Here is a 60,948-nt window from a genome sequence, read left to right as displayed (position 1 = left end):
GCTCTCCAGTGCTTCCCAGAAGTGACACTTTTGCGGCTTCTTTTATGCATTTGGGACTAAGAAGGGAACGTAAGGAACTTCGCGTGGAGGTGGGAGAGAGCCAGGCAGGGGTGGGGGGCCGGCGCAGGTCACAGAATGTTCTCCAGGGCGGTGCTCATGCGCCCTTTTTAAAAAATATGCTTATGGATTTCGGAGACAGAGGGAGGGTGAGAGACCAACGCCGGTCGGTTGTCTCCCACATGCCCCCCAACGGGGGATCGAACTGCAACCTAGGTATGTGTCCTGACCAGGAAGTGAGCCCCGACCTTTGGGTGCATGGAACGGAGCTCCAAACTACGGAAAAACCTGGCCAGGGCCTAAGAGCCTGGTCACGCTTTAGAAGACGGAGCCAAAGGGGCATTTCACAGGTGTGTTGACCTGGTTGCCCAAGACAATGGAAGGGTGGGCTGAAGGCAAAGAGAAGCCTTTCAGGCCTGGGGCTGACTGCCCACCGCACCGCCCACTTAGGGAGGTAGGATCAGGGCCCTGCTGGGTTGCTTTCTGCAGACAACTCCCCCCCACCCCGCCCCGTTTCTGTCCACACCCCTTTGTCTAGCTGACTCCCCCCCCCCCCCCGCAAGGTCTGGGCCCCCTGGGCGCCTCCCCAGAGAGCGCGCCCTCCGGGGTCCTCGGCTGCAGCAGCAGCGAAGCGGGGCTGGTCCCACCCCAGGCTGCTCCTAGAACCCCGGCAGGTCCTCAGGGGGACCCATCAGGGTGCCTCCCAGCACCTTGCCGGGGTGTGAAGTTGGGCGACCAAGCCCCCTGATCCCAGATCTGTGGGGAGCGCCTGGGATGGCCGCCGACACGCCCTATGCGTCCACACCAGTGCCACCCACCCCGGCTCCCTCCCGACTCCCTCCCGGCTCTGCCCTGGGGGAACCGGTGAGGGGTGCGGCTTCCCCTGGTGCGGGAGGGACCCAGCCCCGGCCCTGGGCCTGGCAGGCCCTGCCTTGCTCCCTTCCATGACCTAAGCTCCCCCAGCCCCCTCCCCCGCCTGCCTGGTCCTTGGGGCCTGGCCAAGCTCTGGTTCCCATGGGGGGCAGGGTGAGGGCTCCGCAGCTCCTCCAGGAGGTGCCCGCAGGCAGCCTTATATGGCCAGGAGGCCTGAAGCCCAGGAGAAGTCTGATCTCCCAGGAAGGGCAGGGATGAAGCTGTGGGTGAGGGGCGCGAGGAGGCCGCTGCCGGCCCACCCCAGCCCCCAGCCAGTGCGGCGGACCCTCAACAGCTTGCGACCTGCAGCCCCCGGGGCCTGACCCTGCTGGGGCTGCTGCAGCCACCAGCTGCCACTCAGGTCAGCCTGCCCCTCTCAGCACCGCGAAAACCACACAAACGCCCAGCCAGCACGCCTGGCCTGGGCCCCGCAGCCGCCGGGCCGCGCCTCGACCAGCCAGGCCACGGGCAGGGACGCAGCTATGGCCACACACCACGCCACCCGGGCCCTCGGCCCCCGGCCCCCTGCTTGGCCTCCTAAGCTTCTCCCCTCCTTCACGCTCTGCTCTGTCTCTGATCTGCCCTCTCTCGGTCTCCCTGTCTCCCTGTCTCTCTCTGCGTCTCTCTGTCTCTCCCCACTGCGGTCCTAGCTTAGCCAAGCTCAGCCTCTCGGGCGGGCCTGGGGCACCACTCCCCCTGCCCCGCACGCCTGGCCTCTGGGGACCTGTGTCTCCTGGGTGTTTGGAGAAGGGACTTGTTTCTGACAAGGGGCAGCCGCAGGGTCACGGGGCCACTTCTTGCCAGGTTTGCCCACCTGCAGGGGACGCTCTGGCCGCAGGGCCCCAGGGTGTCCACCCCTGGTCCCTGCCCAGGAGAGGTGTGACCGGGTGTCCCCACGAAGCCTGTGTGTGACCGATCGCGGCAGCACCTTTCTCACAGCAACGGAGGAAGCAGCCTGCATGTCCCTCCGCGGTGAGTGGGCAGGAGTGGGTGGTGGAATGAGTCAGCTACAAGGCGGCCCACTTTCCATACCTGCTCGAGCGCAGGCGCCGAGGCAGGAGGCAGGAGGAGGCCCCCCAGGGACCGGCGCCTGGACCGCGGGCTCTCCCGGGTGTCGGGGGGAGCCTCACCCGGTGGAGCCCCACCACAGGCAGGACTGCGGGGGCCCCGCGGGGGCTGCGGAGGCCGGTACCTCAGGGCGCCCACGGACCACCCACACGGCCGGCGGACGCTCGACAGCTGGCCCCTGCTGCCCGTCAGCGGCGGGGAGGCGTGGGCCTGTGTTTAGGGTCATGGCGAACAGCCAGCCCTAAACAGGGGGCTGACCCAGCCTGGAGGGTCCCCTGAGTCACAGCCCCTCCCGCCCTCCTTGGGAGTCGTCCTGGGTCACTGTGGGGGTCGGCCCGCCGGCTCCGACCCGGAGGCTTGACCGTGTCCCCCACGTGGTCACCAGGTGCTTCAAGGACAAGTAACGCCCCCACTACTCCCGTCTACGGCCACCCCGACTTCATCAAAGCGGGGCTGGACAAGGCCAGAAGGCGGGGGAAGGTGTGGAGGGCCCCGGGGGACCCCTTGGGACCCCCACTCTTCCCGCCCGTCCCCCGGACGGCTCCAGCTCAGTGGTACCCGGCCGGAGGTTTCCCTCCAGGTACCCCGCCCCGACCCCACCCACGGAGAGAGGTTGAGGGGTTCCGCTCTAGGCCTCTGTTTGCCCCAGGTTTCAACATTTACAAAACATTGGCCCCAGGCTCTTCTGGAGAGGCACTTCCTGGGGGGACGCAAACCCATGGAGACTCCTGTGTGGGGGGGTTGTCTGGGGTCTAACGCCCCCAGCTCCCCGGGCTGTGCTGTGTGACCCGGTTGGAGCTCGGCCTCCCTGCGCCCCTGAGCAAATGGGCTGTTTTCCTGCCTCGCCCGAGTCTTGCTTGGGCCCTCTGGCCACACGCCACCCTGTGCCAACCACCTGGTGCCCTGAGGCCTGGGCTGGGCCAGCGCCTCACGTGTGCTCACAAAGAGGGGCACAGACGGGGAGACTGGGGCGCAGGCCGCTCTGACCCCGTGTGACACCTGTCCCACTGGTCGGGAGGCTCCTCGATGACCATGCAGGGCGCTCGCCTGCTGGAGGCTGACCAGCCCCTGCATGTTTTCCAGCAAAGGCTGACCCTGTCCGGACCCGGCAAGCCCCCGCGGCCGCGGTTCCAGGAAGCAGGGCAGTCGGGGCCCTGGAGGCACCGATGACGGTGACAGCGATGACGATGACGCAGCCAGCCTCCCTCCCCCCCCCCATCTGCAGCAGGAATGCAGGGCCCCGCCCCCTGCCCACCGGGGAGGGATGTGCTGAGGCTGCAGGGAGCCAGGAGGTACGGGAGGCCCCACCTCCCGAATTCCCCAGGTCTGAGCCAGACCCCACCTGTCCCCCGTCCCCCGCCCGACGAGCAAGGCACTCTGTCCTCCCTGCTACGTGACAGGGTCCCTGTCCCCTTCTCAGAGACGCCTTGAGCTGGGTAATTGCCCTTCAAGGCCCCAGGCCAGGCACCGCTACCTCCCGGGCCGATGCCTCCCCTCGGGGCCGTCCGGGCCGTGGGGTGTTGAGCAGCACCCCTAGCCTCTGCCTGCTGGGGGCCAGTAGCACCGTCCACCCCCCGAGTTGTGACAGCCCAGCATCGCCACCGGTCCTGGGAGAACCGCATGTGAGAGAGAGCTGCTGCCTTAGACCCTCCTGGGTGAGACGGGTACTGTCCTCTTCCCCAGGCTGTGAGCACCCTGGGGACAGCGGCCGGGCGCCCCCACCCAGGGACCCAGGACAGCCGTGGCACCTGACAGCCGCCTTCCCGCAGCCCCCTGAAGGGGGTCACAGCCGGTAGAGGGGTGGTGGCACTGCCTGGTGGGCCGCGGACGCCCCGAGCCTCAGTGCCCGGCACCTGTGGAGCCGCAGGGAGGATACTGCCGGAGCCAGAGGGGCGGGGCGGGTGGGGCCGGCCAGGCCAGCCCGGCCAGGCCCCTGGGGCAGGAATCCGGTGCAAGCCTTTGCCTCTGGGCCTGTTTCGGCTGCTGCTGACACCCTGCTGGCTTGGTGCAGGGGTGGGGCCCAGAGAGTGGGCCCTGTCTCCGCCCACCTTCCCCTCTCCTCCCCCCTCTGGGGGTCAGCAGGGATGGGGGAGATGGGACCTCCACACAGTTGCATCTGAGTGAGCCTGAAGTCCCACCCACCCTCCTAGCAGCTTGGCGTCGGGGACCAGACCCTCTCCGGCCTCTCGCCCAAGCCCCTGGAAGCGGGGTTCAACCCCCGTGCGCCCCAGCACTGTGATGTTGGGGAGTGACCTCCTCTCCTGCAGCCTCAGTTCCTGCTCTGCAAACTGGGCTCTCTAACCCCCTCCCCACAGGGTTGCCTGGTCCTGCGCGGTGCCTGTGGCGGGGACCAGGTGCCAGGACCCTCCCGGGGCCTGTGTGCCCGGCGTCCTTGGGCCGAGCCACCTTGGGCTGCTGGCTGCCCAGCGGTGCTGCCCGTGCGGGAGGAGCCAGGGCCTGAGAGCGCCCAGGCACCCCCCTTCCCCGCCGAGACAGACGGGTGACAGGCTGCTGGTCAGGCCGGTTCCACTGGGCAGGCAGCAGTGCAGGGCTGGTTGGGAGTGTCTCCCTGTCCATGCCTGTCCCCGGGCGCAGTTACACCATGGCTTCTCGCAGCTCGCCCCGCCTCCCCAGACCCCTAGCCTCCGCTCTCCTGCTCAGCCCTCGCCTGTCCCCACGGGGGCTAGGAGGGCAGCCTCACGGTCCTGAAGGGGAAGCTGAGGCTCAGGCAGGAGGAGGGCCGGACGGCCACGGCCCCTTCTGCCCAGGGCCAGAGGTCAGACTGGCGCCAGCACGGGGGCTCAGTCCGTGCCTGGGCCCGAGGTCGGCGTGGGGCCCTGGAGGGTGACCCTGGGGTGGAGGTGGCCTCCCCGCCGCCCGTGCCCTGTGGCCTCTCCCCGCGGACCTGAAGCGCCACCGGGTGTGGCTGCCACATCTTGGCCCCGGCTCGCAAGGCGAGCCCTCGGTGTGTCCGCGGGATGCTCCCCGTGCTCCTGGGACGGAAGTGCCTCCTTTCCTGTCCCTGGCCTCGGCCCCCGCAGCCGGCCCCACGGGAGGGGTGCGGCCAGAGGCAGGCGTCTTGTGTGTTTCCCGCCTCGCGGCGTCTAGCTGGGGAAGGCCCTGGCAGGGACCTCTGTGGCCGGCCTCCCAGGGGCACCTTCACCCGTGACCTGGGAAGGGTCTGCGGGAGCCTCCGGGGAGCTGAGTGGCGCGGGGCTCCGCCCGTCCGGCCCCTGTCCCGAAGCCAGTGACATCAGCGGCGAGCCTGCCCGCCTGGGGGACACGGATGTGGAGCCCCAAGGGGCCTGTGCTCTCGCTTACATGTGGGTCACAGCTCAGTGAGAAAATTGAACGAAGTGCAATAAATAAGACAGTAAAATAAAATGCCAAAGTAAAATAAAACACAGGGACTAATGAAATGGAGCTGAACAGGACGCTGGCCTGCGGTGGGCACGCCCCACCCTGGGGAGGGCCAGTGACGGCCTGTGCCCCTCAGGCCAGAGAATGGCCCCCAATAACCAGGGGGAGGCAGGGGCCCCAGGACTCGCGTCCCTGCCCCATGATGCCCTGGTAGCAGGTCTCTGTTGGGAGCCAGCCCCCCGCCTGAGAGAAAGGAGGGCAGGCCGGAGGGGCCGCGCGCGTGGAAGCCTGTCCCCTGGCCCTGACCGGCGGCTCACCCCGAGCCCCCGCCCAGGCCTGGAAGGAAGTGACCCCCTTCGGAGCTGTTCCTTTCCACACACACAACGTACTCGGGGCTGGCCTGGCCCTGCCTGGCCGAGAAAGAGCCGATCCGGGGGGCGGGGGGGGGCCTCCCCTAGAAGTCGGCAAGGGCACCCGCCTGCCGCAAGGGGGGTGCACGGATGGTGCGGAGAAGCGGCTGGGGCCGCAGCCACCAAGTAGATGCTACTGGCCACTGTCACAGTCTAGGCGGCCCGAGCGGGGACCTGCTTGAGATTGGAGTGGTCACAGCGCAGCTCCTGTGATCAGCGGCTCAGGAGTCACGCCTACCACGTGACCGGGGGCCGCGCCGTAACAATGATGGCGGCGGCGTTGGCGATGGTGCATGCTGGGGGCCTGCCGAGTGCCACGCCAATCCTGAGCCCTGCGCGTGCTAACCCCCTGAAGGCAGACAACCCCAGCCCCGTGGGATGGCTCTGTCACCATTGTCCCCACGTCACAGCTGGCAGGAGGAAGCAGATCATTTGTCCAAAAGGCAGAGAGTGGGAACCGTGCCTGTCATCCTGCGGAGGTATCAGCCATCCAAGCCCCCGCATAGCACGTGGGGACAGAGGGTGGGCAGGGAGAGGGTACGCTCCGGGGTGGACAAGGGGCCTCAGGGACCCTGCTGGGACTGCCCTGCTGGACAGCTGCTCCCCTGAGCCTCTCGGGGCTGCCCGGGAGCTGCTGAAAAGGCTCAGCTCAACAGCATCTTCAGGGCCAGGTCCTCTTGCCTGCCATGCCCGCTGTCCTGCCAGACCTCTGACTCCTCCCAATCCACCGGTAAGAGCCTGGGGGTTTGGAGATGGAGGGCAGCGATGGCCCAGCCCCTTCTGGCCACCAGGCAGCAGCCAGGTGCGGCTCCCAGGTGCCAGGTGGTGGCCGCGGGGGACGGTGCGGGCAGTCTGCCACCCCGTTTTCCCCACAGCTGCCGGGCCGCCTCCCTTCCCATCGAGGGACTGCTCGCTCCTCCTTGTTTGCAGGATCTGGGCTTTGGGCAGTGGGGCCTCTCAGAGCCGGGCTCGCCCAGGTTTCTTGGCCCGGGGGCGGCGGGCAGTTTCCCTTTGGAGAGCTCGGCCTTGGGCCCCTGCCGCAGGGAGAGGAGACTGTGATGCCTGAGTGCGCATCCAGGCGTGTGTCCTGTAAAGTTTTTTTTTTTATTGTGGCGAAACGTATACGTACCACAAAGTTCACAGTTCATCGGTGTCACATACACCAGTGACGCGCTGGCGCCACCACCACCATCTCCAGGGCTTTTCCATCTTGTAAAACGGACACGGTCCCCGTAAAACACTCACAGCCACCCCATACGGGCACCCAACGTTCTGTACTCTGATTCTGATGACCCTAAGCACCTCGCTTCAGCGGAATCACACAGTATCTGTCTTTTTGAGACAGGCTTCTGCCGCTGAGCAGGATGTCTCCAAGGTCCATCCATGTGCACATGTTGGTTTTCTTCCCTTTTTGTGCTGAACCATATCCCATTTCATGTACCTACAGCATTTTGCTTGTACACTCACTGGCTGATGGGCACCTGGGTGTCTTCGTGTGTTCGCTGCTCTGCACACGGTCGTGCAACTACCTCCCCATGTCCGGGCTTTCAGCTCTTTTGGGCGGGTAAGAATCGTACGGTAATTCTATGCTTAATTCTTTGAGGAACCCCATTATATTTCCTACAGCGGCTGCACCATATTATGTTGTTACCAACAGTGCACCAGGCTTCTGGTTTCTCCACGTCCTCGCTGCCACCGGTTTCCTGTGTTTATAGTACCCGTCGTAACAGGTGTGAGGTGGCATCTTGTAGCTTTGATTTGCATCCCCGATGACCGGGCTGTGAGCAGCATCTTTATGTGTGCCCATCGGTCATTTATCATTTTTGGTAAAAGGTCTATTCAAATCCTTTGCCCCCTTTTTGAATCAGGGTGTCTTTTTGTTTTCTGTTAGGAGTTCTCTATATATTCTGCATATTAAGCCATTATCAGACGTGTAATTTTTCTAACATTTTTATCCCATCATGTAGCTCACCCTTTTACTGTTTTTTGATGTACAAATTTAAATTTTTTTTTATTAAGTCTAAATATCTTTTTGTTGTTGCTGCCTGTGCCTTTGGTGACATATCTAAGAAGTCACTGCCAAGTCCAGTGTCATGAAGGGTGTGCCTTAGTTTTCTCCCAAGGAAGGCCTCGCGTTTAGGTCCTTTTCCCCTTGGTCTCGACACCGTTGTCAGGAACCACTTCACCGGGAGTGAGGGCTCACCCTCACTGCCCATCCCCTGCCTTCCAGCCCCAGGAAGCGCCTCTCATTACCCGGCCGTGCCAACCTCGCCCACACACAGATGCTCAACTGCAAACAAGAATCCTGTGCCCATGCCGGGGGCGCACCCGGGCGCTGGAGGGCCGTCCCGGACGACCTGGGCTCCTGCGGCCCAGCTACGCGGCCCCAGCGGGAGTGACAGCAGGCGCTCTGCCCACACACACCAGCACTGGTTTCCACATGCCGTTCAATCCTCCCAGGGCTGCGATGAGGTTCTGGCCAGGCTGACCAGGGTCACGACACACTCGGTCCCACAGGCAGCCACGGGAGAGCCCCTAACCGTGCCGCCAGAGCCTGGGTCTGGGAAGCGATGTAGGGGACTGAGGGAGAACGAGGCAGGGGTTTGCGGGGTCGCTCAGCCTCGGGCAGCCCCTGTCGGGGCGGCGGGGCGGGCAGGGCGCGCACGGCCTCATGCCCAGCCTCCAGGGGCCTTGCGTATAACCGGGGAGAGGAAGTCCCAGGCTACGTTGCGGCGGCAGAGTGTGGGGCAGGGGCTCCAGGAGTTTTCTATTATCTATTGCCGGGTCCTGGCCCTGGGAGGGGCCCAGAAGGACCGGAGCGGGGCGGCGGTGGAAGAGGTGCTCGGGAAGCAGCCAGACGGAGTAGCGCAAGGGCGGCTGTGGGTTTGACCGGGCTCCGCCGCCGGGCTGGGCCCAGCTCCCGCCCGCTTGGGCCTCGGGTCTCCGAGGGGTTAGCCCCTAAGTCCCAAGGCGGCGACCCGGCCCAGCCCTGCTGCTACCGTCCAGCGTCCCGGCTCGGGGCCTGGCTCCGTCTGCCGTCTACTCTCATTGCTCACGACGGCCGCAGTGCCCCTCCCGCCGGCTACTTCCGCGGGGTCCGTGCCGGTTCTGGTCTGCACTCGGGAATTCCCACGGACCCCACGCCCCGCCGGCGGAGCGGTCTTGCCCCGGCCGCCCGTGAACACCACCCTCGCCGACGCGGGGTCACGGCGGGAGCCGGGCCCGCGAGCAGCTCATTGCTACGGTGGCTGGGGCTTCAGCCGGCAGGCAGAGCGGACACAGGCCCGGAGCCCCAGCCGTCCTCTGGGCCAACCCAACCCGGCTCGCAGCCCCCAACTCGCCCCCGACGCCCCGAGCTCCGCCCCCACCCGCCCGGAAGCGGAAGTGCGCCAGGGCGGCCGGTTGGGCTCGGCGCAGACTCGCCGCGGCGCGCCGGGACCCGGAAGCACTCGCTGAGGCCCCGCCCCTCCCGCCAATAGCGCTGCCGGGGGAAGCGGTTCTCTCTTTCTACGGAAGCACTCGTGGCGGTGGCAGCAGGTGGGCCGCGTGGTTCGGTGCCGGCCCGCGGGGCCTGCGGGCGGGGGCTGCGGGCGAGGGTTGGGGCGGGGGCCGGGCGCGCGGGGTCGGGAAGCCACCGCGCGGGGACTGGGGGCGGGGGCCGGGCGCGCGGACACGCCTCGTGCTCACACGCTACGCGGGGCCCCGCAGGCGCGCCCTCAACATGCAGAACGACGCCGGAGAGTTCGTGGACCTGTACGTGCCGCGGAAATGGTGAGCGCCGCCCGCTCCCCTTGCCCCTCTTCCCAGCCTCCTTCGTCCCCGCCCCCTTCAGCTCACCGCGCTCTCCCCCCGCAGCTCCGCCAGCAACCGCATCATCGGCGCCAAGGACCACGCGTCCATCCAGATGAACGTGGCCGAGGTGAGCCGGGCGGCGTGAGGGCTTGAGCGGAGGGGAGGAAGCGCTGGGGCCAGGAGCGAGGCCTGTGCCGGCGCCGGCGTTGATGGTTCCCAAACCCCAGGTTCAGATCCCAGGGCGCTCGAGTGCGCGTCTGTGACCCTCGTTCTCCGTCGATAGGTTGACAAGGTGACAGGCAGGTTCAACGGCCAGTTTAAAACCTACGCTATCTGCGGGGCTATTCGCAGGATGGTGAGTGTCGGGGACGGGGCTCACCGCGGCCTTTGAGGGTGCAGTGGTGTCTCCTGCCTTTTCTCATTCGTGGGGAAGGATGGTTGGCGCCGTCTGTCCGTTCCTGGGAGGGTGGAAACGGCGCTCAGAGGCCCAGGGCAGGGCCGCCTTGGGAACAGACCCCGGCCGGCCTGTACTTGGGAGCTTCCCAGTTGCCACGCCCTCCCTCCCCGAACCCTGCTCTCTCCCCGTCCAGTGAGGCATGAAACCCGGAGAGTGCCCCCTGCTCGTGCTGTGCGCCCCTGCAGGCCGCCTGCCGCCTGGGCGCGGCGGGTAACATGGCCCTTGTGCTTTTTTTCCTAGGGCGAGTCAGACGACTCGATCCTCCGACTGGCCAAGGGCGATGGCATCGTCTCAAAGTAAGGGGGTGCGCCCTTGGGCACAGAGGCTGGGGCTCCAGGCCCAGGGTGGAGGCTTTACTGTTGCTCTTTTGTTTAGGAACTTCTGACTGCAGAGCCCCACAGACCGGAGATTTTCCATAAATAAACAGTGAAACCCTCCGTGTTGGTTCGTTCTGTGCTGGCAGGCTGCAGGGCCAGGGCCGATGTTGGGCTGGGAGTGGCTCACAAGGACGGGGCAGCCGCTGAAAGGAGACGGGCTGTGAAACCTGCTGCAAAACCAAGTTTTACTTCAAAGCACAAATACAAACACCTGTGACATACGACGCGGTATTGAGGTCAGGTAGTTGCTTAACACATATTTAAAATCCACAGCCGCTGCTGTCTGCACCCAGCCCTGGACACGCGCCAGCGGCCTGGGCTTGCCCCAGAGGACGGGGCAGCAGGCGGAGGTCTGGCTGAAATCTGGGCTCTGCGGCAGGGGCACTTGAGCACCACACAGTGGCAGCTCAGCATTAGGAACAGGGACACGCAGACAGGGAGGTTCCAGATGAGACTAAACGACTAAATCTTACTACATAAATAGGCAAGTTTAAATTACTGTACTTATCAGCTGTTCTACACCTGTGCAGGGATCACCAGAGAGGGGTCCCTCGAGGCTAAGTTGTAAACCAGGACTTTGAGAATGACGGTCCCTTACAGTGCTTGTAACACAGGCTGTCCTTGAGATGCGATGGCGGCCAGATGGGTTGCTTCCCTGGGGCCTAGCAGCGGGCGCCTTCCGTTTCCTTTTGGCTCGGATACAGGACAGTGGAGCGGGAGTGAGTCTGGCTGGAGTGCGCAGGTGGTCGGTCCTCTGCCTGGTGGCCTCTCTGCCCCGGGAGTGGGAGGAGCAGGCCTATGGGTGGGCGGCGGGCGCCTCTGCTGGGGTCCAGGCCGAGTTGCTGGTGGCTGGGTGCTGTGACAGCACAGCTGGCCGGTCCGGGCGGTCCCAGAGCCCCTCCTGAGGCAGGTCTGCAGCTCAGTGGCCCCGGGCTGCCCGGCCGTGTCCAGACCTGCTGGCTGCCCAGTCCTCGGTGGCTAGTGTTTTGGCCGGGGCAGTGAGCGGGCGAGCTGGGCGCTGCGGCTCACGCAGGGATGACGCAGACCTGTGAAGCTGAGCGTGGGCCCTGGTGTGACACAGGCCTGCCCACGAGTGGCCGCCACCGCCAGCGGGGCGCACAGAAAGCCACGCCGGCAGAGCGGGCCTGGGGAGAAGGCGGAGAGGTGCCGCTGCGGCGCGGTGCTGGGAGGCGGTCCGGCTCCTCCCAGCCTGAGGATCAAGAGCAGGATCAAGCCAGCTTCAGTGCACCTCGTTCAACCCGGTCTTTGTCCCGTTAAGAAAAAGACCTACAGAACAGAATCCCAAATGACAATAAATAGGCTGTTTTCCTGTCTCAATATTGCTTAGTAAGATGAAGAGCTAAGGGCCGGCCATGCAGTCATCTGAAGGTCCGGTGCTGCAGGCCAGCGGCACTTTCCCGGCTCGAGGCGAAGGACGGCTGGCGTGTGCCGAGGCCCGTTGGCGGCAGGGGACTTCACAGTGACTCGATGCTTGGAAGAACAGGGTCCAAGAGTGCAGACCGGTCAGACGACCGGGAGTCTGCCCCTGACTCGGGGGCTCTACTTGGGGACGTGGGGAGCAGGGTGTGCCAGAGCGCGGCTTTCACAGCCGAATCCCCCAAATAGGATTAATGCGCAGCACGTAACCGCGGCGAGTTCAGTGCGTTCAGCTTCTGGACCCCCGGGGGGCGGCGCTGCGTGGAAGGTGAGGCAGCGCGGACACGGGGATGGAGGCCGTGAATCTAGGATCCTGGTGCCAGACCGGCCTCAGGCTCGGAAACCCTCGTGAGCCCCACTTTCTGCCCATGTGCGAGCGCAGGACTGCTCTCGGAACCGCCATGGAGGGCCCCCAGGGAAGTGCGTGCGGAGGCCGGCGGCGGCGGCGGGGGGGGGGGCGGGGGCGCGGTGCACTTCGCTGCCTGGGAACGGCCCCGGGGCGGCCTGGGCCGCGTCCTCCGCTAGAACTGCTGCGTGAGGCGCCTGTAATGAGGTAACACCTGGCTCTCGGGGAGATAGAGCGCGAGCTCCAAGGCCACGAGCACTGTGAACTCGAACCCAATCAGGTCCCGTCTGTTGAACCGAAACCTTTCTTCCAACTTCTGCGTTGAAGAAGAGAGGGGGGTCAGTGGGGTCTTCTGCAGGTTCCCATCTAGGTCAGCGGGTTGGGAATGGGTGGCAGGCCCCGCGCCGGGGTAACCAGCGGGCGACGACCGCTGTACCCAGGGGCAGTGCTCTGCCTCGCCGGCTGCGGCAGCCGCGAGTTCAGGGAGTTCGGACAGAGAGCGGGGGCGGGGCCGGCCGGGAGGGCGGGGCAGGCACACTCACGTCGATGAGCTGCTTCACTTCGTTCTTGCGGAGGTCGCTGCTGATCTTGGCGGCCAGGAGCACGCAAGCGCCCGCGCACAGCTTGCGGTTCTGCTTGTTGAGCTTGCCCTGCAGGACGAGCTTCTCAAAGTACACGTAGGCCATGGACACGGTCACGGGCTCCAGGTTGCACTCCTCAGAGAGGTTGCGCATCTCGCGTTTCAAACTGCGGGTTTACAGGGGAGTCAGGCGGCCCCCTAGGGCCGGGGCAAGCCCCTGGGCCGTTGGAGCCGCTCTGTTCCTCCCAGGCTGGTGCAGCCCCGTGCCAGGGCCCCACGGCAAGCGGCACGGTGGTCTTGGGCCCTGCTCGCCCCTTGGCTGGGTCCCACGGCAGCCCCAGCTGCACCAGGGACCCCCGGTGTCCTCCAAGGGCCGGCACAGAGGACAGAGGCCCCGCTCTCCCGGGGGGGAAGGGGACGGCATGGGCGGCTGTGTGGGCAGGCGCATGGGCACTGAGCCGAGGGGGCACTGAGGTGACATCTGGGCTCCCCTGGGGTCCTGGCGCTGCTGGGGCGTTACTGGGAGCCGGCGGGGCAGGACCCCAGCGAAGGGCAGTGACCGGGAGCCCGGCTGGGCCCGCAGCTCCAGCACTTGCCCACGGTGGGGCCGAGGGCTCCGGTGCGGCGGGCCCAGCGTGGGCCGCAGTGGGCGGGGGAGGGGCGGCCTGACAGGCAGCGGCCGTGCGCCCACGTGCTGTTGGCCCAGTCAGAGGGCGGGAGAGGCACCTGGGTCTGTCAGGCTCAGGAGGCCACGGGAAGTGGGACGAGAGGCCCGCAGGACCCCACAGGGTGAGCCATGTGAGAAGCGAGTCGGGGGACGTCCCGGGGCCCCCACCTCCTGATTTTGCTCAGCGTCAGTCTGACGTGCGGGAACTTCTCCCGGAACGTCTCGTTCATGTCCTTCTTGAGGTCGGAGGGCTTCACGTACTCGATCACCGTCGTCTGCAACACAGAGGGCAGGAGGCTAGGGCTGGGCCACCGCAAGGCGACGGCCTGCTGGCCCGGCCTGCAAACGTGAGGGCTCCGCGCCTGCGGAGGGCGCCAGGCCGGCGAGGGCGGCACGCTTCAGGATGGGGGCCGCGGGGCCGAGGCCGCAGGCGGGGACCCGGGCTGCGGCGCGCACACAGGCTGAAGGCAGGGGCTGACCCCGGGTGCTGCGGCCAGCCCTGCTCTCTGGCCCCGTGTGCCCCTCCCCAAGGGGCTGCCGGGGCCCCGGCGCTGGGAGCAGCTGGCCTGCAGCCCACCCCCCAGCGCCCGAGGTGCAGCAGAGCGGGCGTGCGGCTGGCGCCCCCCATACCATGTAGGACGCGAAGATGAGGACCCGCTTGTGCTTGCCGCAGGGCCACTGAGGGTCGTCCAGCAGGTTGGGGTTGTACTCCAGCGTGTCCCCCGTGTCCCCCCCTGCAGGCAGAAGGCAGCCCTGACCCACCATGGGCCCTGAGCCTTGGCGGGGCCCGTCGAGCACGCGGGCAGCAGCTGGGGCGTGGGCGCCACCCAGGGGTGGAAGCGATGCTCTGGGGTTGGGCTTGGGCTTGGGCTTGGGTAGCGGCTCCGGGCACGGGGGCGGACAGGGCGTCCTGACAAGGGGCTCCCGGCCCCCAGGCCCACCCAGGGACCCAGCTGCTCCCCACCACCTGCCGGCGCCTCTGCCCTCCCGAGAGCCCCTCTGCCCTGGAAGGCCGGGCCCCGCCCCCGGCCCCGCTCCCCCCTCCACTGAGGGCTGTGGGCTCAAGGGTGACTCGGGGCCCCAGCTCCCGTGCCCCGGCGAGGGTACCTAGCTCCGTGGTGGCGGGCGCTGGCTTGGCAGCGGCAGGTTTGTATCTCGACGCAGGCAGAGCGCGGGGCACGCTGGGCCGGGGCGGGGGCGCGGGGCCGTGGCCGTCGGTCTTTTGTGTGACCAGGGCGTTGGTGGGGTACAGGAACTTGGCGTAGGACACGACCTGTGGAGGGGCACGCGTCAGCGTCGGTCCTGCTCCTCCTCACCGCTGCCCCCACGCTCCTGCAACCCAGCTCAGGCCGTGGCGGGTGCCGCTCCTTGGGCTGCCTGTCTCCTCTGTGACGGGAACATCCCAGAAGGCCCCCCGCCAGCCCTCATCCCGACCTTGCGCCCGGCTGTTCCCCCGCCTCCGACGCCCCTGCCCTCCGGACCCCGGCGGCGGGGGCTGCTGCTGCGGGGCTGGGTGGCGTGCTCCTGGGGCCCCTTGCGTTGGAGGAGATGAAAGTGAAGCACAAGGTCACGTGCTCACTTTCCCTGTACACGTGAGCTCCGCGCCGGCCCGTCGGCCCTGACCGCGTGCACAGCATTGGCTCTTGCCTTTCCATCTGCTCCCAGCTCCACGCCTTCCAACTCAAAGACCATCTCGGAAGACACGGACACGCCGCCCGACGGGTGCCTCTGCTTCTGGCTGTCCGCCCTCAGGTCGCTGCAACACAAGGTGTCAGGAGCGCTGCAGACCCCGGGCCAGGCTGCCCGCCCAGAGGCGAGCGCAGGTGCCGCGGTGCTCCTGGGGACGTGGGCGAGGACGCCTGTCGTAAAAACTGCCAGGTCTCGCTCCTGCCCTGGATCCAGGCTTCCTTTTAAAACGTCGGCGGTGGCACCGTGGCGCCGCAGCCCGGCCCAAGCCTGTGCTCCAGGGGGTCCCTCCACCCCGCAGTCACACCGGGCAGGAGGGTTTTACGCCAGGTCCCAGGCAACATCCCCACCCTGACAAGTGTCCGCTTCCTCCCGGGTCACACGGGACAGCGGCCTGGCCTGGTCACAGAACGCACAGCAGTGTCCCCGTGAAGAGGAGCACCCCAACGTGGGCGTTCAGCTCAGACGGAAAGAAGGAGCGTCACGGCCCCTCCCGGAGCCCCAGGAGGTGTGGGCAGAGCTGCGGCGAAGGCCGGCGGAGCCAGCCCGGGTCCCCGCCACTCACCTGACCCGCAGGCCCTCTCCATAAGGCAGGACGGAGAAGGCCGCACACAGGGACCGCTTGGCGCAGATCAGCACAATCCTGGGGGAATGGGGCGCAGGTCAGAACGGGGCGGCAGGTGCTTCCGGGGGGCAGTTCCTTCCCAGACAGACTCAGGGGACGGCACCCTCCCCAGGGCCCAGGCGCCAGTGGGTCTGGCCGCCCCCCGCTCGCTGGCCCCTGACACCTAACATGCTGCATGGGAAGGGCTCGCCTGGCCCCCGCGGCAGGGCAGCGGCGCATGCCCGCAGGGCCGCTCGGTTCAGGGAACCCCTCTGCAGTCCTGTGGGGAGGCGGGGCCTAAGGGCATCTGAAAGCCCCCTGATCAGCATCCCAGGGCAAAGCGGCCGCGCGGGGCCCTTGTACAGGAGCAGGCGGCGGGAGGGACAGCTGTTGCCGCCTGGGGCCGGCGAGGCCCGAGTCTAGCTGGGAGGGTGGCGGCCAGACTCCCCCGCTTCTGGGGTGCCTGGGCTGTCAGTGCTCACCGAGGCCGGCCGGCCCGCCAGGCGTGCCCCGGCCTGCTCCGCCCACAGCCACTGCTGGGAAGGGCAGGTGCCTGGCAGCATGGCCTCCAGTGGCAGGGGTGCAGCGTGGGGACCCTCTGGGTCAAGGGGCCGTGCCCTGAGGCCTCAGGGCTGCCAGGGTGGGTGTGAGGGACAGGCAATAAGAGTGGCCCTCGCCCGGCGTCTGCAGACCTGGGACCCCAGGACCATGCCTGCGGGCGCTGCCCTGGGGGCAGCCGGTAGGATTTCAGTCCAGCCTCCCCTCTGTGCTGCCCAAGCGAACCCCACCCGTGGTCCCGTACCCGTCCCACCACGCCGCCGCCCCTTCGTTCAGCGCCTATGCTCCGCCTGCCACCCCTGGGGCTCCTGGGAGGCCCAGGGCAGGGGCTGGTATGGCTGGTGCTCAGGCAACGGGGGGCGGGCCGCAGGCAGCCCACGCGGCCGTACCTGCTGTTCCTGGTGTCATACTGCCGCATGTTCTTGATGAAGTGAGTCTTCTTCAGGCCCTTGTGTCTGGGGGACCCGGGCATGTGCTTGGTTCTGCAGGTGAAACCCAGGTCACTCGTCCCTCCTGGGCCCCCTCTGGCCCCAGGGCAAGTGTGCAGGGCCAGGGCCTCGGAGCCCCAGCCGGCAGCAGGCGGGACCTTTACCTTGGAACTGGGGGGCCTCCCACCGTGTCTTCCAGGAACTCCAGGGAGCAGCGCTGGGAGGCGACTCGCCTTCTGTGAGGAAGACACCGCAGGGCTCAGCACTGAGACCCGGAGGCGGCAGGACAAACCAGGTGGGGCCCGGCTGCAGCAGCCCCCAGCAGGGACGGGGCGCTGAGGACCCCTGGCCTCTGCGGGCAGCTGCGCTGCCCAGTCGGGGGACAGCGGGCTATGCCCACTGGGCAGACACCCGTGTCCTGGGGCCCAGGGTGGGGGCCGCAGAGGGTGACAGAGCAGGCCCTGCCCTGGACGGGTGCCCAGCTGGCGATGGCTGTCTGGACTCGTACCAGGAAAGGCCGCCGCCTGGCGGAGAGGGCACTGTCCCTGCAAGTGTCGGCAACTGTCCCGCCCCCGGGCAGGGGGTGCTCCCAGGCCCCACAAGCAGCCCCGAGGGGCTTTCTCAGCTCATTTCCTCAGGCGATTTCCCAGTGGAGCCGCTGGCAGGTGCACGCCTGGGACCTCGTCTGCGAGCCCGGGCCAGCAGTGGTCCCCACGGAGACGCCAGGCAGGTGCCCCAGGGCCCCGGAGCGCGGCCCTGCAGCCGAGCAGCACCCGCGTGCCCCGGCCCACCCGGCCGGTCCATCGCGTTGCTCGGGGGGACCCCGGTTACTGCAGGGACGGAGCCTCCGCGGCACCACAGGGACGATCTGCTCCCCGCTCGTTCTGCAGACTTTTGTCTGTGACTGTCTTCCACCTTCCCTTCCTTGTGGGTGGTCTGCAGGTACACTGAGCCCTCACGACAACGCGACCCGGCGGGCAGTGTTACCACCCCGTTTACAGGCTGGGAGCCCAGGGTGCAGAGCTGGGGCACGACCCCCGCTACGTAGCTCTGCACCCCAGGTTCTGCCCTGCCCCCCTGCGCTGCCGGAGCGGAGCGCCGGGCGAGCCGGCACCCCTCCCAGGGCTCCTTTGCGGAACGCAGCGCTCTCACAGCCTGGTGGGGGGTCGCCGCGCAGCAGAGGCCGCCTGTGGCGTCTGATAACCTTCCCTCGCCTGATAACTGAGGGTACACCCTGCGCAGCCGGGGCCCCTGCCACCCAGAGCGCGGGGCCAGCCCATCCGAGAACGGGTGCCCCCCACTGAAGCGGCCGCCCTTCTCCATCGGGCACCGGATGGGTGCCAGCGCCGAGGACGTGGAGATGGCGCGTGGCCGGCCCCCGGCTCCAGCAGGAGGAGAGCACAGCCGCTCCTGCAGGAGGGCTCCGGGCTCGGCCCTCCCAGCTGGAACCCCCCCAGGGAGCCCGAGGGTCGCCCTGACGACCCTCAGTGGGAGGCCGCCTCCGGACTCCGGGGGCGGTGGGCCGCCAGCAGGGCCCCCACCCACCTCAGGGCCTGCCCCCGCCCGACAGGGGCCTGGCAGGAGGGGCTCTGCTGAGCAAGCTGTGCAGGCGCCCAAGTCCAGGAAACCTGTCACTCCTCGGGGTGACGGCGGTGGGCCGGGCTTACCCAGGGTCACCCTAGGGTCTAGGGGGAGTGGCCGCGGAGGCAGGGTCACTGGACGCTGCCGCGCTGCTCCTGGCAGAAGGGAGTGGGTCTGGCCCCCGGGGGGGCGGTGGGCAGGGGCACAGCCTGCAGGGGCTGAGCTTGGGGCGGGCGCTGCTCCGGGACGGGCTGAGGAGCCACTGCCAGCTGGGCCGTGACAGGGCCGGGGTGCAGAGCTCAGAGGGGACCCTGGGGACGGGGCAGCACGGAGGAGACGGGCCACCATGCGGGCAGCCTCGGTGCAGGGGGGGGGCCGGTCTGCAGAAGACTCTGAGGCCAGCTGTCCCCGGGCAGGGAAGCCCTGGTCCACTGGGAGGGGTCGCCCAGAGCAGAGCACGGGGGACACCGAGGGTCATCTGGGAGTCTCTGGGTCCTGGAGCTGATAAAGGTGGGCTAGCAGGGGCGTCCCAGTGCGGCTGCTGGCTCTGAGGGTGACAGCGCTGAGCAAACCTGTGTTCCAGGCACCGGCAAGGTTGAGAGCACCATGACCCCGGCAGGCCGGGCTGAGGACCATGACCATCAGCCTGGGGATGGACAAGGTCCGAGAAAACCCCAGCGCCCGTGTCCAGAGAGGCTGGGGGAGCCCCAGGTGGTCCGGCCCTGACATGCCAAACCTGTGTCTGGGGCGCACAGAGCAGCAGGGTCACCTCCGGCCTCCGCGACCCCGCGTCACCGGCGGGAGGGCCCCGGGTGACCCTGCTCCCCAAGTCCTGTGCAGAGGGGGCCCCAGGCCTCACCCCGGACTGCTGGCCCCAGGTCAGCGGGTCTGGCGCCCCCGCCCTCCCCACTCACCTGTGGCGCTGCGCGTCCAGGCCGAGGCCGGCGGGCGCGGGAGGGGGCGCGGGGCTGAGCAGGCTCTGGGGCGCCGAGGCCCTGCCCACAGTTCCGGGAGGGCCGGGCGGGGCGGGGGGCGCGGGCTCAGGCCCCGGCGGTGGCGGCGGCGGCGCGGGCGGCTCGCGGGCCTCTGCGGGCGGCGGCGGCGGGGGCGGGGGATTCTCGCCGACCGGGCCCAGGCTCGGGGGCCGCCCGTCCAGGGAGATGTTGTTGAGGAAGAAAAGCGCGGCCTGGCGGCGCCGCGAATCCCCGCGCCTCCGCAGCGCCGGCGGCGCGGCCCTGGCGGCGGGCCCCGGGCCGGGGCCGGGGCCGGGGCCGGAGGACGGGCCCGGGGCTCCACCCGCCGCCGCCGCGGCCATCCTCTGACTGAGCCCGCGGGCCGCCCGCCGCTGACCGCGCGCAAGCGCCTGCGATCGCCGCCCATTGGTCATGGCGCGCCCTCATGCAAATATATCTCAGTCGCGCCTGGCGATTGGTCAGCGCAGCGCGGTGGGCGGGCCGCTGAGCTCCGGGGCGGCTCCCTTGGGTTCAAGGAGGTAGTGTCCCCCGCGCCTGGAGGGCCCACAAGCAGTGCGTGCGTGCGCTCGTCTGCGTTTCCGCTGCGCCTGGCCCGGAGCTGAGCGGCGACGGGAGCCCGGGTTCGAGTCTGCGCCTCGGAAGCCGCGCTCTTGCAGTGCTGCGGCGTTCGTGGTCGGTCTCCGTCGAGCCGGCGCTTTAGGCTCCAGCGCACTTCCCGTCGGGGTGCGTGCCGCGCGGGGCCTGAAGCTGTGTCACCTGCCGTGTGCGAGGCCCTTCGGTGTGCAAACTGCCGCCTTTGTCCCTCCTAGGACCCCAGGCTCCCGGAACGGCCGGCACCGCCGCGGTGCCACCTGGGCTCCCTCCTTAACTGGAGAAGAGACAGCCGGTCGGCGGGGAGGAGCAGTCCGGCCCTTTCCCCGGTTGCAAAGTGACCTGGGCTCAGTTTCCCCGTCAGCACCCGGGTCCCTCTGACGTCAGAGCCAGGGCTCCGGGCTCAGGTGCTGCCTTCGGGGTCAGGGGATGGCGATTTCAACCCCAGGTGATGTCGGGAAGGCGCTGGCTCCGCAGGGGGCGTTGCCAGCACGGTCTGCCCTGGACTGGAAGCCGGCTGTCCTTCCTGGGTTCCGCGGCTCAGCGACGCCTCTGCGCGCGCTACCGGTTGCCCTACGGCTGCGGCCTGCGGGGGAGGGGCAGGCACCAGGGAAACGGGCGGCGCCTGGTCGCAAGGGGTAGGATCGGTCATCACCATCGCTGTCGTCAATCACGGCCCTGCTGCAGGGCCCACCCCGCTCCGGGCCCCTTACCCCGCTATCGCCAGGGCGTGCCCCCTCCTAATGACCTGCGTTTGCCAGCACGGGCAGGCTTGCTCAGTGCCCAGTCTGTCCGTTCCTTTCCCGCCGCCCTGCCAAATTATCCACGAGGCTCCACCACCCAGGCCGGCAAGTCCGGTGTTCTCTTTTATTCGATTTTGGGAAAATCAATGCCACCTGCAGCAGCTGGGCGATCTCAGGCGCACGTGCGCACACACCCCTAGACTTCTTTCTCGGGAATTTAGTCCTTCTGGCCTCAGAGCAAGGTGGGGAGCAGTGCCCCCGTGAGTCAGGCCTGCGCTCCCAGTTTGCCCCAGCCCAGTCATTGCTCCGTGTTCTGTCTTTATCCTGGAAGGGGCAGTTCTCAAACTTCCTGCGCAGGGAAATTGCCCCTTGGAGCATCTTAAATCCTGATCCATGGGTCTGGATGGGCCCCAGAAGCTGTTTCAGCTCTTTTCCTGGAGGCTTTGGAGACACGCCCCCTCTAAGTGACAGTAAGCCGAGGGGGTAGAATGTTCTGGGTGCCGAGGGCAGAGCACTGGGTGGGCTGCCCTGTGGCCGTGCAGCGTCGGTGGCTGGTGTGCCAGGGACTCGGGGGTGTCTGTGAGGAGGGGCTGCTTGGGGGCCTGTGTCCATTCCCAGTGCCCTTCCCAGTCCCCAGAGGGCGCCCTGTTCCTCTAGCTCTTTGCTGGTTTCGATTGTGCCCTCCTGTAAGGGAGCGACCTCCCCGGCCCTGGACACACTCAAGAGTCACCTGTGCCAGCTGACCCCGAGCCCTCTGGACACACACGCCACCCTTCTTTGCACCTTTAACATCCCAGCGCCACGGGGACCCTCTGCGGACCCCTGCCCGCGGCCTCCCTCAACGCCCCGTGCGTTTACGGGACGCCACCACGAGAGGGCGCCCAAGACCGCCGCTTGCAGCTCCGTGCCCTGCGAGGAAGGAGCAGCCGGGCTCGCGGGCCTTGGGAGTCTGGGTTGCCAGCGGAGCCTGGGACGGTCGGAGGGCGGCTGAGGGCGGGGGCGCTGCCCTGTAAGGGCTTTCTGCACTGCAGGGGAGGGGCTGGGCTGGGGCCTGAGGATCCCTGCCTCTTGCACCTTGGCAAGGGAGCAGGTGCTGGGAAGAGGGTGGGGGGCAGGCCCAGCGGCCATTCTTGGGAGGAGTGATGATGGAGGATTTGAAAGACCACCTAAAGGCTCCCCCTTGGCCTTCCCAGCCCCTGTGCACACAGCCAGGACCCTGAGCCAGGCTGGGCGGGTGGTGCGGGCCGTCCCGGCCGCGGGTAGTCAGGCGTCCGTGCACGGTGCTATAGGCCTCCGCCGGCGGCTGCTGCGGGATGAGGGGCTGCCGTCCTCAGGGTCTCAGGCTCCTGGGCCACGCGGTTGCCCTGGGCTCCCAGGGCTCCCCTGGGGCTCCTTCTCAGGACAGCTTCTTGGAGGCTGAGGGAGGTGGACTGGGGTTAGGCGGGGACACACAGTGGTGGCCCAGCACGTCCTCCCTTGAAATGACACTGGACTCTCCCCGGGGCCTTGGGGGCAGTCTCTGGACGTGGGCACTGGACAGCCCTCACTGGCAGAGGTGACTTGTCACGACAGCAACAGACCTAGGAGCCCTGGGGCTCGACTGGACGGCGAGCCCTGGGAACCGGGGGCAGAGCGGACCCTCTGCCCAGGTGCACGACCCTGGAGCTGGCCAGGTCCCCGGTGCCTCCCTCGCTGCCTCCCAGAGGGCCGGGCACGTGTGGGACGCCCGGAGCTGACGGGCAGACGCTCTCGGGATCCCCGGGACGCTGGCCGGGCGCCTCCAGGGGCCTGCCGCAGGGCTGGGGACACCCGCGGGTGCCGGGCCCCAGGCGCGTCTCTGAAGCGGAACAAGACTTGGACCTGGGTCAGAAGCAGGCTGGGATCCTGACCCCAGGTACCCGCTTTGTGACCTTGGGCAAGTTCCACACCTCCCTGTGCCTCACTTTCCCCACCTCCAGGACAGGGGCAGGCCCAGAGGCAACAAGGCTGGATGCTGCCGGCGCCTCTCCGTGGGCAGAAGCTACGAGTGTGCCGGCCGCGCCGTGCCATGCAGCACCCTGCCTGGCGTGCAGCGGAGGCGGCCACAAGCTGGGCCGGGGCCTGACTCTCCCCGACCACCAGCGAGGGCGCCGGGGTGCCGGCGCCTGCTGGGGAGCCCCAGTGCTGGCCCGGGGGTGCGGTGGCTCAGAGGGCAGGGTGGGGCGGACACCCGTGCGCCCCGTGGGCCGCGCCCGCCGGGACGGCTTCCCAAGGGTGCCCAGCAGGAAGTGCCTGGAAATCAGACAGGCGTGTGGCCCTCTCCACCGCGGCCCGGCACACACAGGCCGCAGTCACCTGCCCGGCAACAATGGTGCATTGTGCGGGCTGGGCCGACCTGCCCCAGAGCAGACCTGCCTGGACAAACAGCTGGGCGGCTTCCATCGTTAGCTCAGGCATCTAGAGGCTCTCTCGGGCGCCTGGAGGCCTGGCCAGAGCCGCCTCTGTGGCCGGAGCAGGAAGTGAGGGCCGTCCTGATGCCCTCGGGCTCCCGCTGCCCTGGGGGGAGGGGCTGGGCCTACGGGTGCCGCCTTCGGCAAGCGTTCCCGCGGCCCCCAACGCCCCCCCCGAGGGAACGCGCCCCAGGTTCCTCCAAGGTGGCCCGGGGGGGTCCCAGAGCCCCCAGTCCCCCGGGTTGGAGGGCTGGCGGGGCTGTCAGTGAGGAGGAAGTGCATCTGGGATCACCCCAGCCCTGCCCTGTCCCTCCTCTTAAGGGGCCTGATCAGGGAGAGCTTCCAGGGCGGGTTTCGGGGATCCAGTCAGTTTGAGGAGACCATCCCCTACGTGCCCAGAAAGGCGGGGTTGGAGGGTTGGGGCTGTGGTGACTCCCCGTCCTCCTGACCTCTGACCCTGTCCCTGGCCACATACCTTTGTTCCACTGGTCAGAGGACGGGGCCCGCTTCCTCTTCTGGGGGGGGCCCTGCCCTGGCTCCGAGGTGCAGGAGCACCTGAGCCCCTCCCCCGGTGCACTTGGCGTGGCCTCCTTGGGGCTCAGGCCGCCCTGGGGGGCGTGGGGCTGTGGTCAGGACTAGGACTCTCCCCGCAGCCTGGGGCAGCCCCGTATGAGCAGGGGGCGGCGGGGAGGAGCCTGCCTGAGCCTGGGACCCACCTCATTGTCCGAGGCGTCCGGCTCGTCCGGCTGGTCTGACGCCTGCCACTGCCCGTCGGGCTTGCTGAGCTCTGCAGGGCGCAGGGTAGGGGTCAGGCCAGGCGGGTGGCCCGAGGGTCCGGGGGGAGCAGGTTCTCCCTGGCCTGCCAGACTGGGATGGGTGAGTGGCAACCTCTCTGCCGGCGAGGGAACTGAGGCACGGGGGGCTGAACCGCCCGCCCGAGGGCCGACCCCAGGCCCCAGCGCCCGTGCCACGCCCCCCACCGGGGCCGTGCCCTGTGTCATGGGGAGCCCACCTCCTGCCCCCAGGCCCTAGCTGCTGGGACGCCCTGCCCTTCAGGGCCTGTGCTCGGAGGCACGACCCCCCAGCCCCTTTCTGGCTCAGCACGTGGGGCGCCCAGGGTCTGGCCCATCAGGCCCAGGGGGCTGAGCTGGACCCTCGGGCAGATGCCCCAGCTGATGCTGACCGCCGCACCCCCTCCCCACGTGCGGCCGCACCTGCTGGGCTCTCCTGACCCTGGTATTCAGCCTTACCTGGGTGGCCCTTGGCGTCAGGCCTCTGCGGGTGGGGGGACGCGTTTGGCCTCTCTCTGGACCCGTCTCCCATCCCACCCGGAGACGGGGGGCTGGGCTGGGGCCCTGGGAGAGGACGTGGGGGCTCCTGGGGGGAAGCAAGCGAGTGGCTTGAGCTCCTCCGAGCTGACTTGGGCACAGCCTGGGGCACCCGGGCCGGGCTGCAGCCAGAGGGTCAGCCACACCCTGTGAGCAGGGCCAGGCTGCCCGGCGTCCTCCCGGAACCGCCGCCCGCCCGGGGCCTCACCTCTGGAGTACGGGGCTCCTCCGGCTCTGGCGCACCGGTCCCCTCGGTGCCATCGCTGCGTCCCCAAGGTCCGGACTGGGCAGGGGGCTCTGCCCCCTGGGGTGGCTCAGGACTGGGAGTGTGGGCGGTTCGGGGGCTGAGGGAGCCTGGCCGGCCCGTGCACTTGGGGGCATCCCGGCCCCGGCCCCGCTCCGAGAGGTCCAGGGGCTTGTCCGGAGCGTGGTCCTGCGTGGTCCTGGCCGCCTTCGCCCTGGGGCTGCCGGGGCCTGTGGGCCGCCTCCCGGGCAGGGCTGCCCCGGCCACCTCGCCCTCTGGCCCCTCAGAGTCCGAGCCGACGGGAGGGGAGGGCAGGGTCTCCCCTGGCCTGCGGGGGCCCCTCAGCCTGGCGCCGTCGGCCTGCGCCCGCGCCCGCAGCTGCTGAGCCAGCAGCAGGTTCAGCGCCCCCTCCAGCCGGGGGTCCCGCACGTCCCCCAGGGCCCCTGGCAGGCCTGGGGGCTCCTCCCAGGCCTCGGCCTCTCCGGCCCTCAGGCCCTGGGGTGGGGGGCCGCCAGGGGCGGCGGCGGGGCCCTGGGGGCTGCTGTGGGGGCCCTGCAGGTGCAGAGGCAGGGGGCGGTTCAGGAGCGAGAGGCGGTCGGCCTGGAGGGAGCGCTTCAGAGACTCGTAGGCCAGCGAGGGGGACCGGGCAGCCCGCAGGAAGCTAGCGGGGAGGAGGGAGCCCGAGGGCAGGGCCTGGTCAGCCCCACTCACCGGTGAGGCCCCGGGGCCCAGGGAGGGGAGGGGAGCCCCAGGCTACAGGGCTGGTAGCGGGGTGGTGGGTTCCTGGCCCCTCCCCCTGCTCTGGCGGCCAAGGGACGCCCCGAGGCCTCTCCCTGCTCTTCTGGACATCGCTCCCTGGCTCTCCCAGGGGGTGTCCCTGCGGGGACTCTGTGGCGGGCGGGGCCCAGAAAAGCAGGCCTTGGAAGGGCAGAGCCCCTCCCCCAATGGGGCCCGGCGGGAGACCGGGCTCTGCTGGGGCTGCTCCCCGTGGGGGCCGCGGGCAGCACCGCACCTGTCCAGCGGGAGGCCGTGCTCGTGGGGCGGGCTGGGGGGGCCGCTGCGGGCAGGGGGTGTCCCGTTGGTGGCGCCCCGGTCGGCGAGGCAGGCCCGGGCCCCTGGCCGCACCACAGCGATGGTCCCGTGCAGCTGGTTGGAGATCCTCTGGGGGCTCTGCCCGGACGGGGTGGGGGGCGGTGGTCAGCTCGAGCGGCCGGGCTGCGGCCCTCTGCCCTGGCTCTGCGTGGGCCTGTGGGCAGGCCGCCCGCCCACCCTGCGCCTCGCCCCCGCCCCCATCAGCTGGAGCTAGCAGTCCCGGCCCTCACCATGTCTGGGGCCCGCGGCTCGGGTGGGCTGGCACTCGGGGAGGCTTTGGCCGCTGGAGACGCGCGGTAGCCGGGCTTTTCTACGGGAGGAAGAGCAGTGACTGACAAGCCAGGTTGGGAGGTGGCTCCGCCCCTACCCCTTGGCCCCTCGGCCCCTCAGCCGCTCAGCCCCTCGGTCCTGAGCTGTCCCCAGCCCCCCTGGGCCCGCACCTGGGGCAAGATCCTCAGCCTCCTCGTGGCCTCCCGGCAGCTTCTCGGTGGTGGCCTTGCGGGCGCCGGGGGAGGTGCGTGGCGGCGGGGAGCTGGGGTCCGGGGCCCCTTCCCTGCACGGGGGCTTGGGCCTGTGTCCCGAGGGGAGGGTGAGGGCAGTGCCCCCAGAGACGATCAGGAAGGCCAGGGTGCCTGGCCGCCACTCTGGGGGGACCAGGGGACCCAGAAAGAGCTCCCTTGACACTGCCCGGGACTGTGCCACCAGGCTCCCGCTGCCGGCCGAGCGGTCCTCCCTGCTCAGCTCAGACACCGCGTCCCGGCTGGGGGAGCCCCAGGTGTGGGGGCGGGGTCCCAGCCCTGTTTCTAGGGGACCCCTGGGCTCCGGCCACTCAGAGGACCCCTGTCATTCCGACGTCGGGAGGTGGCTCCATGGCGAACGGCCCATGGGACCCCCACCCCAGTGCTCGGCCGGTCCCCCACGGGTCCTGCGCCCCACAGACGTGTGCTGGGTGCCCGCTGTGAGCGGGGTACGAGGGGTCGGGGATTCAGGCCCCCGCGCCTTCCCCACTCACCCCAGGCCCCGAAGCCGGGTCACCTCTTCCTTCAGGGTCTCATTCTCCTCCTGCAGCCGGTTCATCTCATTGGCTGCGAAAGACACAGGTAGTGAGGCCGGGGGGGGGGGCGGGGAGGGGCCCTCACCGCGCCTCCGGGGCCAGGCCTCAGCAGGTGCCCCGTGAGGCTCCTGCCTGAGGGGTTGGCTGCCTGCGAGGCGTGGGTGGCGCCGGCCTCAGGGCTGTGGAAAGCCATGGGGACCCTCCTTGCAGGAGCCTCTCCCTGGGACGTCCCCCCCAGGAAAAGGGGTGCCTGTCCGGCTCCTGTCAGCGGGGCAGTGTTGACGCCCTTCGAGGGCGGGGACGCCCCAGCCGAGGGGGCTGATGAATGAGGGAGGAGCCGGGCCAGCTGGGGACCTTGGGTCATTTATCTGTAAATTGGGGTGCAGGGCGCCCCACCCCTGCTGACCGAAGGGCCGCCTTCTCCCCTTTCCCGGTGACCCCGAGTCAGGCGGGGCAGGCCCTGGCGGGGAGGTCGGCCCTGGGCGGGGGCCAGGCAGGCGCACTCACCGAGGACGAAGACCTGCTGCAGGCTGTGCAGGAGGGAGCCCTCGAGCTCCCGCTGCTTCTTCCTGGCCAGCTCCTGGGTGACCGAGCAGCGGTCGCACAGGCCGGCTCGCAGCCTGCGGGCGAGGGAGGCCGAGGCCGCTCTGAGCGGGGACAGGGGCAGGGGGGCGGGTGTGCGGACATGCCCCTGCCCCCGCCCCCGGGGGTATAGGAAGCAGCTGCGACCCTGCAGTTTACTTAAGGCTCTGGGGGCGGGGCGCTGCCTGGTTCCGCCTATTTACCCCCAGAGCTTCCCAAACTTGTTCCCCGTGGGCTCCTCGCCAGCTCCCTCTGCCCGCCCCCCGCCCCCCGCCCAGTGTGGCCGCAGGGACGCCCGCCCTGCCCCAGGCTCGCCTGCTCCCCAGCCCCCGCCCCAGGCTCGCCTGTTCTCCAGCGCCCGCACGTTGTCCTTCAGGACCTTCTGCTGCTCCCGGAGCTGCTGGTTCTTGGCGCATAGCTCCTCCACCCGCTGCGCGTCCCTGGGGGCAACCGAGTGGGGTTGCTGCACTGCCCAGGGCCCTGCGCTGCCCCTGCCAGCCTCTCCCGGGGCCCTGGGCTGGGTCCCGCAGGACGTGCCCACGGGGGGCCCCGCTTGGCCCCGCGCCAGCGCTGCAGGCCGCCAGGGCGACCTCTGTCTTGTCCAAGTGTCGCACGCAGTACTACCGACCTGAGCCCCCACTGGGGACACGGGAGCCCCCCTCAGGCCTCGCTGCCTCGTGACTTTGGTTCCTATTGATAATCACGGACATCTCGGGCGCCCTAAGGGGCGCCCCGTGGGGGGGTCCCCGTTCAGGTGGTGGCCTTGGAGTTCCCAGTTTCTGGCTCCACCCCCGGCCCCCCCCCCACGGAGCCCGTTTCCACGTGCACACGCGAGGGGGTGGCACCCTAGCGTACAGGGGCATGAAGGGATGGGCTGGCCAGACGTGTCCCCGCGCACGCCCCGCTGGCCCGGGCCCCGGACTCACCGGCATCGCTCTGCGTTCAGCTCCAGAAGCTTGTTCTGCAGGCCTGGGGGCCGAGGGAAGGCAGCGGGTCAGGCCCAGTGTGTGGCCACCTCTGCAGCAGAGAGCCCCAGGTGCCTCCCGCCCCTCCCCACGCCTCACCCGGGTCTCCCCGCGCCTCCCCAAGGCCACCCCAAGGGGTGGGTGCCCAGCCCCGGGACTGCTCAGGGCCGCGGCCTGGGCCCAGCGCCTCCCCCCTGCCCCCCGGGGCCTCTGGCCCTGGGGTCTGCCTGGAGGTGGGGCACGACCTCGAAGCTGGGAGTAACCACCACCGGGCCAAGTGCTGGGAGGAGCGTTTTTTGTGGGTGCAGCTAGTACTGAAATAAAATGGGGTCTTCAGGGAGACGGCGGCCGACCCCTCCTTGCCGCCTCCCTGTGCTGCGGCCTGGGCTCTTTAGCCAAGCAGACCCCCCGCCCCGGGTCTCCGGGGAGGTGCCCCGGGCCCTCGGGCCCTCCGGCGTGTGCGGGGTGCTCGTGGAACGGTCGGTCTCGGGGGTCTGGCCGGGGCCCTGGAGCGTGGGGAGCGTGTGTGTGCTGGGGTGGGGCAGAGCTCAGCCTGGGGGTCCTGGAGGGAGAGAGCGGACTCCCTGCCCGCACCCCAGAGCCCTCTGGACGGGCCTGCGGACCCGCGAGCAGCCTCCCAGAGGCGGGTGGCCTCTCTCCTGGGGGCGCTGAGGCCCTGCCTGGGGGCGGGGAGGCTCTGGCCCTCTGCGGCCGGGCCCAGCTGGCCCTTTGGGAGCCGCCTGCAGGGCCACACTTGGGGTGCCGGTCTGAGGCTGGGCGCCTGGGCACGTTGATGCTCAGGGCTCTGGGTCAGCGCCGCCTCCCGGGCCTGGAAGGGGAGGGCCTAGGTTTGGGGACGCCACGTGGGGGCTCCCTAGCCCTCAGACCCTCCGTCCGGGGGAGCCGCCTGTGGAGACCCTGCCCCCCGCCGCCTGCCCGCCCCCCGCACTCACCCAGCACCTCCTGCTCATGGACGGCCTTCAGCCTGTTGAGGGACTCCACGAAGCTGTCCATGGCCCCGTGGCCCTACTGCCCCGCGGCTCCCAGCCTGTGGGGCAAGAAGTGGGGGGAGGGGGCGTGTTGGCGTGGGAGGGGTCTGTGGGCTGCAGGGTCCAGTCAAAGGCCGCCCCCCGTGAGGAGCTGAGCGCTGGCCCCGTGGGTGTGGGTGGGGGCTCCTGTCCTGTGAGGCCCCCGCGGGTCACGTCCACCCTGAGGACCCAGTGGCCTCGTCTGCACTGTCCTGCTCTCGGCACCTGTCCTGTGGCGGCCTTGGGGGTGACAGGAGGTGTGGGGCCCGCTCCGGCCCCACCGAAGGCAGGGCCCTGCCCCCGCCCCCCATGGCTGCAGCCTGGCGCCGGGCCGGGGGGCTGGGCCGCGGGGTGGAAGCCTTGGCCGGGCCCAGGGCGCCCGTGACATGCTGCGTGAGCCTGTCTGCCGGTTGCAACACGCAGAGGCCTTCTGGGGAAGTTCCTCTTCCAGTTCCTTCTGTGAGGGGCCGCGGCGCTGCTGGGGCGCCTGGGCCTCCCACGCTCAGACCTCGGTCCGGGCTCTGGGCACCCGTCTGGTGGCGCTGTGTCCTTTGTGTGTGTGTCGTGTGAGCGTGTGTCGTGTGGGCGTCCCGGGTGCCCATGCCCACCTTGGCTCTGAGGGGTCCTCGTGCTTCTTTTGACCCTGGCTCGGCCGTGACTGGGGCGGAGCCCAGCCCCCGCCGCCGCCTGCCCGTGGCCTGGTGCCCCGAGTCCCACAGAGAGCAGAGCACGCCAGAGCCCACCCTCTCCCCTTCCGGGTCCCGCCCCCAGGCCTGGGCGCCGCCCGAGGAGCCTGCTGGCCGACGGACCCGCAAACCGGCTGCCTGCTTCCTGAAACTCTCACACCCTCCCCCGCCGCCCATGCTGACCCCTCCGCAGCTGTTGGCCAGACTTCTATTTTTGCCCGGAGTCTCCCCTCCCCGTCCTCTGCCACGCCCACCGGGCCCAGACCTCCCGGGAAGGCCACCTCGGGCCTGTGGCCCATCGCCTGTGCCCATGTCCGGCTCCCTGCCTCCGCCCGCCCCCCGGGACGCACTCGCACAGCGAGGCGCAGGCCCTTAAACCTCCGCTCGGACCCTCCCTCTGCCCATCGCCCATCGCAGGTGGCTGTGGCCCCCGCAGCGGACAAGGGGGCCCTGAAGGTGTGCAGAGGCCCCGGCGGCCTAACGATGGTCCCAAGTGGAGACGCCCAATGCTGGCAGCCGGACACCCATGGACAGAGCGACGACCGTCCCCAGGGAGGGGTGGCAGGTGCCCTGGGGCGGGCTGGGGGCCGCTCTGCCTGAGGGGAGCCGGCCCTGGGACCTCAAGCAACGCCAGGGCAGCGAGCACAGGGCTGGGTCTGCCCGCCAGGAAACCCGGCGCATGGCCCGTTTCCCGGCTGGGCCCTCGAACCCGGGTCCAGTGTCAGAGCGCCAGGAAGCCTGGCCCTCCGGATGCGAGCCTGGCCCGGCTGCAGGACCAGGCGGGCGAGGCCCCGTGCCCTGCGGTGTCCCCAGAGCCGCCCGGGCAGGGCTGGGGTGTGGTGGGGGGTGGAGGGACAGGAAGATGGGGCTCCCCAAACTCGTTTGTCAGACCCGCCCGGGCTGTGGGCACCCCGGGCACAGGCGGGGAAGTGAGGTGCCCGCATGCTGGCTCTGGGCCCGGCGGTGGGGCTCTGGGGACGGGGGAGAGGAGACGCCGGCCCGGAGGCCGGGGTAGGCGGGCTCGGCGCACGGGGCATCAACGGCGACGCGGCTGTTTGCTGAGCGCTGTGCACACCGTCGCTAGGGCGGCAGTCTGCCTCACCCTGCCACACTGGTCGGGGGTCCAGCCTCTAGATGGGGAAGCGGAGGCCCAGGGACCTCCCGCCATCCTCCCCGGCCGCCCGGGGCGGGGGGGCCCGCGTTGGCCCTTCGCCGAGGGCCCTGGGGGGTGTGCGCGTGCGCCCTGCAAGGGGCCCTGCTGTGCTGACCATGCTGACGCTGTCCCGTGGGGGGCTCCTGGGCGGGAAGCCTCCGGACGGCGGCCTCCCAGGGCTCAGGACCCCAGCAGGCGGGTGAGGAGGGCCCGGGACAGGCTGAGCTGCCGCGCCAGAAATTCCACCCAGACCCGCCCGGCAGGCGGCTCTCCCCTCCAGCGCTCGCGCGGCCCGTGGGCGGGGCGGCCTCCTGTAAAGGACGCGCCTGAGGGGGCCTGTGGCGCCGCGGCCCAGGAGCGTCCTCTGCTTCTCCTCGTGTCCCAAGTCGCCCGGCCGGCCCTCCCGCTGCTCCTCTCGGGGGTCCGCGGGGGACGGCAGGGGACACCCGCCTGAAGGCTGGGCAGGGCTGTGTGGCCGGCTGTCAGCGGAGCTGGGGACCTTCATTCCTTTGCCCGAGGAAGCCCAGGGCCGTAGGGACAGGGCGACGTTCCCAGGAGAGCAGGGGACTCAAACAGATTTGGCGGAGGCCGACGGGACAGGGCCCCGGGGCACTCCCCTGACCCGTCCACCGTCCTGGGGGGCTGGGAGGGGTGGAGGCGGCGGCAGGCCTGTTGCCTTGGGGAGCAGGCGGCGGCTGTGGGCAGAGCAACCCCGGGCGGGAGCCTCCTGCTGGGTCCGCCGGCTCCGTGTTCGCCCCGCGCGCCCCAGACGGCTGAGGCGGGCGGCTTCTGGGGACTCGGAGGCGGCGGGGGGGGGGCTCCGCCCCCGGGGGCCCTGCTCCGCTCCCACGGGGGTGGCCCGAGTCGCCATCTGGGGCGGGAAGCCAGGACCCGTGTTCTGCTCCTCGGGGCCCCAGACAGGCCCGGGGGCTCCCAGCCCCCACCCCCACCGTGCCCCTGGGGCAGGTGGGGCGGCCGCGCTGCCGCCCCCGCCCACCCGCCACTCTCCCTGAGCAGGGCCCGCCTGTGCAGAGCGCCGGGCCCGGGGACGCGAGCCACCGCCGCCGGTAGCCCCGGGGGGCCTGCCATCCTGCCTGCACCCTCTGCGCCCCTCGGGCAAGTGGTTTTACCTCGCAGAGCCTCCGTTTCCTCACCGGGGGGCAGTGCTGCCCCACGGCACGGTGTCGTGAGGCTCCTTTCCCGGCACCCCTGTCCGGGTGACACCTGTCCGGGTAAGACACTCTCTGCCCGGTGTCTGGCGGGCCGAGGGCTCGGGTCGCTGCAGACGGAGACCCCGCGTGCCCCACCTGCGGTCCCCCACTAGCGCCTCCCCGTGGCGGCAGCCCCAGGGACTCGCGGTTCTGTTTGCAGGGGCCCCCCTCTCTGGGGCCAGTTCAGGTCCCGTTGCCACAAAGACCCTGTGCGGGAGGACACTGCGCCAGGCCTACAGGGGGCCAGGCCACCGAATGTGCGCGGCCTGAGTCCCCAAGCACCTGCTGGGGGCCACAGGCCCAGGTCCGGGGGCCCCCGGAGGACACGAGGCCCCAGCGTCTGCGGGTTCCCCCGCGGCGGGGGCGCTGCTCGCGGGCCAAACCTCCGTGCCCCGGCCCACCGAGCAGATAGGCGGGGGCCCGGCCCCCGGCTCCCACCCACCTCGGGCTGGCGGGCGGGCGGGCGGATGGGGCCGGCCAGGGGCCCCCGCGGGCCAGGCACCGGACAGGCGCCCCCCAGGCAGCCACCGCCCGGGCCGCGTGCGTGCGCCCATGGCGGGGCCGTGGCAGCGCTTCTTGTCGATGAGGAAACCGGGGCTCCGGGAGCCGCCGCCGTACCAGGGGCACAGCCAGGGCAGAGGTGGGGGCTCCGAGCGGCCTCCCGGGCCGGCTCTGGGAGCCAGGCCGCGTTCGGAGGCGTGTCGCCACCGGGGGCTTTCTAACACCCGCCAGGCACACAGACCCACGACCCACGTGCACGGCGGCGATGCCCATGCCCACGCCCACGCCCACGGACGAGCAGGGTCCTAACAACACGCTAACACATGTCAGCACGCACCCTGACACACAAGCGCCCCGTGCTCCTGTGCCTCCCTCAGCCGCTCCCCCCTGCACGCGCTGTGCCTCCCACGTGCACCGGCACATGCACGGAGGAGCAGGACCGGTGTCCCCTGCGCGGGCTGAGGCCGCTTTGCGGCTCCGGTGCCGGCGGGCCTTGCGAGCCGACGTCCACAGGATGGGCCGCCTCGCAGAGGCCTGGCGGGGGGAGGCCGAGTAGGACCCCGTCCCCCGGAGCTGTTTGTCACCGCTCCCCAGGGACGCCCCGCCGAGAGCAGCCCCACCTGCCGTGCCCGGCACCCCCGCCCCCGGGCCTGCCCCGCTGCCCCCTGAGGACCCGGCTGTGGGCAGGCCCGGGATGGAGGGCCCGGCCGGCCCCTTCCTGGAGCCCTGGACCGCACCCCAGCCGTGCCTCCGCACCCCGCCCCCTGCCCGGGAAGCCAGCCCCTCCCCCACTCAGCGCCCTGGCCCAGGGGCAGGCCGCCGCGCCCCTCGCAGCCCGCCTCCTGCCCGCCCCCTGCCCGGCCGAGCCGCAGCGGGGGCTCAAGCATCGCCAGGCGACCCGGCCCCTGCCTCGCCGCCGAAGCTGGAGATGCGGGCCCCGGGCCCCCTCGCACTCACATGGCCCCTCGCCCGCGCCGACCTCCGCAGGCCCGGCCACCGGCCGCCGAGCGGAGCACCCACCTGGGCGATGGCGGGGAGCAGTGTGCGAACTTGCACAGGCAGCAGGACACGCTTTTGGCCAAACCCGCTCGGCAGGTTCTGGGCCCCCCCTGCCGGGAGCGGACGGGAGGCAGAGTCGGCCCAAAGCCGCCCGACGGGTTCTGCGATCACGGGGAAAGTGGCAAAACGGGTCGGGTCTGAACCCACATAGAGATGGGATTGTTTCCCCATAATACCCCGTGGCCCGCGCCCCTGGCCAGTTAACAAGGAGAATCCGGGGCCTCAGACGCGGGGCCAACGGTGGCGGGGACGGCGCTGGGGGCCGGCCGCTGGCCTTGTCCCCTTGGGGCACAGGGCCCCTCCTGCCGCACGTCTCGGCCTCAGTTTCCCTGCCTGCGACCTGTGGGCGCGGAGGGCAGGGCCTGCTGAAGGCGCCCCCCTGGGTCTGGGGGACGCCCTGCCAGGCGCTGCAGCCTCGGCTCCTCTCCGAGGACGGCAGGCAGGCCCGTCGGGGGCACCTCGGGGTCTGGCGCAGGTTGGGAGCTCCCGTGGCGCTGGACCCAGGGGGCGGTGGGGGTGTGGGAGGGGCCAGGCCCTGTGGCTTTTGTGTTTGCTCTACACCTGGTGACCTTGTAGCCACGCTCGCTCGCTCATATGGGGAAGAGCAGCCTCTGAGGGGCGGTGGCCACCCCCCCGCTGCCGCACCCCAGGCCCCCTGCGCACGCTGCTCCCCCCGCCCCTGTTCCCCGCCCCACCCCGCCTCCCCCACCCTCACTGCACAGGAGCCCCCGGGGCTCCGGGCCGGCTGCCCCGCGAAGTCCCACAGGAACTTCCTGCTCCGGGCGAGGCCCCTGCGGCCGCTGGGGCGGGTGGCCCGGCCCTGGGCCCCCGGGAGGGCGTCGCGGCCAGCCAGACCTCAGAGCTTTCCCGGCGGCCCCTGCCCTGTGCCGGGCCCGTCCTGGCGGGGCCCTGTGTGAGGGGTGTCCCCCGGCCGCCGGCTGCGCGTTCGGGCGTGTTTGCGTGTGTCTGCATGCGCCGCGTGGGGGGTGCGCACGACGAATGCAGGCGCGGGCCCATGTGGGGTCCCGTGGCTGCCGCCAGGCTCCCGCCTGCTCCGCAGACACAGGGAGACACGGACATCAGTGCTCACGTAGCACACGCGCGACGGTGCTCACGGAGCGCCACGTGTCAGGGAGGCGTGGGGCCGGCCCACTGGGCCCCCGCACCTCCGCTGTGGGACTGGCCGGTGCAGGTGAGAGGCAGGTGCAGCCAACTCAGGTGCCCCGGCATGTCCGCCGGGCAGCTGTCTCCGGAGTGCCCGCCCTGGTCCGGTGCGCGGGGGCCGGGCTGCTGGGCGCAGAAAGGAAAGGACAGCTTATGGCAGGATGGGGGTGCCCTTAGACGGGATGCAGGACAGGAGGGGTTGGGGACACAGCGGGGGAACAGAGAGGGTGAAGCCACCTTGCTGGAGAGTGCTGGTGGTCGTGGGAGGGGCCAGGGGTCCGCGGCTGTGCCTGGGGCTGGCCAGGGGAGAGGTGGCACCACCGGCCAGCCAGCGGCTGGAAGGACACCAGGCAAACATTGTCAGCCTCTGGGAGCCACGGGCAGAGGGAGGGGACAGCACTGGGGAGAGGGGGAGGGGCAGCCGTTCACTGATCCCCATCGGTTTGTTCTCGCCCCAGAACTACTTCCTGGCCGCCTGCTTCACTCTGTGTGGGGGGGTCCTGGGCGCGTGCGGGGCCGCGACCCTCACGTGCACCTTGACCTTCCGTGGGCTGGCCTGGTTCTCAGAATCAGACACGCAGCAAACGCTGTCGGAGCCTCGGCTCCGTCCAAGACAAAGGCTTGTACTCTGCAGAGCGGATGTGAGGACGCGGGAGATCGCGTCCGGCATCACGCACTCACTCGTCCGTCCGTCCTACGTGTGCTGACGCCCAGGGAGCCTGGTGCTGGGGCACGGGCGTGCCGACCTGGCAGGCCCCGCCCCTCGGCCGGGCTCTGCAGTGGGAGACCGCAGCCCAGGTGGGCTGGGCAGCACCTGCCTGGGCTGCAGGGGGCCGGGGGCGGCTCCCAGGACCCGGCCCCAGGCTCCTCCGGACCAGGGAGCACCCCCACACGCAAGGGGCTGGGGCTTAGAGCCTGCGGAGGGTTCTGTGCCCCCCAGGCCTGTCTCCTGGGGCAGCTGCAGGCCAGGGCCGGGCCGGGGTGAGGCGGCCCGGCTTTCATCCGGGGCTGGGAGGGAGGCCGATAAGCCTTCAAAGGCATCTGCTAAAGCACCTTTAGAAGCCGGGCCTGTCCTGCCGCTGTTTGTGTTGCTGGATTGATAGATGGGGGTGTGGATAGTGGCCCTGCCGGGCCAGCCCCGCGGCCCTGGGTCCCAGATAAATGGGTCACCTATTAATAGGGCCTTGCAGGGGGGCCTGGGGGAAGAGGCTGCCTTCTGGGGTGTCTGGGGCCTCTGTCCCTGCCCTCCCTGCGGGCGCTCCTCGTGGCAGGGACCATGCGCCCAGCCTGCAGCTGAGGGGCAGGGGGCAGGGGCAGGCGTGGGCCCGGCCTGGGCAGGGGGGGGTTGGGGTGTCTTGGGTGGGTGGAGGGCACCCCCGACTGTCCCTCTGCATGGTCTCCCTGCTAGGCACCCCGTTCTTGAAACTGCATCAGACAGCCCGCCCTCCCGGTAACCTCCGCTGGGGCGGCTTCCAGGCCGTCTCTGCGTAGCCCCCTCTCCGCGTGCCTCGCCCGCTCTCAGGTGGACCGTGCAGGGCCACGTGGCACAATCGCAGCGTGCGCACGCGTCACTGCTGCCTGATCCCGGGACGTCGCCCTCGCCCCGGAAGGAACCTGTACCCTGAGCTGCGGCTCCCGACGCGAGGCGTGCGGCCATGCCCGAGCGGCTTCTGTCTCCGCGGGTGGGCCTCTTCCGGTCGCTTCACAGACGTGGAACGGGGATCCGTGGTCTTTTGTGGTGTGTTTGTGAGGCTCATCTGCGCTGCCGCGTGGCCAGCGCTGCCTTCCTTCTGGAGGCTGAGTTGCGGTCCCTTCTGTGGTGGGACCCTGGTGTGCTCATGCGTCACCTGTTGGCAGACACTTGGGCTGCTTCCGCCTCGTGGCTTCTGTGAACGTGTGTGGGGTTGTGTGTGGGCCGCCTGCTTGCACTCCCCTCAGGCGTACGGACACCCAGGAGGGGAAGCGCCAGGCCACGTGGCAATTCTCTGTCTGAGGAGCTGCCAGTGGCCTCGGTGCCTGAATCACCCAGCTCATGAGCACCGCTGAGTGTCTGCTGGACGGCGGGTCGTGCGCACGCTGACGGGGGAGGCATCGGGGTTCCTGCTCGAAGCCGGGCTGTGGGGGAGACCGAGGCAAAGGAGCCAGCCCGGCCCGCGGGGGCCTGGGGGCAGAGAGCCAGGGACCCAGCCAGGAGACCAGGGGCCAGGAGCGGCTGCCCCTGGGCTGGGGCCAGGCTGGGGACGGTGGACACAGAATTGAAGGCGGCGCCCAGAACTCGGCAGTCAAGAGAAACGACATCCTTTGCGGGGTTGCTTTCTTTCAGCAGCGTTTTTATGGACATAATTGTGGGGTGGCCTGCGGCTCTAAGAAATGATACACTGAGGTTCTGTGTGACTCTTTCACAGAAAGTGTCACCTGCCAACACCCCCGCGGTGGCATGTCACCCGTGTGGGCACGCGTGTGTGCGTGTGTGTGCGCTGAATGCTACGCAGTTTTATTTCCTCCCTCCAAGGTTGAGGCAGAGGTCATTCCCAGCATCCTCTGCGGACTTCGCCTTGCAAACCCCTCCCCCTGCGGGGCGTGTCTTCTCGTGGTCTCAGTGGGGGCTTCCGTCGCGCAGACACTTCTAATTTTAATTAAGTCCAGCTCATCGGTTTCCCTCTCACGGGCCGTGGCTCCGGCGTTGCAGACCGAAAAGGTCAGCGCCAAACCCAAGGCCACCCGGGTTTTCTCCCGTGCTGTCTCCTGGGCACTTTCTGGTTCTGGGGCCCGCATGTGGGCCTGCGGCCCGTCCCGGGTCGGTGCCGTGAGGGGCGCGGGTCCGTGTGTGGGTTCGCGGTTTTGCACGTGGGCGTCCAGCGGTGCCGGCACCAGTTAGTGAAGGACGGTCCTTCCTCCGTCGAGCGGCCTTTGCTGCTTTGTCAGAGGTCCGCCGACCCTGTTTGCAGGGGTCTGTTCCTGGGCTCTCTGTCTGTCCCGTTGGCCTGTGTGTCTGTCCCTTCACCGGCGACCGCGCCGTCTCGATCGCTGCAGCTTCAGGGGCCGGTCCCGCACCCGGGGCCTCGGCTCTCTGGCCCTGCTCTCCTCCCTTGCGGTCCAGCCGGCTGTCCTGGCCTCGTGCGTCCCTGTAAACTTCTGGGCCACTTAGTCCACATCCACAGAAGAGCGCGGTGGGGGCCTGAGGGGGGCGGCGCTGATTCTCTCACCCCTGGCCAGACAGCCTTCGCCGGCCGTGGGGGGTGGACACTGGGAACAGGGACCAAGGGGCTGGGGGAAAACTAGAGGCACTTTCTGCCTCTGCCTCCTTGGGGGGCAGTGGGGGCCACCGAGGTGCTGCCCGCGGCCGGTGTGGCGATTAGATCTGAGACCCCCTGTGGATGCCAGGCAGGGCCCGGCCCGCAAAGGCCTCTCCTGTGGGCGCTCTTGTACTGCTTTTGGTCACCATTTTGGGGTCAGCCGCTGGAGAGGGTCCCGACCCCCAGCCTGCTGGCGAGGCAGCACGTGGGCTCAGGGAGCGGGCTGTCCTGGGAGGCGCCCGGGTCACGGGGCAGCGGCGCCCCCCTCGAGATCCCGCCGGAGCCCGGCCAGCAGTTCTGGGCCTCCGTGCCTGGCTCCGGGAAGCTGAAAACTTGTTTTTCTGCTTCCTCGTCCCTGGATGTAAACAGCCCCGACCTTCAATGGCAGCGCTCCCGGGCCCTGCGTGTCTGCGTGGAACGGCCCGCGGCTTCCTCGAGCTGCGGGGCCGAGGCCGAAGAGCCACCGGTTGGTCAGGCGTCTCGGTCCACGTCGTGGGGGGCAGGCAGGCGCCGCGATGGGAGGGGACCGGCTGAGCGGGGCTGTCTGTCGGCACATCACAGATAATAAAACTGCGTCTTCCTGCGCGCACAGGGAGACGGTGTCAAACCAGATGTTGCAACCGCCGCCTCCCGGCCGGAGCGTGATGTCAGAAGGCTTGGGGCATGCACCGCGGATCCCACGCACGTCGTAAAGATACAGTAATGGTCCCCGTGTCTCTGGGGAAATGCCAGGATTGTTGTTTTATGAGAAACGAGAGTTGAAAATATGAAAAGTTGGAATGTTACGGCCAGAAAAAAAAAGGTTAAATCTTGAGGATCTGGGAAGGGAGGTCAGACTATCGGTCACTGCTGGTCTCGGCGCCCTGGAGGGACAAAGTGGGAAGGTGGCCGCCTGCCGCCTTGGGTGGACTTGGCAGCCTCCAAAGCCCCTTTGGGACCCACGGGCCGGCCGGGAGCCTCCTCCTCGGGGGGGGGGGCGGGGTGTCTGGGAGGCCTGGTTTCAGAGCGGGGCTGTGGGGGCCCAGGCGGTCTCCGGCTCGGGCGGGGGTGCTCCCGGTGGGCTCGGCCCTGGGCACGGCCCGCAGCACCCGGCCTCCAAGAAACCGGGGCCGCCCGGCAGCAGGCCAGGTGCTCCGATGACTGGCTGTCACCCAACTCTTTCCAGAAGGAGATTCTCCAGGCTACCCTGTGCGCCTGGTCAGAGAGTGACGCACCACAGTGCACAAATTATGTCTTTATTTTATGGCTCGTCTGCAAAAGAAGGGGCCCCAGGAGATACCGCGGACAGCCAGGGTGCCGGGGCGGCGCGCCTGGGGTCCCCAGCCCTCGGACGGGGCCTTGTTCCCTCTGGGAGCTGCCTGCCGTGGGTGCTCTGGGTGCGGGGGGCCCGGGGGGGACTTGTCTGGGTGAATAGCTTTTCTCGTCTGTCCGTGGCTCTGTTCCACTCCGGGGCCTGCGGTCCACGCAGGGCAAGACGCCTGTTCCGCGTGTCCTGGGCCGGAGCGGGCCGGCTGCCCGGGTGGGCCTGGCGTCACCGCACAGCCGGGGTTAGGACCTTCCACCACGTGGCTCGGGTGTTTTTGTTTTTAATTAAGGCAAGGTATCTGCAATCGGAAATTGACCACGTTGAAGTGATCAATCCAGTCACACCTGTGTGCCCCCGCCCCCTCTATCTAGTTCCAGAATATTGTCACCCTCCACAAGGAGACCCCTATCCCCGAAGCGGTCACTCTCCGTGCCCTCTGCCCCAGCCCCCGGCCACCCCTGACCTGACCTGCGTCTGTCTCGATGGATTTGCCTATTCCGGATGCTTCCTGCAAACAGGATCCCGCCGCGTGCGGTCTTCTGTGTCTGGCTCCTCCCACTCAGCACGTCGGAGGCCCATCCGCGTTGTAGGCTGTCCCAACCTTCACCCTTTTTAACGGCCGACCAATATTCCCCTGCAAGGATGGACCACAGTTTGCCTATCGAGTCCCCTGTGACGGACCCCCAGCTGCTCCTGCCTTGCGGTGGCTGCGCGCAGCGCAGCCCTGGTTCCGGTTTCCGATTGTTTGGGGTGTGGTACTCAGGTTGCAGGTCCTTTCTCTCCCCCGTTGTTGGAGATCTTACTATTATTTTTTAAGTCCTCACCCAAGGACATGGTCTTTGGTTTTAGAGAGAGAGGAAGGGGGAGAGAGAAACATCGATGTGAGAGAGAAATGTCAGTCGGCTGCCTCCCATTTGCACCCCAACGGGGGATTGAACCCCAAACTCTGGTCTAGACGGTGCTCCCCCTCCTCCTCCCCCGGGCGGGGCCCCAGGAGCTCGTATTGAGCAGCTTTTGCCGAGCGTCCACCAAGCGGCGTGCCTTCTGCTGACCCATATGCCCTGCGGCATCCGGGTGGCGGTTTTGACCAACACGTGTGGCCGCGTGGCCCCAATCCCAGAGTAGGACTTGCCCTCGTCCGGCAGGCCCTCCCGCCCTGTGGCTCAGTGACCGCCATCTCTCCCAGAACTCCAGGCGCCGGCAGCCGCTCTGTCAGGAGTGCGTCCACACTGCCACATCCCCGACCTGTCCTTCCTTCCCGCTGAGCAGCCGCCCCCCCGGACGGATGGACAGACGGACAGACACATGCACGCACCCCGCAGCGCCCTCCTTGTCCCGGGGAGCAGCCTGTCCGGCCCTGCGCCCCGCTGGCATTCACGCCGTGCGTAATGCATTTGAAATGTCAGCAAGGGGCTGTTGCCAGCTTTCTGTCCTGTTGGAAAGGCCGACCTGGGAGGGCAGAAATGGCGCTGTCCTGTCCCCGAGGCCCTGCCCGGGCCGCGCGGGCACCTGCACGGTCAGCCTGGCTTCAGTGGGGGGGCCGCGGAGAAGCGAGGGGCCTCCCCCCGCCCGGCCTCAGCGCCATGGGCCAGAGCACCAGGGAGGAACGAGGCCTCCGCCTCCAGAGAGGGTCTTCCAGCAGGGCGAGCGGGACAGCACACCCACCCGGCCACCGTGGCTGGGCCCACCCTGCGTGGGGACTGGAGCTTCGTTCAGATCCCCGCGGGGGCGAAGGGCCCTTGGCCTTTCCTTTGGAGGCAGAGGGGGGTGGACGCTTCCCTCCCCGAGCCCAGCTCCGGTGAGTCACCAGGTGCCCTGGGGGACAGTCCCCTGGCCCAGGGACGGGGGCGGGGATCCCCGCCGGTCGGCACCACCCCGGACCCGGGAGGAGGGCCTGGAGCCGAGGCCGAGGCTGTGTGGTCCCCGAGGCCTCTGCCGCTCTCCCGAACTCCCAGTTACATAAACGGCGATAGTACTTCATAAACATTTTTCTAACATGCGAATGTTTGACGTGAATTTCAGCTATTTCAGAACTCATAAACAATTGTCAATGTCATGGCCGACAGGGAGCAGAACCCGCAGAGCTTTCGGGAAGATCAAAGGCAGAGCAGAGGGGCCTCTTCAGGGCGGGAGCCCCTCCTGGTCCAGGAAAGGCGGCGGCGGGGGCCCGGGGGGTCCGGAGCTGCTGGGCCCGCTTCCCACGCAGGCCCCCGGGGCCAGCGCTCCGGCCCGGAGGGGCTGGGCCCCGCAGGGGTGTCTGAGGCAGGGTCGGCGCTGGTCAGTGAGCGCTGTGGGCTGCGGGTGCCCGCCCGCCGGTGCCCTCAGAGCCCGAGGGGCCAGGCCGCCTCGTGCCCCGGAGGGTGGACCCATCCACGTCCGTGTCTGAGCGGGGCCCTGTGCCAGGACACCGAGAACACGTCCCAGAGGGCCACCAGCCCAGCGGGCCCGGGGCTCCCCGCTCGGGTTTCCTAAGTGTCGCCGTCCCTGGCTGTGTGGCGAGGCTGGGGCGGGAGGGGGTGCAGAGCCCGGGAGTCGGGGGTGACCTGCGGAGTGTGTGGACGCAGACACACGTGTGGACGCCCAGAAACACGGAGACCCTGCGCTCCCCGGGCGACAGCACCGAGTGGGAGCGTCCCTGTGCTCGCGTGCTGGGACGGCCCCTCTCCCCTCCGTGGGCGAATGGGTGCCGAACGAGGGAAGGAGCGGGAGGCCTTCGGCTGCCCCCTCGGCTGCCAGGGCTCGGGCCTGCGGCAGGGACTCCCGGCTGCCTCGGGCCTGCAGCAGCCTCCCCGCAGCCTGGCCAGCGTCTGTCCGGGGTCTGTGTGCTGGCCCGGCTGCGTGCCCCGTGTTTTCCTTCACGCATTTGCTGTCCTGCCTCTCAGACAGAGCTTGGGGGGAGGGGCTCGGCCTGTCCGCGGGGTCTCCGTGGAACCCAGAGGGGACGTGGACCCAGACACGGAGGCCGACGGAGGCCCCGTTGGGCAGTTGGCTTTGGCACAAAGTGGGCCGTCCAGGAGGCGTCCCCCCCGGCGCAGCCCCTGCCTGACCAGCCCCCCGCAGGCGGCCTTGTGGGGCTTCCGACCTCTGCAGCCCCGGGCAGGGCTGTGACAATCCAAGGTCCAGAGACGCTGCCTGACCTGTCCGCAGCCACACAGCCGGGCTGTGCAGGGCTGGCGTCAGACCTGTGCAGTGTCCCTGCCGGGTGCCTGCCCCTCCTGCGAAGTGGTCTGCGTGCGTGCGGGTGGGTCTGGGGCCCACGAGGCCGGGCCGGCGGCCTGAGCTCACCGCTGTCCAGGGGCTGCCCGCAAGGGCCGTGGGCAGCAGAGCTCATTGACTGAACGTGGGCCTAGAGCAGGCGCCTCCCTGGGGAGCCCCGGGCTGACTGCCTCCATCCACGCAAGCCCCTGCACCCACTCAGTCCTCCCGTCCGCGCCGTGTGCCCCTCGGTTCAGCCCTGAGTGCGTGGTGACCGCCGGCCTGGGACCCTGGGACCCCCTCCTGGGGCCTGCAGCCGGCCAGGCCCCGGGGAAGCCCCGCACCCTCGGAGGGAGTGAGCCTCACGTCCAGGCAGCTCCCGGCGGGGACCTCCCTGGGCACGTCCTCCCATGCCCTCCCCGCACGGCCCTGGTGACCACCGCTCACGGAGGCCGACCGGGGAGGGGACTCAGGGGCCCCGCCCTCACAGCCAGGCCCCCAGCAGCCTCGGCCGTGGTTCTCATCGGAAAATGTGAGTCCTCTCCCAGGCTGCTGGCTGCCCACCAGGCCCCGGCCCCGCCCCCGGGGGCATCAGCCGACGCCTCCGCCTGGCAGCACAGGCTGGCACGGCCCCGCCCCACAGGGCGGCCGGCCGCTCTGGGGTGGCCTCCGGGCCGGTGCATGGAAAACCACCCCATCCCTCATGGCCGGGGGCGGGGCCGCGGTCCGTGGAGGCCTCGTCTCCAGATTCTGGCTCACCCTCCTCTTTGGGGTGAAAACTAACCGGAGGGGCCTGGCGGGGGCCACTCCGTGTCCTGAGGGCAGTGAGAGAGCCGGGACTCTCTTCCTCCTCCCTAAGCCTCCAGGGCAGCGGGCAGGAGGGAGCGCGGGCCAGCCCCTCCCCCGCACCGGCTTCCTGCTTCCTTCCCCCAGGGTTTAACCCACCTGCCCCGGCGTCAGGTGAGGCCCTCGCGCCCGCGAACCGCACCTGCGCCAGGAGACCAGGCGGGGCACGGGCCGCGGCTCAGCCAGAGCACCTTCGTCCACGTGCTCACTCGGCCGTGCGCAAACAAGCGTCAGCGTCTGGCGCGGTGGGACCCCAGCTCCGAGGAGCTGTCTCTCCTGCGCCGTTCGGCAGGGCGGCCCGAGTCCCACATGCAGCCGGGTGGGTGGTCAGTGAGGCATCCGCACCGGAGCTGGAAGGCTCAGCGCCAACACGAGATACGGTCCCAGCACTTTCCACAGCGACCACGTGCTGAGATGCCGGCGTTTGGGATGCACGGGGTTGAAATATAGTCTTAAAATGAATCGCACCGGTTTCTTATTCTTTTCTTAATGGGTCCACTGCCCTGCTGAAATCACATGCGTGGCTTGCGTTGACATTTCTCCTGAACAGCGCCGGCCGGAGGGCCGGCGGATATTCACGCAGGAGACGCGTGGTGAGGACGCTTCCGGTGGCAGTAATGGCTATAACAGAGGTAAACCGGGCGATGCAGCAGGGCAGCGGTCTCTTGCCTCCGGCCTGAGCGTCCTGCCTGCCTGCACGGACCCCTCTGACGGGGCGGTGGGGCCTGGGCCCAGGTGTCCCCGCGCGGGGTCCTGGCCCGCCGTCCCTGGGCCTGTCCCTCCTCTCTGGGCTGGGGACGAGGACACTGCCTGGCCACCTCGTCACGCTTCGTGCAGCGCAGAGAGCCACGGCTGTGAGGGCCACACACTTGGCCTATAAGGATCCGGGCGCCGCCCTGGCCGGGTGGCGCAGTTGGTCGGAGCGTCGTCCTGGGCACCCCAAAGTTGCGGGTTTGATCCCAGGCTGGGGCGCGTATGGGAGGCAAATTAGTGATGTTTCTCTCACATCGATGCTTCTCTCTCTCCCTTCCTTTCTCTCTAAAATCAATAAACATGTCCTCAGGTGAGAATTAAAAAAAAAAAAAGGATCCCAGCCCCAACAGTGGGCCGGGCTGCGGTCTCCGCTGCTGTGAGCAGGCAGGTCCGGTCCGGTCTCGGGGCGGACAGCCCAGGGAGGGGCAGAGGTTGGAGGAGAGGCCGGTGCCTGTGTGCCCTGGGCCACCGTGACAGAGCCCTGCAGCGGGGGCCTCTACCGCGGACGCTCACCCTCTCCGGGCGCCGGAGGCCGGACGTCTGAGGCCCACGTGGCTGCGGGCAGGGCCGTGCCTCCTGAGCGGGACCTGCTCCGGCCTCTCTCCAGCTTCTGGTGGTGCCGGCAGCCCTGGGCTTAGGGGCGCATCACCCCGTCTCCCCATGTGCGTGTCTGTCCCAATGTCCCCTTCTTATGACACCGGTCATGCTGGACAAGGGCCACTTACTCCAGCGTGGCCTCACCTTCACTAATGACATCGGCAACCCCACGATTTCCAAATAAGGTCACATTCTGATACTGAATGTTGGAACTTCAACAGGGGTTGTTGGGGACACCAACCCACACACCCAGTGTGGGGGAGCAGTCAGCAGTCTGGGGCTCTGGGTCCCGTCGGCAGGGGCCCCCGAATCTGACGTGTCCTTGAAGGTGACGCAGAGCGGGGCCGGGAGCCCTGGATTGGGAACAGCATGTCTTGGGGACAGATGGTCCTGATGAGCTTTGGGTCCCTGGTTCCCACAGGCTTCGCAGCCGCGCCTTGGACCTTTCGGTCTGGTTCCTGGAGGCGGCGTGGAGCCGGCGGCCCCGCGCTGGGGTCCACAGGGGGCGCGCGGCAGGGCCTACGCTGCCCGAGGGCGCGGGGAGTCTAAGCCGGGTCTCAGCGCCAGGCCCCGGAGTCCTGCCCCGCCCACCGGCAGGGGCCGCGCTGTCTGTCCCCGGGCAACCTGGAGGCGGCGCCGGCCGTCTGTTCTATGCAGGTGGGGGACCACAGGGCACGGAGGGAGCCACCGCTCACCTGCAACGTCCCTGCCGCCGGGCGCCGCCCGCCACCTGAACCCTCCTTTCAGGTTTCTGCCGCCCTTTGGTTTATGGCGGTTTTCCTTTTTTCCGGGACCTTTGCACTGGGATCCCCACGCACCCCGCAGGGGGCAGATGTCCCCAAGGCCATCAACCCCTGGCCGCCCCACCCAGGGCGCCGGGATGTGGGCCACCTGACTTCTCAGGCCGGGCCGGCGGCTCTGGGTGGGGGCAAGCTGCTGCGGGGGCGGGCCCTGCGTGCCAGCGGTGACTGCCCCGTGGCGTCCGCAGGCAGCCTGGAGGGCAGGGAGCGTGGGTCTGGGCGGGGGGTGGGGGTGGTGGCCGGCAGGGTGGGTCTGAAGGTAGGAGGAGGCCTCGGGGTCACCCGGAGGGGGCACCATGAGCAGGAACGGGAACCCCACTTGGGAGGCAGATCCAGGACCAACCGGGGTTGTTTGGGGACATCAAGGATGACCCAGTGATCCCAGGGCACATGTGGGTCCCGCCGCCTGAGCCGGGCTGCTGAGGGGAGGGTCAGGGGGTGTGCGGGACTCCTGGCCTCCCCAGGCTCCCCTCTCTGCGGCTCCAGGGGGGACCCTTTTTTGTTCATGTTTCCTTTTTTGCCCGTAGCAGGATTTCGCTGTAAAGAGCAATAAATCACGGATCTGGAAAAACATCCCTTGTACCCACAAAGGACGTGGCTGTCCCCAGATGACTAATGACTCTGAATTAACGTTATTTGGTATTTATAACTTCCGTGGACAGAGCCCACAGATGTTCCTGGGAAATCCTGCATGCCCGCGGGTATTTTTAGGGCCCATTGTCTGTCTTGCCCAGGCCTTTCTGGACGTTTCCCTGAGGAGGGGGCGGAGCCTGTCGGGGTCTCCGGGGCGCGGGGGGCAGCCTCTCCCTGCAGGCCTGGCCCACACCCGCCCTCACCAGCGGCCCACGGCCGACTGGGCTTTGCCGGCCTCCTGAGCTGAGAGCTGGGGGGCAGGCCCCCGTGTGCGGGCTGGGCGGCAGGGCACAGCTGAGTCCCCCAGGAGAGCGGGCCCCGCGGCCCAGGGGGTGGGCGCCCCCGGGGGACGTGGAGGGGACGGGGGTGGGCCGGGGCGTCTTGAGGGTCTGGGAGCGGCCTCCCTCCTCCCGGCCCCCCCGGGCTGCACCTGCCTTTGGGGTCCGCAGGGAGGGCCTAAGCGGGGGCTCTGTCTCCGCCCCGAAGCCAGGCCTCTGGCCACGGCCGGTCACTCGGCGATGAGAGACCCCGTCGTGCTGGGGTTCGGCCTGCACTTTCTCTGGTGGCGGAAGTGCCGTGTGGTCCCCGTGAAACTCCGAGGACACAGCCAGGGCAGCGGCCGGCAGCCTGGGCCCCCGGGGCCGCCGCGGGCCCTCTGCGGGCAGGGTTCCAGCGCGGCCTCGCTCCATGCGTGCTGTGCACCCGCCGAGGCAGGGGTGCGGCCAGGACCCGCGCGTCGCTCCCCAGGAGCCGCGGACCTCTGTGTGGCCCTGAGGCAGGGGTTTGGGGACACTGTGCACTGCCCAGAGACCCGGGGCCTGGCTCTGAACTCCCCAAGGGCCCCGCCGCGAGGCCGGTGTGACTGTAAGTGTCTCTTGGCCAGGGAGTGCGTTAGATGGGTTTTATCTGAGCATTTAACGTCCCCGCTCATTCATAAAATAAACAAGGTGGATTTATGTGCGGGTGGCTGTGGACGCTTGGCCGCGCTGTGCAGCGGCCCGACCGGAGCGCAGGAAACGCTCGGGCCTTGGCCGAGGGGGGGCGCGTTCAAGTGGCAGAGGAGCGGGCAGGAAGCCAGGGGCCGGTTCGGTGTGGAGGGCTCACAGTGTGGTGGCGATTCGGCGACTCGGAGGGAGCGCCGGCCGAGGGGCCGCTCAGGGACCGCGCACGCCCGCTCCGAGCACGGGGTCCGAAGGAGGCGCCGCGGTCGGCGTTCGCTTTGTGCGGTTTGAAAGCTTCAGAATAAGTCGCTGCACCTTGGTTGATGCCCCGCGGGCAGTTCCCAGGCTCCGGGCTCCGCAGTGAGGGACTCGGGGGCTCACGGTGGGGGCGACCGTCCCCGACCTGATGCTTCTGGGACTGAGGCCGGTGGTCCTGAGGGAGGGGCCCCCAGAGCCATTCATGGCGGTTCCCAGCTCGGCAGAGGAAATCGCACCAACCGCTGTGACCGCACCCCGTCTGTCCGTCCGTCCCCCCGTCCCCAGCCCTGGACCCCGACGGTGGCCGATGGGCCCGTGAGCACCACATGCAAGCTGGGGACCAGCGCCCATTCTCCCTGGGGACACCACCCTCCAATGCAGGCTCGGGCCCCGCGGTTTATGAGGTGGGTCAAGGCCAGGCTCAGTCCCGGGGGAGGATCCTGTCGGTGACCTCTGAGCTCTGCCTGGGGGAAGGGCCAGCCCCGCCCCCCGGGGCGGCTCACCCGGCAGTGGGGATGCCGGGGGCTCCGGGCAGTGTCCTGGCCCCTCCCTGACTCCTCTCGCCCCCTCCCCATTCTGAAATCGCTAGAAGGGGGTCCAGCAACCGGACCGTGGAAGGCCCGGCTGGGGTCAGCGGTCCCACTCAGCCCGCACGAAGGGCCTCCGGTCTTCCCTTCAAAGTCTTTAGAAAGAGTCCTCACCGGGTGTCCCCGTCATCGGGGGGCTGTCTGCCGCTGCCCACCCCCCCGGCCTCCTGCCCCTGCCTTGTCGTCTGTGGGGAGGCCCTGGCCACGCGGCCCGGGACAGGCCACCAGGAGAGGGGGCTGTGGCTGTCAGACCTAAGCTGGCCTGGGGTGAGGGCTCCAAAGCCGCGCCGCGCCCTCTCCCTGCCGCTCTGGGTCCCTCAGTGCCGGCCGCTGGCCCTCCAGCTCTCTCCGCCCCTGCCTGCCCCTCGCGGCCTCGTCCCCCTCCCTGCCCAGCCGCAGCGCCCCCTGCGGGCGCACCGCGACCTGCCCGTCCCCAGCTACCAGGGCCCTGGGAGGCCAAGGGCGAGGGGCCGCCCACGGCCCGTTCGGAGGTTCTCTGCCTGCTCCAAAGGGACGACGCGCCAGAACAGGGCGTGATAGTTGTGTAATCCCTAAAATGTTTATGTTGAACAACTTGGCCCGTTTTACACACAAGAGACTGACGCAGAAATAATGAGTCCAGGGGTCAGACACGAAGCCCTCAGACCCTGCGGGGCCCCGTCCCTCCCCCCCCGGAGCCATTTCTAAAGTGCTGGGAACCGGGATGCAGCAGGCTCGGCCTGGCTGGCGCCCGCGGCTCCTGCTCTGCCGCAGGGCCGCCCCGGTGCGCCCAGCTCTGAAGGCCCCTCCAGGGCCTCGCCCCTTCCTGCCCTGCCCGCCGCCGTCCAGGGCTGGGAACGCCCGGTCCTTCTGTGCCCCAGGCCCACCATCCCTGCTGGCCTCCCTGACGGGGCCCCAGAGCAGAAGGCAGGGGGTCTGGGGCGAGGGGGGCCGCGCATCCCCTTCCGGGCGCCCACCCCACGGCACGCACAGGTCACCCCTGGAGGAGGGCGAGGGCCACCCTCCCTGCCTCAGCCCGGGCGCCCTCAGCCCCTCCTGTGGGCTCGGCGGGGGCGGGGGCGCATTGGCACTGGCCCAGGAGGGACCCCCCGCCCCTGTCCCGTTTCTGGGAGCACGGCCATCGCGGATCGCCCTCCGCAAACCCTCCCCGGGGGCCGCACCTCACCCCTTCGTCCCCGCTGCCCTCCTGGCAAATGGGCGGGCTCCAGGGCGGGGCAGTCCCAGGAGGGGCTGGTCAGCACCCCCCGCCACAGGCCCGCCGGGAACAGACTGGCAGTTCGTTCATCGGCGGGTGCCGGGCTCGCTGCAGGGACACTGCCCTCAGGGAAGGCCTTTTCAAGTGGGCGAGACCGAGGGAGCTTGGGGACAGCCACACCTGTGGCGACAGGTGCCCAAGCGCCAGGAAGGCTGCGGGCGCAGGAGAGAAGCTGGGATGTCTCTCTGCTTGGATCGCTGTGGACGGGCGGGGCTGCCTGAAGAGGGGGCCTTGAGGCTGAGGCTGTGCGGCCTGGGCCGGGCAGGCCACCCGAGGGGACCTGCCCTGCCTCCCCGCCTCTCGAGGCCCCAGCAGAGGGGACAGCGCTCGCCACCTGCCTCTGCTGGGGCTCCCCCGGGAGAGACCTGTCCGGGTTGTGGCCAGGTCACCAGGTGGGCCCAGGCGGCCCCTACCTGCCCTCGAGCCTCCGCCGGCCCCTCCCAGGCAGACCCACCCACTGCTCAGGAGGGGGCGGTGAGGCCGGCGGGCAGGGCCGGCCGGGGAGACCCGGTGGAGGCCTTTTTGTCGCCTCCTCGGCTATACAAGCTGACTCGGAGTGGGTTTAGGAAAAACATTTTAGAAGGAGCTGGAACGGTTCAATACTCCGGGAGCTCTGCTCTTCAAATGCTCCCGGGACGCGTTCTCCTGGCCGTTTAACGGAGGCCCCCATGGTGGCAGCTAAGGCGGATCCTTCCGTGCCCCGGGGGTCGGGGGCGGCGGCCCTGCCTGGCACGGACTCCCATCGCCGCTGCCAAGTGCTGTCTGAGCAAGGCTGCGGGGGAGCTGGCGCCGGAGGCCCTGATGCCCAAGGACCGTGTCCCCGATTAGGTGCAGACGGGGACGGGCACCGTGGTCAGAGGGAACAGCACACGCAAAGGCCCAGGGCCACGGCGGGTCCCAGGGAGCGGACGCGGGCGCCGCAGAAGGGGGCCCTGAGGCTGCGGGGCCGCCATGGCCGCAGCCGGCGGAGCGGCTGCTGGGCGGCACCTGGGCCGGAGCGTTTGGAAGCAAAGGGGAAACAGGCCCCGATTTGCATCATGGGAAGTCCGAGCTGCGGGCCAAGCGGAGGGTGGGGGACGGGCTGTGGCAGTAACTGGGTGGGAGGGGTGGGCGGACGGGGGCCCCAGCCGGGGGTTTTCCTGGGCCCAGGGGAGCAGGGTCCGGCAGCAAGGGGGCACAGGCCTCGGGGGCCGGCTCCGCGCGGGAGCGGGGCTTCTCCTGGCCTGCGGGCCCAGGGGCGCTGGCGCGGCGAGGCTGGCCGCTGGGGGAGGAAGGGCCCAGATCCCTCCACGCGGCCTTCCCTGGACGCCAGTGGGCAGGCCTGTTCCGGCCGCCGGGCCCCCGCCCACCGCTCCCTCCCCCAGGCCCCAGTGCGGCCAGACGCCGTCCACCAGCGGTGCCGAGAGCCCTTTATCAGATAATAAATAAGTCGGCTGGAGCCGTCCGTGTCAACATCTTGGCGGGCCTTGCAGGGCACTGCCGGGGGGCCTCCGCATGGCCGGCGAGGGCCCGCCCACCCCCCCCTGGCTCCGATGGGTCTGGGGGGCTCAGCCCGGCCCCTGTGGAGGTGCTTGTGGGTGATAAACATGGCACCCACGGCCTCCCGACCTCGGGGGCCCCGGTCCCTCTGGCTTCGCGTCTTCCCAAAGAGGTCCCTGGGGGGCCAGGACCTGGGGAGCCCCGGCAGCCCCTTTCTGGGCCCCGTCCACAAGGCCTGTCCGCATGGCAGCCCCCGAGTCGCCACGACTGTCCCCGGGCTTGTGGCAAAGGAAAGAGCAACGAGGGCGTGAAGACCTCGCTCCCTCCCAGGGACCGCCGTCCCCCGGGGTTGGTGGCAGAATACGGCAGCAGCCGGTCTTCTCCTGAGCCGGTCAAAGCAAGGGCCGGCGGCTGGGCGGGTTCCCCACGGCCCCGCTCTGCCTCACGGCGAGCCCCGTGCGTGGTCTCGCACCAGGCGTGGCCCGGCGGAGGGCCTCGGGGGTCTGAGCTCGTTCTGCAAGGCGCCGTCCTTTGCCGCCACAAAGGGGAGACCGACCCTTAGCCCAGCCCCACAGGAGCTCGGGGTCCGGGCACCGCTGGGCCGGGGGGTGCAGTGCGTCTGAGGGCCCAGGGCAGAGGGCGGCAGCAGGCAGGCCGGAAGGCCTGGCGCGCGGCAGCCCCGGATGCCATCAGCAGGGACCCGTGTTTGGGGGCGGGGGATGGGGGGACGCCACAGGGCGAGCCTGCTGGCTTGTCCCTGGGACGCTTTTGGCCGCCGCTCGGTGTCTAGACTGAAACAAGGAATTAAGGGCGAGGAGGCCAGGAGCAGGTGCTGGTCCGAGAAGCCGCAGCCCACGGGCCGGGCGACCCCCTGCTGTGCCCCGCAGGCCCCAGGCCTCCGCTCCCCGGCGGGGCCTTCCCCTCCCCCGCACGCAGGACATCGCCCGGTGGGGGCGCGGTGGACGCTCTCTGGGGTGGGGCCGGGGCGCCCCTCCCCCGGCCGCGGGGGGGGCGGGGAGATGCAGCGGGCGCAGCCCCTTTCGTTCCATCCTGTTGCTCTGGTAAGCGGCCCGGCTGCCCAGGCCTGCCAGCCTCCCGGCGTCCGGTTGTTTGTGACCAGTGGGCAGAGCCTCGGGGGCGGCGGCGGGAGGAAGAGCCGCAGGAAGGGGGTGCTTGGCGGCTATAATAAGGCTGCAGGCCCTGACAGCTTCCGGCCCGAGAGGCACTGGGGAGAAAGGCTTAAATTTAGCAGCGACCCGTCCGTGCCCAGAGGCGGGGGGCTTGCCCTCCCTCACCCTGGGCACATCCTTGGAAAAGACAACAAGAGGCGGGAGAGAGGGCTCCTTCTTCCCTCTTCCCCAAGGGCACCCCTCCCTCTGTGGGGACCCTGCCCCATTTGTCCGCCCGCTGTGGCCACCTCCAGGACGCCTGCCCGAGTTGTTCAGCGCCAAGCGTTGCCTCCAATCCCGGGGATGCGCGGGCCCAGGGCCCCTGCACACGTGTGTGGGTTGCAGGCCCAGCCATGAGTGTGCGGCCCTCCCCCAGCTACAGATGGGGGACCGGAGGCTCGGATGGAAGCCACCAGGCTCCCCGGGGGCAGCACCGTGTCGTGGGGATGCTCGCTGCCCCCTCCACACCTCGCTGTGGCCTGGCGCCTCATGTCACCTGGTGCCTCAGCTTCCCTCATCAGGTGCCCCCCCCCCGGAGGGGAAGGGCGGGGCTGGATGAGGACACGGGCAACCCCTTCGCGGCTGTGCCTCAGTCTGCTCCCCGGGAAGCCCGTGGGCACGGAGACGCTGCGGCAGCCGTCTGGCACCTGGGCGCCGCCCCCAGGCAGGTCTGCGGGCGTCCCTCCCGTCCAGGGCGCTGGTAGCAAGTGCGGCTGTGTGTGAGCTGACAGGCCGCCCCGCCCGGAGCGGTTTCCTCCGCGGCGCCTGGTTCCCGGTGTGGCCACCGCAGGGACCGCTGGGTGCCCGGGGGCGTGCCGGTTCCCAGGCCCCAGCCGCCACGGATCTGGCCCTGGGCCTGAGATGCTGCATTTAACCGGCTCCTCAGGGGAGGGTCCCACAGCAGCTCTGCATGGGAAGGGGGGGCTGGGGATCCCCAACTCACAGAGGGGCAACGAGGCTGGTGGGAAACCCTGAACGAGTTCCGTTTATGAGCGTCACCTGATCCCGCAGGCGCCCTCAGGGCCTTGCTGTCCTGAAAGGGGCGGTCTGAATGTTGGACCTGCCACCTCGAGGCCAGGAAGTCCCACAGGGGATGGGACGGGAAGACAAAGTCAAGCTCTTTATTTCACGTATTTGCTTGTGGCCTCCCTGGTCTTTAAACCAATGGAAGACACCGTGTGCACACTGGGCTGGTTGAACAGCAAGGGAGCCCAGGGGTGACCAACAGGGCGGCCCAAGGGCAGCTGCTCGCTACGTGCAGAGGGCCCGCCACGTTTAAAAGGTTGTGACTCAGGCCCTGGCCGGGCAGCTCAGCTGGAGCGCCGTTCCCACGCGCCGGGGTGGCGGGTTCGATTCCCGGTCACGCAGGAAGCAACCAATGATGCATGAATGAGTGGAACCACAAACACATCTCTCTCCGCTGTTTCTCTCTCTTCCTCTCTCTCTCAAATCAATAAATAAAAATTAAAAAAAAGATTTTTAAATCAAGTTAGGAGTTGGGGGAAAGCAGCTTTCACTGGGAAGGCTGTGCATGATAGAGAACACGTTCCAGCTTCTGGTTTCTCGGGGAAAACCCGGAGGCCCCGAGGGTGAGAGGCCGCGTCTGGGTACAGGTGTCGGTGGCCCTCGGGCAGGGCGCGCCCGCCACGCTGGCTGACACCCGGACACCCGGCGTGGGCAGAGCCAGCAGGACCCGCTCCTGTGTCACCCGACCCTGGGAGGGGCTTCCGGGGGAGAATGGCGGGGGGGCAGTGCATGATTTTTCTGGGGCCACAGACAAGCCGGGACGTGTCCCGGGGGCTCAGGGACCCCCGCCTGCCCCTCAGAGATGCTCAGGCACACCGATTCCATCGGAACAACGTCCTTTACTGTCTTTCTGGGCAAACCGTCCGCGTGCACAAGTCTGCGGCGGCCGCGCGGGGCGGGGCTCCGCTGGGGGGGCGTCCTGCCTGCGCGCCCCGCACACCTGCCCCAGGGGCGAGCACAGGGACAGGCCCTGGGCCCCGGGCCTCCCCGGCCTCCCCAGGACTCGCGGCACAGAAGGTGGGTCTTCCGGCGGCGGCGGCGGCGCCATGCGAAGGGGCGATGGCAAGCGTTCACAACAGAGGCCGGTCGGCAGCGGGCGCCCGGCTAGCGCGGGGCAGGGCCTCGCGCCACGTTTCAGGGCCCCGGCCGTGTGGGGGGCCCGGCCCCTGTCGCCGCGGACTCCTCCTGCTCTGGGGCTCGGCAGCCACCAGGACAGGCCTCCCGCCCCGTGCAGAGGGACGCGCAGCGCCTTGGCGCCCTGCTGGCTCCCGTCTCTCCTGGCGGTGGCCCCACGGGACATCCTGGGGCTGGAGCAACGCCGGCCACGAGGGGGCCCGGTGGGTGACAGGGCCTAGGCCAAGGCCAGTGCACACCAGGCCTCCTGGCGCAGGGCTCCCCCAAGGCCGGCCTGGGGGCCCAGGGCCGCGGAGGGGAAGGCGAAGTCCTCGGGCTCGAACTTGAACTCCACGTGGCTGGGGGCCGGGGGCTCGTCCGCCTGGCTGGGGGCCTGCCGGGGGGACAGGGACGCGTGGGAACGCAGGGACGCAGGCCGGCTCACGGGGGGTCGGGGGGCCTCACCCTGAGGGGCCTCCTCCCTGCCGGAATGGGGCGGGGGCCCCTGGTGAGCGTCGATGGCAAGACAACACAGGCCGGGCTCTCAGCCGCACCGGCGACGGGCCGTGTGCCGGCCCTGAGCTCCTGGCGGGGCCCGCGGGGGCCGTGCCCGGGCCGGGGGTCGGGGCTCCCCCAGGCGGCGCCCAGGAGCCAGCTCTGGGCACCCGCCCACCCCGCCTGCCTTACCTGTGAGGCGACGCTGGGCCTAGGGCAGGCAGGGGCCGCCAGGCCGGGCTCGGGTTTCAAGGTGGCCGCTGTGTTCTCGGGGTTGGGGACAGAGGACGGCCGTGAGGCCGCGGCATTGCCCGTGGACCCTGGGAGGAAAGGGGACGCTTGCGGAGGCTGTCACAGCACAGGTGAGGGGCTGGGGAGCCGCTTCAGCTCCTCCTGCCTCGCTGCCGGGCGAGCTCAGGCCCCTGCCCCTCGCCCCCAGCCACCCCCGGGAGGAGCGGGGTTTTGCACTCCGGGGACAGCACTCGCTTCCAATGTGTACATCTCCGATAGTGGAATGTGGGACACCTATGCGGCTCCACGGGGAGACTGTGGCCCCAAGGGAGGCGCTGGGGCCGATTCCGGGGCTGGAGGCCCCCCCGGGGGAGGGGCCGGGCCCTGCACCTGCGGAGCCCTTGGTCTTGGCCACGTTCTTTGGCTTCCGTTTCCGCGTCTGGATGCTCTCCTTCTTCATCGCCAGGGGCCGGGGCACCTGGTAGAGACGGGCTGGGCGGTTGGTGGGTCCCTCTCCGCGCTCCCCCCAGGCCCCCCCAGGCCCCCGCGGCCGCCACCGGCCGGGCACTGCCGGAGCCCACGTGCCCTCCCCGCCCCGAGGGTGAGCTGCGGCCCGGCGCCCCCTCTAGGCAGGGGAAGGGGCTGCCCCACTCACCCCGTGCAGCTTCGTGTAGAGCCCGCAGGCGTTGCACACGGGCTCGCCGTCCGCGTTGCGCCGCCACAGCGTGGTGGTGGTCGTGTGGCAGTTGGTGCAGCAGAGGCCAGCCCGGCGGCTGGAGGACTGTGGACGGGGAGGCCAGGTGACTCCGTGCGGGGCCTGGGCCCAGGGCCCCGGGTCCCACTGGGCTGTCTGAGCCACACCAGCCCTTCGTGGACCCCCAGCGGCCTGCCTCCTTCCACGCCTCCCGGCAGAGCCGAGCCCGACCCCCCGGAGGTCCCCATGTGCTGGGATCCCCGACCCCCTGCACCCGGGCGCCAGCGGGCGCAGAGAGCGCTCGCTCTGGGGGTCCGGAGCCACAGGCTGTCTGAGGCCCAGGAACGGGGACTGGTGGGGGGGGCAGACAGACCCGAGGGGCCCTCCCTCCAGCTCAGCACGCACTCTGCCGGGCTCACGTTTTGGTGTTTGCGTGGGGTCTCGTCAGCCACAGGCTGGGAGCTCCAGGCGCTCTGTGCCAGGCCCCGGGGCCCTGGGGGCCCTCGGACCCAGAGCCCCTCCCGTGTGCCAGCTGGTGGTGCCCCCTCCCCGGCCACCTGTCCTGGACCCTGTCCCCAGGGCGCTGATCCACTCACCCCAGCCCCGGCCCCGGATGCCCGAGTGGCCCACCGTTTCCGCCGTGCGCACCGCCCCGGCCTGGGCCCCATGACGCAGGGCACCGGCCCGCCCTTCCCGTGGCAGCCGGGGCTGCTTGTCACGTCTGCTCCGGGGCCCCACGAGGGTCCCACGCTAGGAACTCTCCCAAAAAGGTGTGTTGTGTCCCCTCCTCTGTGTGGTCCAGCGGAGGACCCAGCCAATCCGGCACCAGAAGGACCCGGACCGGGGTGAGGGGTCGGCAGACTGGGCCAGCCTCAGTTTCCCCATCTGTCAGCAGCCTCGAGGACCCTTCCCTCCGCCATGATAGAGTGTGGCCAGCCCCACTGACCACGTGCTTCCCCAAGGCCGCGAGCGGCCGGGGAGGTGGCGTGGGGGTCTGCCGGCAGCCTCTGCGCCAGGCTCTAGCCGTTCCCAAGAAGACCCAAGCCCTGCAAACTCTCCACACAGGAAGGCTGTGCCCACGGCCTCACCTCACCCGCAAGGCGGCTGCTTTGCACTGGGCACGGGTCTCCCTCCCCTGCCCTCACGTCTCCCTTCCATCTGCTCTCGGGGGCCGGAAGCTTGGCACACACAGGGGCCCCCACAGCAGCCGGTCTGCACGCAGAATCCGTGCGTGCGGAAAGCAGTGCCCCCAAAGCGCCTGGACCCAGGCCCCCCGAAGCCCGGGAGTGCAGGGGCCGCCTGGAAGCCGCGACTGACTCTCTCCATGAGCACAAATCCAAGCTGAGAACCTGGACGCTGGGGAAGGTGAGAGGGATCGAGCAGAAAGGAAAAAGGGCTCACAGACAACGGTGCGGGGCTCGCGGGGGAGGGAGTAGCGGGGGGCTGGATGGTGACGGAAAACGCACCGTAGAAGAATTAACCGAAGACACTGGAAATTAAATTAAAATGAAGAAAATGGGGAAAAAAAACCTAAAAAAGAAATCCAAAGTGTGTGCTCACTGGCTTGTCTCCTCCCCGGACTCGCTCCGCAGAGGGGAAACTGAGTCCAGAGGCGCCGAGGGCCCTGGGGCCCCTCGGGGCAGACCCGCAGCCGCCTCCGCAGGGCCACGCGGCGCGTCCCGATCCCCTGGCTGCCCTGCCCGCCGGGCCTCCCGACTGCATTTTGTTTTCTTTTTCGGTCTGTTGTTTTTTTTTTTTTTCCAAAAGAAGTGGAACTTCAAAGGCTGCCGGCCGCAGCAGAGCCTCCCCAGCTCTGGGGCGTCAAGGGAGCCAGGGTGCAGACAGCAGGGAGGGGCGCCGGCGGGGGAGGGGCGGGGACAGGGAAGGGCTCCGAGGGGCCAGGGAGCCACTTTCCGCGAGGGACACTGTCGGGGGACAGGAAGCCCCCAGGCCCTGCTAATGGTAACTCGAAAAGCGGCCCTGGTGTCAGACAGGCCCCCGGGACCGCTTGGATGGGGAGACAGGCCTGGGGGGCGCGTCACCTGATAGAGCCGGGTGCCTGTGGCTCAGGGTGCACTTCACCCTCTGCGGGGAGGGGAGCCTGTGAGGCGGGCCGAGCTGGAAGGAACACTGGCAGGGCGGCCGGGGCGCCCGGGAACCCCAGTCAAGGCCCGATTCCCTCGGCGAAGGACGCGGGGCCTCCACGGCACGGCCACTTCCCGGGGAGCTGGCGCCACAGCCGCTGACAGCCGGCGAGCCTGTGGTCCCCGACCTTGGCTGTGGGCTCCAGCGTTGCGGGGGGAGGCGTCCAGGGCTGCAGCACATCTGGCCCTGGGAGCAGGCTGCTGGGGAGGCCACGGGGGTGGCCAACGCTGTGCCCGCCCGCCCCGTGCGTCCACACTGACAGCCACCTCCGGGCAAGGTGCACCCCCAGCCTACGGTGACGAAGGAGGCCTAGGGGACGGGAAGGTCAGCACGGATACGAGCCTGCCGGGCGGGGAGACACGCTTGTTGTTGTCACATTCTTGGTGACAGACTGCTGGGGCGTTTGCGACCGTTTAGAAGGGTAGGACGAGTTCTTCCCAGGGGGGCCGCTCCTGGGACATCAGGTTGGGCGACACACGGGGACAGCGAGGCACCGAAGGGGGCAAGCCTGGGGCCACTGGCCCGGCCCCACCGTGGCGGGGACCGAGCTGCGGCCTCAGGACGCTCCGTGAGTCCCGGGGCTTCCCCGCGAGGGCGGCCCTGCCGGGCCCGGCCGCGGGGGCTGCCCTCCCCGAATGCCAGGCGCAGGAGACCACGACGCAGGTCAGCGTGAGCCCCGGGGAGGCTCCCGGGCGGGGGGGACAGGGACGTCCCCTGACCCTGCCCCGCTCGGCAAACCCACTCGGGGCCGCGTGGGTCTGGACGCAGGGGTGACGGGCTGTCCGCCCTCCGTGGCCTGTGGCCTTGGGGACATGAGCTGTCCTACAGGGCCGCCCGCCTTGGCAGGCGTCTGAATCACCGCGTGTCACCCAGACGCGAACAGAGAGGCCTCTGCAGGCCAAGCGCTGGGCCCAGACCGTCCTCGGAGCCGGCCAGGCCTTGGCGCTCTGTGGCGCCGGCTAATTAAACCTCCGGCGCGTGGCATGGGGACAGCGCGGGCATCTGCCCCCCAGGCCTGGGCCGGGACACCACGGCGGGAGCTCAGCATGAGGGGCCACGCGGGGCCGCAGGCGACCACCCTGGTGAGCATCGGGGCCTGCCGCCTGCAGGCTGCGTGCCCTCCGGCCGCATGAGGACGAACGCCCCGGCTTCACAACAGCAGCCTTGCCGGCCGCCCCCACGCCCAGAAGCTTCTGCTGGGAGGCGAGCCCCACGCAGGGCAGGGACGCCTTCTTGTCCTGCCGACCCACGCGTCCGGGCACCCTGCTCCCAACCTGGCACAGGGGGCGCACACGGAGCCGAAGGAGGGGCCGGGCTGCTGCGAGGGGTCGGCGGCCTGGGCCAGCGTCTCCCAGGACCCTTCCCCCCTCAGCCCACGCTGCCCCATCAGCGAGGGCCGCACCAGGTGCCGGAAGACACGGCAGACTGGGGGTGCGGGCGCGGAGGCCAGAGTGGGGGTGACGGGCCTCCATGGGGTCCCCGCTCTCCGAGAGGCACGGTGAGGCTGGGGACCCCCAGAGCCCTGGGCTCCGGGCCAGGGCCGGGGGGCCCAAACAGCGGCCCCCTTGGAACGGCCGGACCTAGACCACCCTGCCTCTCGCCTGCCCGGTCTGGGGCTCGGAGGGTGGGCCCGACGCTCCCACGGCTGTGGAGGGGGCTTCTGTTTCCAGGGCAGGCCTGCAGCTGAGCGCCCCAGCCCAGAGAGGCGACCGTGCAGGCTGCTGGGCCACCCCACAGCGTCGGCCGGAGACCGGCCCCCTCCACCCCCGCCAGGGCCTGACGCGCCAGAACTGGCCAGAACCGGCCAGAACCGGCCGGCTGGCCCTGACAGGGCTCAGAGGAGCGAGCACGCATTGGACCAGCACCCCCAGCCTTGCACCCCTGCCCGGGCCCCCGCGGGGGCCTCGCCGCCTTAGACAGTTCGAAACCCCAGCAGGCCCTTCCGCGTATTTACAAAATTAAGTGAACATCAAAGCTTGCCCGCAAAAGGGCAGAGCAAAGTAACTTCTGGGGACTCTGCCCCGCCTGGGGCAAAAGTCCGGCTCCCGGTCCCCCACTCCCACCCGGCCACCCAACAGAAGGAACCAAAAGTGAAAACAAGTTTTGCCCTGAGAGCAACCAAACAACCCCAGACCCGGTCTGGTCCCTATCCCTTAGGATCAGGAAAAAACGCTCCCCACCGGGGCGGCCGGCAGTGGCGGGGGACCCGAAGCTCCTCTCCTGTCCTCCAGCGCAGTGAATACCCGCCCTCCAGTCCCCTCCTCCGCCAGGTCCCCTCGCCTCTGACCCGGACCCCTGGGAGCCGCAGGGCTGAGCCATCCACAGGCTATCCCCGCCCAGGGACAGAGCACTTCCCGGGAGAACGCAGAGCCCCCACATTGCAGCCTCTCGCTCAGGAAGCAGGTCTTTCATCCCTGTCCCTTCCTGCCACAGCCAGCAGCTGGCCTCCCACTGTCCCAGGGCGCACAGGACGGCCGGCCCCTCCCGGCCCTGCGGCGCGCACTCACCAGGCGCTTCTGGGGCCGCACGAGCGGCCGGTTGACCCCGTTCATCTTGTGGTAGAGGCCGCAGGCGTTGCACAGGTAGTGGCCGGTGCCGTCACGGCGCCACAGCGGCGTGGACAGGGCTCCGCAGTTGACACACTCGCGGCCCTCGCCGGGGAACTCCTCCAAGAAGTCGGACACTGCGGGATAGGCAGCGCGTGGGCCCAGGCTCTGTCCCTTCCTGGAGCTCGGGGTGTTTGTGGCGCTTTCTCCCTTTTATTTTGTGCCTTAAATGTATTTTAGCGTGAAATACATTTTATCTAGTTTTAAGTTCGCGTGCAGTGAAGTCTGTGGGACTCTGAAATGCTCCCTGGGGTTGGTTTAATAAAGTGCGGGGAGGTTCATAAGATAAACCTCAGGGGGAACCAGGGGGCGGCGGCCCGGCATTGGGTCTGTGGTTTTGGCCCCCTGGGGAGGCAGGAGGGTCCGCACCGGCAGAGGGAGGGGCCCAAGGGCCGGTCC

The 60,948-nt window shown here is 69.4% G+C and overlaps 4 protein-coding genes across 4 annotated transcripts in view; 1 reads left to right on the top strand and 3 right to left on the bottom strand.

Moving 5' to 3' along the window:
• Nucleotides 1–9,260: 9,260 nt before the first annotated feature.
• On the top strand, nt 9,261–10,493 carry RPS21 (ribosomal protein S21). The gene is made up of 6 exons (XM_054577503.1): nt 9,261–9,344; nt 9,516–9,578; nt 9,663–9,726; nt 9,883–9,954; nt 10,297–10,352; nt 10,432–10,493. The coding sequence occupies exons 2-6, from the start codon at nt 9,529–9,531 to the stop codon at nt 10,439–10,441; spliced, it is 252 nt and encodes an 83-aa protein (XP_054433478.1). The 5' UTR covers nt 9,261–9,344; nt 9,516–9,528; the 3' UTR covers nt 10,442–10,493.
• A 1,844-nt stretch (nt 10,494–12,337) lies between these two features.
• On the bottom strand, nt 12,338–19,635 carry CABLES2 (Cdk5 and Abl enzyme substrate 2). Its single transcript, XM_054577502.1, has 10 exons — nt 19,235–19,635; nt 16,904–16,975; nt 16,701–16,793; nt 15,715–15,792; nt 15,111–15,219; nt 14,571–14,736; nt 14,094–14,197; nt 13,632–13,738; nt 12,759–12,963; nt 12,338–12,532 (listed from the first exon to the last, which is right to left on the bottom strand). Exons 1-10 carry the CDS (start codon nt 19,633–19,635, stop codon nt 12,392–12,394), a joined length of 1,476 nt encoding a protein of 491 aa, XP_054433477.1. The 3' UTR covers nt 12,338–12,391.
• Nucleotides 19,636–21,960: 2,325 nt separating this feature from the next.
• On the bottom strand, nt 21,961–29,336 carry RBBP8NL (RBBP8 N-terminal like). Its single transcript, XM_054577557.1, has 13 exons — nt 29,276–29,336; nt 28,284–28,326; nt 27,702–27,797; nt 27,283–27,395; nt 26,734–26,806; nt 26,162–26,292; nt 25,952–26,031; nt 25,642–25,799; nt 24,594–25,290; nt 24,308–24,434; nt 23,774–23,844; nt 23,533–23,665; nt 21,961–22,044 (listed from the first exon to the last, which is right to left on the bottom strand). The coding sequence occupies exons 1-13, from the start codon at nt 29,334–29,336 to the stop codon at nt 22,025–22,027; spliced, it is 1,803 nt and encodes a 600-aa protein (XP_054433532.1). The 3' UTR covers nt 21,961–22,024.
• A 25,280-nt stretch (nt 29,337–54,616) lies between these two features.
• Nucleotides 54,617–60,948, bottom strand: part of GATA5 (GATA binding protein 5) — a 7,705-nt gene continuing 1,373 nt past the window's right edge. The window contains exons 2-6 of the mRNA XM_054577501.1: nt 60,451–60,626; nt 55,760–55,885; nt 55,495–55,582; nt 55,066–55,193; nt 54,617–54,772 (exon numbers count right to left, since the gene is read on the bottom strand). Of these exons, the coding sequence (XP_054433476.1) occupies nt 54,617–54,772; nt 55,066–55,193; nt 55,495–55,582; nt 55,760–55,885; nt 60,451–60,626 (674 nt within the window). The remainder of the gene's footprint in view (nt 54,773–55,065; nt 55,194–55,494; nt 55,583–55,759; nt 55,886–60,450; nt 60,627–60,948) is intronic.

The sequence above is a fragment of the Pteronotus mesoamericanus genome, unplaced genomic scaffold, assembly GCF_021234165.1.
Source record: "Pteronotus mesoamericanus isolate MK-2021 breed Mesoamerican mustached bat unplaced genomic scaffold, CSHL_Meso_final contig_436, whole genome shotgun sequence".
Taxonomy (NCBI): Eukaryota; Metazoa; Chordata; class Mammalia; order Chiroptera; family Mormoopidae; genus Pteronotus; species Pteronotus mesoamericanus.
This window is presented reverse-complemented; position numbering and strand designations above follow the sequence as displayed.

What these genes read in the sequence shown, in the direction of transcription:
- CABLES2 (XM_054577502.1), bottom strand. Translation starts at nt 19,635, where the DNA reads ATGGCCGCGGCGGCGGCGGGTGGAGCCCCGGGCCCGTCCTCCGGCCCC. An exon ending in GCCCGCCACCACGGAGCTAG is followed by an intron (nt 14,198 to 14,570) that starts GTACCCTCGCCG and finishes TTCTGCCTGCAG; the next exon opens with GGGGGGACACGGGGGACACG. An exon ending in ACGCTGAGCAAAATCAGGAG is followed by an intron (nt 12,964 to 13,631) that starts GTGGGGGCCCCG and finishes GTAAACCCGCAG; the next exon opens with TTTGAAACGCGAGATGCGCA.
- RBBP8NL (XM_054577557.1), bottom strand. Translation starts at nt 29,336, where the DNA reads ATGGACAGCTTCGTGGAGTCCCTCAACAGGCTGAAGGCCGTCCATGAG. An exon ending in AGGAGCCCCGTACTCCAGAG is followed by an intron (nt 24,435 to 24,593) that starts GTGAGGCCCCGG and finishes GCTTCCCCCCAG; the next exon opens with GAGCCCCCACGTCCTCTCCC. An exon ending in TGACGCCAAGGGCCACCCAG is followed by an intron (nt 23,845 to 24,307) that starts GTAAGGCTGAAT and finishes TGCGCCCTGCAG; the next exon opens with AGCTCAGCAAGCCCGACGGG.
- RPS21 (XM_054577503.1), top strand. Translation starts at nt 9,529, where the DNA reads ATGCAGAACGACGCCGGAGAGTTCGTGGACCTGTACGTGCCGCGGAAA. An exon ending in CTGTACGTGCCGCGGAAATG is followed by an intron (nt 9,579 to 9,662) that starts GTGAGCGCCGCC and finishes CTCCCCCCGCAG; the next exon opens with CTCCGCCAGCAACCGCATCA. An exon ending in TCCAGATGAACGTGGCCGAG is followed by an intron (nt 9,727 to 9,882) that starts GTGAGCCGGGCG and finishes CTCCGTCGATAG; the next exon opens with GTTGACAAGGTGACAGGCAG.